The 59,798-nt window shown below is 39.9% G+C and overlaps 1 protein-coding gene across 2 annotated transcripts; it reads left to right on the plus strand.

Moving 5' to 3' along the window:
* Nucleotides 1–5,358: 5,358 nt before the first annotated feature.
* Nucleotides 5,359–48,802, plus strand: ZFR (zinc finger RNA binding protein). Of its 2 annotated transcripts, none has more exons than XM_065661910.1 (20): nucleotides 5,359–5,452; nucleotides 5,728–5,812; nucleotides 18,775–19,057; nucleotides 20,650–20,794; nucleotides 21,662–21,880; nucleotides 23,127–23,374; nucleotides 24,337–24,528; nucleotides 26,539–26,839; nucleotides 27,802–27,995; nucleotides 30,867–30,986; nucleotides 31,875–32,020; nucleotides 32,400–32,562; nucleotides 34,188–34,393; nucleotides 34,612–34,762; nucleotides 36,215–36,356; nucleotides 41,294–41,391; nucleotides 42,214–42,309; nucleotides 45,367–45,478; nucleotides 45,589–45,686; nucleotides 46,430–48,802. In XM_065661910.1, the coding sequence occupies exons 1-20, from the start codon at nucleotides 5,416–5,418 to the stop codon at nucleotides 46,607–46,609; spliced, it is 3,216 nt and encodes a 1,071-aa protein (XP_065517982.1). In that variant the 5' UTR covers nucleotides 5,359–5,415; the 3' UTR covers nucleotides 46,610–48,802. The 2 variants fall into 2 exon arrangements, with proteins under 2 accessions (XP_065517982.1, XP_065517983.1); XM_065661911.1 differs by having other exon boundaries at nucleotides 26,539–26,827.
* Nucleotides 48,803–59,798: the final 10,996 nt, after the last annotated feature.

Consider the following 59,798-nt stretch of genomic DNA (forward strand, 5'->3'; position numbering starts at 1 on the left):
TTAATGTATTTAAAGAAAAGAAAGCAGCTACTAGCCTTTAGAAAAGTGGGAAAGAAGCCTTAATTTTCCTGAAGTAAATGTCTTCTGTTACCTTCTCAGTGAGTCATCTATCCCCCCAAGGGGTATAGTACATTTTCTGAGCTCTTAAAATAGATTTTTGTAATAGGTTTGTTGCCTCATCAGACAGTTTCCTTCTGTAGCTGCCTTAAAAGGGCTTAAATTCTTCTAGTTACTGCCTGATTGCCTCATTTCATATCACACATGTCTTTAGCTGAGAAGAATGTTGAACCATTAGCTTTTTCTTCAAAGGGATATTTTAGCATGCAGATTTGCACACGAATGCTGAGAAATACAGGCTTACTAACTGCAGTGGCTTACTCCTCTAGCTACAAACAGTAGAGCTGGTAGGAAACACACTTAGTGGCAAGCAGAAAGAGAAACAGCTCTTTAAATGTTTTAGTATTTACTACTTACTAGTATAAAAGCTGGATGAAGAAATCAGCTGAGAAAAGGAAGGTTAACCTATAATATGGACATTAATTTTATTAAAGTGTCAGGAAAGAAAGAGGGATACTGCCAGGCAGTATTTTGTTTGTGTAGTGTAACTGGTTTGTTTCTCATGTGCATATGACGTGTAACTTGAGTTTGCATTAACACTTGCATAATTTTCTCTTACACTTGGATTTGGGTGGTGGGGTTTTTGCATGTTGTAATTTGGTATTCTAAACACTGATGACTTCCATTTGTGGTTTAATAAATTACATTTATTAACACATCTGTTGTAATGGTTACTGCTCAATGTCTAAACCCTGTTGTTAAAAGTAACACTTTCTTGCTTTAATCACTTAAAATCTTGGTGAAAACATCGGGCCTTTGTCGTCACTGCTTAAAAAAAAACATAACTTCACTTTAAAATAAGAAGGTTGGTAAGCTAATGAGTGTCCTGTCTCTGTAGCTATCAGATCTGATTTCCAGGTGAGAATGCAGCACTGGACTCCTTATACTGTCTTTAAACCTTTTCCTATCTAGGACTTTTACAAAGAGAACACTAAGTATTAAATTACCTTTTCAGGAAATGAAAGTGCAGCTTTTATTAACATGGTCTGTCCTATACTGAATAAGGAAACTTCAATCTTCTGTTATACTTGTCCTGCCCTCTGGTGGTCGCACCAAGGCGGGCTGAGAGTCCGGTTTTACATAAACTGGAAGGTTGCCTGTAAAAAATCTTGCCTCCCATCTGTATCAAAAAAAAAAAAAAAAAAAAAAAAAAAGTTTATGTTTGCTTACTTTCAGTGGTTTGAAGAGAAGATAAAAAATATTTAAATATTTTAGAATTTTCTCCATCGTTTTTCAACTACAGTTTTGCAGTCCTGTAGTAGAAGCAGAGACACGCGTCTTTAAATATTAGGATTGATGACACTGCATGTTACATGGTACTTTCTTCTTCACACCATATTTTGGAGATCTCCTGTCACATAGTTGAAATGAAGGTAAAAGATCAGTTTTTCTTAATGCTAGCTTGAAATTTTTGCCTGTGATATTTTTAGATGCACTGAACTTTGCACAAGCAGAGTAGCTGTACTATTTAATTCTGAATTAAAGCTTTGTGATCCAGTGTGTGTTTTCATTCTGGAAATTCTTGGCTGACCTTCTGCAATCTTAATAGGAACAGAGATGGAGAAGTTTCTTTTTCCTATTAAAAAAATAAGACAAATAAGCAAAAAGAAACACCACTGCAAATGTTTCACTAAAACCTTCCTGCTTTTCTCCCTCTTCCACATGATTTGCACTTTATCAGTCCATTTATTTTCCTCCCAGTTAAGGGTACAGAAATCAGTGAGGTTCAGAATGCCCTGAAGGATCTCATCTGAGTGTATTACTGTTTCATTTTGAAGCAAATCTGATACACGTCTCACAGAGATGCAATCTTGTTTTATAACCCACTGAGGTTTCTTAAGTGTAGACTATGAATCTGATCCTGCAAGCTAGTAGTAACATAAATAGATGTTATGTAATGGTTCACAAAGTCACGAGGAAGCATCAGGTTCTTATTAGGAAACTGCTGAGGGAAAGGCTTGCATAATATCACTGGGGGTTTTTTTTCCAAGGAAATGGGAAAGCTTCTTGAGTTTAATTTGGTTTTTGGTCACACTTAGTATATGTGACTTCTCACAAAGTATGTTGTAGTCTTTCTAAAGTGATACACGCACTGAAGATTCAGTATGCAAAACTCACCCTGAAAAGTAATCGGAAACTTCTTCTGGAATTGCGGCTGAATTGGACTGCCAAACAGGAGCTTCTGCTCAGACATATGCAGGGCTGAAATCACAATATGTAGGGTGCAGTGTTTGAATTAGAACTACTAAGAATTCTTTGAATGAAGGAAGTTAGGAACCTAAGGCAGAATTCTGTCTTGTGCATAAGAAAGCTTTTTCTTTTTCCCCTCAGCTTGTGGAGCCAAAGGTTGAAAGGAGGGTAAATATTCCAAGTTTACCTCATCAATGAAAAAGAAGTAGGCAATTGGAGACCTACCCACTTGCAAATATAGCTTTAGTGATATGGTGTTAAAAGGTGCGTTAATGTCTGTAGGCATATAGATATTTATATTTTTAACAAAATGTGTATTGAATCCTGCATATTTATCAGTATACTGAGAGGTTTGTACTGAAAAAGCTTGAAAAACAATGGAACAAAGAAGACGTCAATGTCCTTTTTGTCCAAGTGCCATGATCCAGTGGTCCACTTATGAACAATCTTTCATAAAAATAAAGATGGGAGAGTATAAATACCTCTCAATATTAGAGAAATGGCATGACTCGATTGAGGTTCTCATGGCAGAAGAGGCCATGCCCTGTGGGAACTACAAGCTGTCCTGTTCCCAATATGTGGATAATTAAAGAAGAATTGCTGATAGTGCACCTAGGTCTTGAGTAAGCCAGGGAGCATTTGGGTGTAAGGTCGGGCTGGGAAGCAGCCTGGGGAGTGATTGTTTATAGAATGGAATTTATAGTGAGTGAAAGCAGTCCCTGGGAATGATGTAGTTGCTATTTGGCTTCATGGCTCGGACCCATATCTGTATGCTATATATTACCATGCTTGAGTGAACAAAGGGGAACTAGTTGTGAAAGCAGTATGTGTGTGTGTGTGTAGCCTCTTTCTTTATACACGCCTCAATGCCTTCTAAGTTCGTCTGCAGAAGATTTGCATAAAGCCCTCTCCTGAAGTACTCTCATATATAACTTAAGGATTAGGGGTTTTTTTATAAGCATTAGCAATTATGTGTCTTCACCCAATAGCTGCTTTCTTCACTGTAAAGCACTTTGAGTGGACATGTACCACAGAGATTAGAAAGTTATTCCTTTTCCCATGCAGGTTCCTTTTCATGCTGTGCTTGATTAGGATAAAAATGAACAAAAGGTACAGTACTGTTTAGTTCCTATGCTAGACTAGTAATAATGACCAACAAATTATGTTCAGTGAATTGGCAAAGATGTTTGGCATCTTCAGTAGGTACATTTCATATGCAACTGCAACAATGTAAGCTTTAGATGAGAAATTACTTTCCTCATTTGTTTTATGAACACTAATCTCTTTGTTGAAGTCTTATGGCCTAAGATGCCCGCACATACCATGGGATAAAGGAAACCCCTGTTTTTGTGAGGACTGTGGAAGGTCCCAAGCAGGGGTGATTTTGTAAGTGTGGCTTGCATTCTAAAATGGTCACTTATTAATCCAGAAGTCTTTTGTAAGTCCTTGTTAGTTTATGAAAAATGCACATCAAAGCACAAAGTACACAAAATGACGCAAGTATTTAGGGATTTAAGTTTTGCTTTGTTCAGAGGCTTGAGAAGAATCTGCTGCTCGGAGGAAAGGGTTGCCTGAAGGTGGCACAAATGCACATTCAACCACTGTCCAGGGGCGGTTACTGCACTGGCTGCTGCCCAGCGGTTTTCAGGAACAATGTGATGGAATGTGGCTGCCTAGGAACTTCAGATTGATGGGCCCCGTGTGGGTGAGGCTTTACCTCGTGTGCAATAAGCATGTAAGTACTATGGCAGAACTAATTTGTGGACACGTCAGCTGTGGTGCTTGGGGACAGGTCAAACGATGTGCAGGAGGCTTTAGTTGGATGACAGTGATGCTATTCATGTGTGGTAATGCAGTTGTATGGTGCAGCTGGGGGCCCAGGTGAATCTAAACTGTAGACAAATGATGGAATCATAAAGTAGTTTGAGTTATAAGGGGCCTTTAAAGGTCATCTCGTTCAAGCCCCATGCAAAGAGCAGAGACATCTTCAAGTAGATCAGGTTGCCCAGAATCACATCCATCCTGGCATTGAATGTCTCCAGGGATGGGGTATCCAACACCTCTCTGGGCAACCTGTGCCAGTGTTTTACACCCTCTTTGTAAAGAATTCCTTCCTCGCATCCAGCCTGAATCTCCCCTCTTCTAGTTTAAAACCATCACCCTCTCTCCTATCACAAAAGCCCTGCACAAAAGCCACATCTTTCTTATAGGCCCCCTTTTAAGAGCTGGATGGCCACAATAAGGTCTCCGCAGTTTTCTCTAGGTGGAACCCCTATTCCCTCAGCCTTTCATCACAGGAGAGGCGCTCCATCTCTCTGATCATTGTTGTTACCCTTCTCCAGGGTCTTGCTGTGAACTCTGCACACATGTACTAAGTGCATATGCTGCCTCCTAGCTATGCGGCCTTGCAGGCGTGCTCACTACCTACTTACTGTGTGCCATGCTCGGGCAGACCATGTGCTTGTGTGGGGTAGCCGGTGGACACTAGCACATGCAGTCCACGCGTGGGGACACAGCAGGGGCGGCAGTGACCTGCTTCACCAGTACCTCTGTTATTAAAGCTACCTACTGCCTGCGCTGTGCGTTCGTGGGCAAGAATGAGAAACCCACCCTCCCTTGGCCATTATCAGCCCGCAGGCCGCGGCTGACGGAGTAAGGCCGAGATCGTGCGGACTGGCGGCGTCGGCAACAATGGCCTGAAAGCAACCGAGCGTAGGCCCCGGGACTACATCTCCTATGAGCCTTTGCACATCCCGCGCATGCCCGCGGGGAGGTCCCGCAGCGTCTCAGGGCCCGGCCGCCGCACGCCCCGTAGTGTTGTGCAGGCAAGGGGTGCTAGCGCGGCCGCGGGCTGGACTACAGCTCCCAGTAGCGCCCGCTCATCCCGCGCGTGCGCACGGCGTCGGCCCGGCCGCACTCTGCCGTTGTCGCTGTAGGTGGGTGGGTGGGGGGGAAGGCAGCGAGCGAGCGAGGCCCTGAAGAGGAGGCGGCGGTGGAGGGAGGAGGAGGAGGAGGAGGAGGAGGGGGGGGGAGAGGAGGAGGAGGTGGTGGTGGTGGTGGTGAGAGTTGGAGAGTTCAGCCGCCGCCGCCGCTGCCAAGGCCGGACTCATGATTCCCATATGCCCGGTAGTTTCGTTCACCTATGGTAAGTAACGGCGCTCGGGGTCTTGTGTCCGTGCGCGCGGAGGGGGAGGGGACTGCGGCCCGCGCGCGCGGGGCGGGTGTCCTGAGGCGCTGTGTCTGACCTGGTGCTCACGCGCTTTTCCTGTCCCTTGTCTGTCTGTCTGTCTGTCTGTCTCCTGCCTCCTCTACCGTTCCCCCACCCTTTCCCTCCTTCTCTTCCCCTCTCCTTCTGCCGGGCCTCCTGTCATGGCCCCGACCGCCGCTGCCGCTGCCGTCTGTCGGTTGTCGCCGCCACAGTGCCCAGCCGGCTGGGAGAAGATGCCAAAATGGCCACCGGCAACTACTTTGGATTCACCCATAGCGGGGCTGCTGCCCAGTATAGGTAACCACCGCGACCCCTCCCTGCCCCACCCCGTCCCTCCCCCTGCTCGGGCCCGCAGCCCCCGCCGTCTTTCTCGCCGCTGGGCCCGCGTCTCCCGCGGGATCTCCCCGCCCCCTCGGGGCGGAGGGCTCGAGGCTGCTGCGATCTCTCGCTCCGTGCATGGGCCTCCTCTGCGCCCTGCTCCTCCGGGGGGGGGGGGTGGGGGGGTGGGTGGTTATGCCTGGGACCCTTCTGCTTGTGTGCCCCGCCCGCGGGTGTGTTTTCTTATTCTCCCGGTAGCGCTGGGTCCCCATGGTGTGAGGGTGGGGAGGTGGAGCTGATCACGGAGGAGGAGGAGAATAGGCGGCAGCATCAGGTCCCGAGGCCCTTAAATTAAAATGGCCACTTGCAGGCAACGTCACCAGCACGTTACCGGCAGCCGCCTCCGGGCCCTCCTCCTTCTGCTTCACTGAAGATGGGGCTTGCTGCCCGTGTGTTTGCTCCCATTTCGGTCTGTGGGATGACAGAATCCTATTTAACATAGGTTAGAACCCAACTATGGGGGACTAGATGGTTAAGGGAAGAGCTGAAGCGCTGCAAAATACGGGGGACTTCATTACATTGAATCAATGTTATAATTAATATCTTTAAGAAAGTAGAAAATGTACTCTCAGGGCCAGGCACCTTTTAAAAAGAGTTCCTCGTGTGATATCTAAGGCCAGGAGCAGGTGTTCTTAGGGAAGCTTAGGGACCTGAAACTGTACAACTTTTATAGTCACACTGCCATGAGCCTTTGTATCTTTGTAGGTTTTGTGAGTCAGAATTGTGTATCAGGGCATTAAAATAATTGGTAGCGTCTATCATCTCATGTTTTCAGACATGAGATTACTTTAGCTGGCAAATACCAGATAGTCAGGAGCTTTCTCACATTTTTGGCATGTGTTTGAACAGGCACTTAAATTCTACACTTGAATCTGTGTTACTTTTTTAATAAATCTGTAATATACAAAGACAGATCTTCCTTATTGTGTAAGTCCTGGTTAATGGAGAAAAAAAAAAAGACAAATAGAGTTAATATGAGGGATTAAATATATATAAGGGGTTATTGACAAACAAAGGCAGATGTGTGCTACTCTTAACTAGGAAACAAAAATACTTGACATAGGTTCAGGAATATACAGTTTTATGGAGGTCTTGGAATGTCTCCCAATCTATTCTTTATTTTTTTTTCATGGAAATGGACATAAAGTACATTAATTTACTCCAGTGTTTAATAGTTAAAGGGGAGATTTAAAGTTAGTTTGTCTTCTAGTTCTTTTAAAGTTTTGTGCTAACAGTATGTTTATTTTTTACGTGACAGTTACAGTAAAATTTCAAACCGAGTTGCCATGGGCTATGAAGGAGTTTCTAAATAGGATTTTTTTTTCTTTTTGTTAAAGTAAATTAACTTTACATGAATAAGTGGGGATGAATTTTTAAAAGTATTGACTTTATTGTAGAGCTGAGGTGGTCTCTAGACTTGTGAACCTGAAAAGCTTGTTTGACATTTCCTTTTAAATTGCAATATAAAACCATACAGTAATTGGAATAGCATTCAAGTTCAAAGCTTGTTTTCAGAGTTAATCCTAAATGTGTTCTTGAGATAATGGAAAACTGGTCAAAAGAAGCTTTTTCCTTTGTTATCACAAGTGCAAGATGCTATTTCATTTACTATTGGAAGAAGACTGTATTCTGTAAGTGTTTTGTACATTTATCACATCTGAAAACAGTGTTGAAGCAGTCTTTTTCACAAGAATTAATACAATATTTTGAGCAGAAACAGAGGAGTCTCTTAAAATAGTGAAAAGTGAGCTTGCCGTCAGGAAGGCAGACTTGTCAGGTCCTTAGCAAGTTGTTTACAGAATGCAACAAAATGTGTATTCCACTTGAATATATTTGAGAAGGAGATGGTGGTTGCAAGGGTGGGTAGCAGAAGATTTAATATTGCAACAAGTCCTCTAAGATTGTTACTGGTATTTGAAGTAACAGTTTATTGAATTATAAAAATCCTACATTCTAAGGAACCAAGATAATAGATGGACAAATGGATGTTTATCTGCATAGTTTAAACATAGGTGAACCTCATAAATCTAAAAAAAAAAAACTAAAAAATCATTCTGGTCACAGTACTAATCCATGGACTAAAAACAAAATGTTGCTCAATAGCAAGTTTTTTAGGAGGGCACATCAGATACTTGCAATTGAAGACCTTAGTTCTTTGGTATTTTCCATATAGATATCCTAATGCTATAGCTTTTACAGTAAGTAGCAGAAATATTCATAATAAACCCATTATTGGTCAGATTTTTTGACATTCTCTCTTGACAAAAATGGCTGGAAAAAATTCTGATGCGTTGGGAGAACTTCAGGCTGCAACTTTAAAGGATTCTCAGTCAGTGGTCCTTAGTAGTTGTAAACTGAAACCTATTGATTTCACCACTTTAAGTGCAAAAATATCTGTGCCATTCTTTTTAGGAAATATATCTTTCTAGGAGTATCTCAAGGTATGAAACGGTCGAATCTTTAGCTGGAGACATGCAGGAAAAGTTAAACATCCATGCCACATCAGAAAGAAGAGAATCTAAATAGTTTCTGATCATTTTCAAAGAATAAAATAAACTATTCTAATTGGAAGGGATCTACAACAGTCACCTAGTCCAACTGCCTGACCACTTCAGGGCTGACCAAAAGTTAAAGCCTGTTGCTAACAGCATTGTCCAAATGCCACTTAAACACTGACAGGCTTGGGGCATCAACCACCTCTCCAGGAAACCTGTTCTGGTGTTTGACCACCCTCTTGGTGAGAAAATGCTTCCTGATGTCCAGTCGGAACCTCTCCTGGTGCAGCTTTGGACCATACCCATGTGTCCTGTCATTGGGTACAAGGGAGCAGAGCTCAGGGCCTTTCTCTTCCCCTCCTAAGGAAGCTGTAGGAGATCAAGGAGGTTATCCCTCCGCCTCCTTCTCTCCAAACTAGACAAGCCCAGAGCCCTCAGCCACTCCTCACAGGACATTTTCTTCCAGCCCTGTCACCAGCTCTGTTGCCTCCTCTGGACACATTCAAGGACCTCCACATCCCTTTTAATGGTGGGTCCTAGCACTGCCCACAGTGCTCCAGGTGAGGCTGCATCAGTTCTGAATACAGTGGGAGAATCACCCCTGCTGACTGGCTGGTGATGCTGTGTCGGATGTACCCCAGGATGGGGTTTGCTCTCTTGGTGCACGCTGCTGACTCACAGGGAGCATGCTGCTGACCAGCACCCCCGGATCCCTTTCTGCAGGGCTGCTTTCCAGACACTCTTCTCCTAATCTGTCCTTATGCCCAGCATTATTCCATCCTAGGTGCAAAATCCAGCATTTGGACTTGTTAAATTTCATCCCATTAATGATTTCCCCTTGTTCCAATCTGTCTAGATCCCTCTGCAAGGCATCTTGTCCCTCAAGAGAGTCAACAGCACCTCCCCATTTGGTATCTTCAGCAAACTTGCTAATGGTGCATTCAACTCATGCATACAGATTGGTGATAAATGTATTGAACACAACAACGTGTACATGACTTTCCCCTTATTTCTCATACTGGGCTACTGTGTTTCTGTGGTATCAAGAATGTCATCAAGCATTTTCATTCCCAAATGCATTGTTTCCAATGCATCTTCTTTGAAGTCCATTATAATTTTGGTGGTCTTGTGCAGAAAAAGGACACAAATGTTCTAGCATCTTCATCAGGTTTGTTAATGGTGCATTTGACTCATGCATGCAGATCATTGGTACATGATTGAACTGAACTGTCCCTAGAACTGAAGCCTGAGAAGCAATGGTCACTAGCCTCATATATCCGTGTTCACTAGAGCCCTTTTGAGACCTGCCGTCCAGACATTTCTTCACTGAGTGTACCATGAACGGGCCCAGGCCACAGCTGGACAACTTTTCCAGAAGGGTGCTGCGAGGGACAGTATGAAAAGCCTTAACAAAATCCAAAATAACTACATAGTAGAATCATAGAATAGTTTGGGCTGGGGGGGGACCTTCAAAGCTCATCTAGTCCACCCTCCCCTGCAATTAGCAGGAGTATCTTCAACTAGATAAGGTTCCCAGAACCACATCCAGCCTGACGCTGAATGTCTCCAGGGAGGGCACATCTACCACATCTCTGGGCAACCTGTGCCGGGATTTTACCACCCTCATTATAACATTTTTTCATCACATCTGGCCTGAATCTCATCTCGTTTAGTTTAAAACCATCACCTCTCATGACAACAGGCCTCCCTGTCTTTATACAGGCCCCTTGTAAGAACTGAAAGGCCACAATAAGGTCTCTCCAGAGTATTCTCCAGGCTGAATAAGCCCAGCTCTCTCAGTCTGTCCTGATAAGAGAGGTGCTCCAGCCCTCCTATCATTTCTGTCGCCCTTCTCTGTACCCTCTCCCAGCAGGTTCATGTCTTTCCTTTCATGTCCATGTATTGAGGATGCCAGAGCTTGACACAGGTGGGGTCTCACCAGAGCAGAGGGGCAGAATGGCCTCCCATGACCTGCTGGCCATGCTGCTTTGGTGCAGCTGAAGATGCAGTTGGCCTTCTGGGCTGCAAGCGCATGTTGCCTGCTCACGTAAAATCTTAAATTCATCCAATCATCTAGGTTCGAAAAGACCTTTAAGATCATCAAGTGCAACAGTTATCCAAGGACTGCCAAGTCTACTACTAAACCATAGCACTGCTTCATGTACACGCTTTTTGAACACTTCCAGAGATGGCGATTCCACCACTGCCCTGTGCAGCCTGTTCCAGTGCTTGAGCACCCCCTTTGTGAAGGAATTTTCCCTAATACCCAGTCTAACCCTCCCCCAGTGCAGCTTAAGTCTGTTACCTCTTGCCCTGTCACTTGCTACTTGGGAGAAGAGACCAACCCCCACCTTACTACAGCCTCCTACAACTTTCAGACAGTTGTAGAGAGCAGTAAGGTCCCCCCTGAACCTTCTCCAGACTATACAACCCCAGTTCCCTCAGCTGCTCCTCATCACACTTGCGTTCCAGGCCCTTCACCAGCTCCATTGCACTTTTTTGGCCCTGCTCCAGCACTTCAATGTCTCTCTTGTAGTGAGGGGCCCAGAACTGAACACAGGATTTGAGCTGCAGCCTCACCAGTGCAGGGAGATGGTCACTGTCCTGGTGCTGCTGCCACACTATTGCTGATATAGGTCAGGATGCTGTTGACCTTCTTGGCTGCTTGGGCACCAGCTGGCTCATGTTCACCTCCGTCAGTCAGTACGCCCAAGTCCTTTTCTGCCAAGGAGCTTTCCAGCCACTCTTCCGCCAGACTGGAGCATTGCATGGTTGTGACCCAAGTGCGGGACCCAGCACTTTGCTTTGTTGAACCAGTACCCCCAAGTCCTCCTCGGGGATACATTCACTTCATCCACTAGGCAGGTGACTTTATCGTAAGTAGGTATCTAATTAGTTAAACAGGACTTGCTTTCCTTTTGTTAACTATCACTGTGCCAAGTGATTGTCTTGTTCTTTAAATGTCTTTCAACAGCACCCAGTATGAATTTCTCCATAATTTTTCAAGGAACTGAGCTGATAATAGTAGGTCTGTAGCTTCCTGGGTCTTCCTTCACACCCTTCTTGTAAATTGGAGTAACAATGACTAGCTTCCAGTCAGCAGGGACCTACCCAGACTCCCAAGATCTTTGGTAGAGGGTTGAGAGGGATCCTGTCATATCATCTACTAGTTCCATCAGTGCTCTGGGTTGAATCCTGTCACGCCCTGTGGACTTGGGAACATTCATTTGGGACAGCTGGTCCCTTAGAATTTCAGTGTCTACACATGGGAAATCACTGTTCCCACAGTCATGATTTTCCTACTCAGAGGACTCAAAGAAGAAAATCTGCTATATTAAGTGATACTTGAAAAGTGCTTGTTCTAAAGGTTTTCTGAATTTAATTCTAAACTTGTTGGAGCCCATTATAAACCCTGCTGGAATTCAGTTTCTCAAAATGACAATATTATAATTTGCTTTAATAATAGTAAAGGGGCAATGTATTGCGGCTATTGGGTTCAAAGAAATAGCTTCTTTAAATTAACTGAAAAGGTGAAGCTATTATTGGCATAGAAATCACTGTGTCTTACTGTGATTATGTGTGGCCATGGTGGATCATTTAAATATTTTCCTTCATATGAAGGATAAATTAAAATTTGTCCAAGGAATGTAGTCTTAACATCAAATACTAATATTGGAGGCCATTAGAAAGGCCAGATTGGTAGCTGCTCAGGTGTTAAATCTTGGATTTGTGAAAATTATGAGTAGTGTGTGCAGGAGTTGATAGACATACTCACTGTTGTAATAGTGTTAAGCAGTATAGTTCCTTGAATTGACTAGATAAAAAGGGGATTAGATATCTGTCTTTATTAGTTCAAAATACTATTTTTTGTAAAACACATTTAGAGTCTTAACTTGTGTCATAGTTAATCAAATGCAGCAGAAGAGCTAAGTGTTCTTTAAGCCTGTAAGTAATGGATTAGAAGCATTCTTGTTCCTTTCAGTGTTGTCACCACATAAAATTTCCTGCTGCCCCAGTCATTCAGAATTCTTTGTGTGCACTGCCCGATAATAACATGATGACTTAATGAGAGAAGCATTAAATAATGCAAATAGCAGTACAGGAAATTTCTCTGAATATTGCAGTACCTTTGCAATATGTGCTTCCTGCTAGGGGTGGTTTTAGGGCCTTAGGTTATAAACTTGCATACAATGTAAATCATCTCTTACTCATTCAAGAAGCTGTGTTAATCCATCTATTTAGAGCCTGAAATAAATGTGGAATTTGGTAATAATAGTCCTGTTTTCTCTGTGTATGTGCATGCTCTGTATGTCGCCTGAACCACTGTGTGTCTGTTCAGTTTGAAGCAGACGATGTTGGCTGGTCTTTCATATGTAAAAAATATTAGTGTTCTTGAATCAGTTGTGGAGAGAGGCATAGTTTTGTTTTTATTCTAAAGCCGACTGATTGAAATGTGGGTATGCTGGTGAACAGATAGGGGCATTGAGAAATGTTTGGATAGAGAAGTGTGCAAATGTGGTAATCTCATTTAATTAATGTTGTGTTAAGATTTTGGTTTCTGTGAAGAATATGAAGACTCTTTTTAAGTGTCTGAGTTTCATCTATGTGATAGCCATACTGTGTTCCTGCTCTAATAAGGCAGGACACAGACAGATGGGAGATTCTTGGGTAGTTAGGAATGATTTGTTAACTTTGAATCGCCTTCAGGTAGCGTGAATATTACTAAATGTGGCAAGCCTTCTCAGATAAAGACAGTTCTAGCAGTTCATGTCCAGAGCAGACATGAGTTTAGGTTAAGATGCAATCTTCTAGGCAGCCTCAGGAAAGTGAACTTTCCACAGTTACAGCTGGTTTGCAATTCAAGTGCAGTGCATGATGTTACGGGATATTCAAGGCTGGTGCAGAACAGCAAAGGAAGGTGAAATGCTGTGGATGGACAAGCTGGCTATTGAGAATTGTTTGGGGATGGAGTCTTTCTTTTCATGTTTGATAGTACTTCTGATTAGCTTCAGTTTCATTGCCCCACTTACATCTTCTTACAACTAGATACTGGTTTCAAAAGTGTTCAGTCTTTCAGAGGCACTAGGGGTGTAATTCACACAAGCCTACTTGCCCAAGCTTGAAGTATCACTAAACATATTCAGACTTGTACTGGTGGACAGCAGAAAAATAAAGACAATATGGAGCAGGACTCAACACTTCTTCTGAAGTGTGCTACTAGACTTAAACTTATGTTAACAAAAACATTTCTTCATCTTACAGGACTGTGTTATATGCACCCCATTCGAAAATGCATGGGGAATGAAAGTACTTACAGTTTTCTCATAGAATGAAGGTACCTATATCATTGTATAAAAACACCAGTGCTATTTTTTTCACCATGAATATTATGCCCATGCTATCTTGAGTTATGTCACTTCTTAATAGATATGTGTTTCTATTAAGAGAGTTCACTGAGTACAGTAGAGCTGCATGATACAAAGTCTCTTTTGTTCAGCCAATGTTAGTCTTAAGTGCTGTACTCAGTGTGTTGTTCTAGCTTACTTAATGTACACAGGAAGCCTCCAGTAAGCTACTACTGTTTATAAAAAGATTTTGATAGACTTACTTTCCAGTCAGTAAGGTCCCACTCTCAAAGGAGCTATGCCAACATCAGAAAGGCAGTAAGGGGCTCTCGATCTGTTAACAAACTCTGGGCTGTGTGCCAGTATTGCAGTTGACTAATGATGGGGAGTCAGAGAACATGGTTACAGAGAACAGGTAACCAGGGAGGAAAGGTGCTTCACTAATTAGAGGAGCCTTTGTCATTTTTAGGAGGTAAGTCAGCCAACTGGCTGAAATTTGCAGCAGGTTCATGGCTTAAGAACTCGGCACTTGGGGGAACTTCTGTAATGTCATAGCGGCATCCTTTGTATAGTTGTAGCCCCAAAATGTATTGAAGGTTGTAGGCCTTAACTTTGGGGTATTAAATTATGTGTAAAATTTTGTCTGCTAATAAATGCAGTAATGATGGGTTAAAGTATGGTTGCGTTATTGGCACTAGAAAGGTGAAATAGCAGCTCAAGGCTACTCAATTTTAAGAATTGAGTATAATTTTTTATACTAGTGAAGTTTCTTTACTTTTGTAGAGAACTTGCAAATTTCAGCATTTTTTTCTGTTCAACATCTTCATTAATGGTCTGGGTGATGGGGCAGTGTGTATTCTCTGCAAGTTTGCCCATGACACAAATCTGGGACGACTGGCCCATATACCAGATGACTGCACTGTCATCCAGAAAACAGAGATCTTGATGGTCTGGAGCAATGAGCTGACAGGAACCTCATGAAGTTCAACAAGGGGAAGTGCAAAGTTCTGTACCCAGGGAAGAACAATCCCCTGCACCACTTTATGGTGGGGGCCACCCCGCTGGAAAGCAGCTTGGCTGGAAACACCCTGGGGATCTTGAATGTTGGCCAGTAACATGTCCTTGCAGCAAAGAAGGTGAATGTCATCCTGGGCTGCAGTAGGCATGGTATTGCCAGCGGCTGGAAGGAGGTGATCCTTCCCCACTAACTCAGCCCTGGTGAGGCCACTCGTGGAGCCCTGTGTCCAGTTCTGGGCTCCCAGTACAGGAGAGACATGGACATACTGGAGAAAGTCCAACAAAGGGCCCACAAAGATGGTGAAGGGACTGCAGCATCTGTTCTGAGGAAAGGCTGGGAGAGCTGGGACTGTCCAGGCTACAGAAGAGCAGGTTGAGGCAGGATCTTTAGATCATTTTTAGAAATGTGTGAAGAAGGGATGCAAAGAGGACAGAGCCAGGCTCTTTTCAGTGGTGCCTAGTGACAGGACCAGAGGCAATAGGTTGACATACAGGACATTTCCTCCAAAACACTTTTTTACTATGATGATGATTGAGCCCTAGCACAGGTTGCCTGGGGAAGTTGTGGAATCTCCGTCTATGGAGATACTGAGAAGCTGCCTGGACACGGTCCTGGGTGACTGGCTGCTGCCAGGTAGATGACCCTGCGTGAGTGGTACTGGACCCCAGGACAACCTCGAGAGGTTCCTTCCAACCACAGCTATTCTTTGATTCTGTGATTTTTACAGGGGAAATCTTGGTGGTTGGTACTTTTTTGGACAAAACATCTCAAGCTCAGTTCTTTGTGTCTTGCATGTTACCATTGTGAGCATGGCTATTGTCTTATATTTGGATAAAATCAATGTCTTGATAATGAAGAAAGCAGTATAGACAATGAACTGTCTATTGTGTGTAACTGAGTAAAGGGAACTAGGTACAGAGCATATATATGTCTCATACATGAGACAGAACGTATGTTATAATGTACAGTAAGGAAAGGATTGCAAAATTTGATTGGATTTAAATCAGATTTGTCATATTAAATATGAAGATTAACAAAGCATTAACAGTATTTGAAAACCATGAGGACGTTCATCATTGTGGTGAATTATTAGTGGTATATGGTTTAGCTGTCTGGTAGTAAATGGTATTTTTTGTTTGTAATGGAGTGACACAAGGATGTTCTTAAAAACAAGGAAGGAAAACTCAAAACTGTTATAAAGAACTGTCTTTTTTAGGCCTTGCTTAGTTAAACCATATGCTACATTACTAGGAGTTGCTGAAATTTAATAGAATTCAAGAAGGGATTGCACATTTGCATGCTGTCAAGGCTCTCTGGATTCTTAGTGAATTGCATTACAATGTTCTGTTTACAAAATTGTAGTAGCAGGTGTCCTGGGTTCAGCAGTAGCAGTCATTTTTCTCCTTCGTAGTAGCTAGTGTAGTGCTGTGTTTTGATTTTTTGGCCTGGGAAGAATGTTGATAACGCCAATGTTTTCAGTTGCTGCTCAAATGTTTGGTCTGGCCAAGGACTTTCTGAGCCTCATGCTCTGCCAGGGAGGAGGGGAGGCCGGGAGGAAGCAGAGACAGGACACCTGACCCAAATTGACCAAAGAGGTATTCCATACCACAGCATGTCATGCCCAGGATGTAACGGGGAGTTACCCGGAAGAGCTGGGGACTGCAGGGTTGGAGGAGGTATCAGTCGGTGCTCGGCTGGGGGGAGTGGGGTGAGTTATCGGTCGGCTGCTGTTGAGGTATTATATTCTTTCCTCTTGTTATTTCCTCTATCATTATTATTACTGGTGGTAGCAGCAGTGATTTCTGTTATACCTTAGTTACTAAACTGTTCTTATCTCAACCTGTGGGAGTTGCATTCTTTTTGATTCTCCTCTCCGTCCCTCCAGGAGCAGGGGGTGGGCAAGAAGTAGGGGGAGTGAAAGAACGAGCTTTGTGGTTGGGTTTAAACCACGACAGCAGGAAATAATTTTCATTAAAGTTCTAAAAAGATATACTCAGTTTTCATCAAAATTTGATGCCTGTAGTGAGTGACAGGCTTTAGAAAAACAGAAGTCACTTCTAAAGTACCACTTCATGTAGCGTGATATTTCTTTTCACCATTTTATGCTGTTTATTGTAAAGTATGTTTAGGAGCAAAAAACCTATCTTGTTCTTCTTTGATTTTGATTGTTACTATTTTGTTTTTACTTTGCCCATGTTAGATTAACACAACTGTAACTTCGTCTGACCAGTTACTCAGTAGTGCCTCTTCCTAGGCTAGAGTCTGAAGAAGCAGCAGATTAGTGCTTCTTTCAGTTTTTGTAGAGTTAGGTCATGCTTGTTTCAATCTTCATATGCCTGAAAGAAAAACTGCAAAACTGTATTTTTTGCTATTCTGCCATGTCCTGGTTTCTTCTGGAATGGAGTTATTGTTCTTCCAAGGAGCTGGTGCAGTGCTGTGTTTTGGTTTTAATCTGGGAGTAATGCTGATAACACACCAATGTTTTAGTTATTGCTCAATAGCACTTACCCTGCTCAAGGACTTTATGCTTGAGTCTCATCTCTACCAGTGAGGAGGGTCACAAGAAGCTGGGTGGGCGCTGGGTGGGGCATTTCATACCACAGCACATCATGCCCAGGGAGGTAACTGGGGGTTACCCGGAAGGGTATGGGCTCTCTTCGTAGTAGTAGCAGTAGTTTTATATTATGCTTTAGTTATTGAACTGTTTTTCGCTCAACCAGTGGGGCTTTCATTCTTTTGATTCTCCTCCCCATCCTGCCCAGAGTGGGGGAAAGGAAATGAGGGAAAAAGTGAGCGAACGGCTGCGTGGTTCTGACTTACCATGGCACCATACCGCAGCTCCATTGTGCCACTGAGTATGTTTTCTTCAAGTTAGATTTCATTCTTCTATTTTCTTCTGAAAAACAGGGGATACTCCCTCTTTGATAGTGATGGAGCTGGTTTTTAATTATCTTGTTTTAATAGTGCTGTGGAGATGTGAAAGCCCATAGAGGTTCTTAAGTATTACTGAAGAGCAGTGCAGGAAGTGTACTACAAAATTCAGAATAATCACTCAGTTGCCACTTTTACATTGTTGTTCCAGATAGTGGTATTTTGCCTATTTCGCTTGTTTAAAAATGAAAATAACTATTCTAAGCTTCTAATCATAAGACACCTCAATATTGGACAATAATACTAGTTTCTGTTCAAATAACTAAACCTTTGAGGCCAGAATTTTTTATTTCCACTGTTAATAGTTACTCATTCCTAGTAAATAGCCAAATGTTAATGTCCTACCTGCAAATTTTAGAGAGGCAGATTAGTCTCAGCATGTGCCTGGAAGGTTGCCAGAGCTCTGATAGCAGTCCTCTTGCTCCATCTCATTGTCTGTTCTCTTGGTGCAATGTATTGTGAGACAGTGGATTTCTGTCTGAGGAACCGGGGCCAGCTGTTACAATGCTAAAGTTTTGTGGGAGAAGTTCCCTGTCCTAAGTGTGTATTTAAAGTGTCTTTGCCTTAATTGTAAGAGTTCTGTGCTAATTTTCTTGGAGGCTTTAAAATCTTATTACTTTAATATGCTTTATTGAAAAACATGCAAGTGCAGGGCAGTAATGATCTCTTACAGAAAAGTAGTGTTTTTCGTAATTTGACAGGCAGGTCAGTTTTATTGAAGAATTACATCTAAAAACTTGTCACTTACGAAAAGATATCAGTTTAAGGCTTTTGTATTACTTTGAATTAAAGACTTGTATTCCACCACTTGGGAAAAAAAAAACCCAAAAAACAAACGCCCTCCCGTTGCTAAGAAAGTCATCACCTACATGACATAATGTGCATCCACAGAAACTTCAAATGGTAAGAGCCTTTTTAGTGGGGGTGGAAGAGAGGTAGTAACAGCCATTCAAGTGTATGCATACTAGCTACTTCAGGTCTGTTTTTAGAACAGACAACTATTAATAAAATCTTGGATTTTGAAATGTGTAGGCATCAGTTTTGTGTGCTGGATTAATCTAATTATTTACTTGCTGTCTTTTTCCCATATAGCCAGCAGCCAGCTTCGGGTGTAGCCTACTCCCATCCAACTACAGTTGCTAGCTACACTGTTCACCAGGCACCAGTCGCGGCACACACCGTTACTGCAGCCTATGCTCCAGCAGCAGCCACAGTTGCAGTGGCCAGGCCTGCTCCTGTAGCTGTTGCAGCTGCTGCAACAGCTGCTGCATATGGGGGCTATCCTACGGCACACACAGCTACAGATTACGGTTACACACAGAGGCAACAAGAAGCACCACCACCACCACCTCCTGTCACTACGCAGAATTACCAGGTGGGTTCCAAAAGAGTTACTTCTGTTGTATAATTTTTAAATGATATATTAAAAGGAGGAGGCCTGTTTGGATAAGTAATGATGATATAAGTAATGATGGGATGATGTTTCTGGGGTTTTTACTCTGCAAATCACGGTTTAAGTATGACTCAAATTACTTTGTAGCAAAAGCTGATAGAAGGTGAAATGAGTGCGATCTCATATGACCCGTATAAAGGAGTATCAGCAATAGTAGTCCAGGAGCTAAGATTTAGACATTCGCACAATCAGCAATGAATTGATGTTTACCTCCAAGTGATTTTCTGAAACTACTGCTGAAAAGAGTAGCTTTCCACCACTTACAGAAAACGATATAGCTGGAACAATAGTCTTGTTTCAGCTATTTTAAATGTTCAAGTGGCGTGCAGTAAACCATGTCATGGAACTAATGTACATGCAAAAACTGGTCCAATAAAAATTTTTAGCACAGGTAGAAGTAATTCTCTTGTCAGACTTGTGCATGCCTCATGAGTTCTAGTACCAAACATACAAGAATAAAAGATTGCCCTGGAAGAGGAACTACACTTTTGGTAGGGTTTGGGTACCTTTTGTGAGATCACTGGCTAACCTCTTGTGGCTACAGGCTTCTGCAAAAGGGAACCGTTTGTGTTCATCTTGGACGTTAAAACAGTATGTCTCTTGTAATAATTTTAGCTTTCTAGTCCTAAACTTAAGGCATTACCTGGATTCTAATTCTGATTTTCGTTTGCTTAAGAGGATTATACTATTGCTGCATGTTCTCAATTCTTTCATACAGCTTTTATGGTTTGCTACATGTGGCAATGAATTGTAACATAAGAGGCTTTCCAGTAGTATGTATACTCATAATTACAAATAATTTGGTAGGGAAAGAGGTTTAATAGAATCATAGAATGGTTTGGGTTGGAAGGGACCTTAAAGATCCTGTAGTTGTAACCCCTCGTGCCAGAGACAGGGACACTTTCCACTAGATCAGGTTGCTCTAAGCTCCGTCCAACCTGGCCTTGAACACTGCTGGGGATGGGGCAGCCTCAGCTTCTTTGGGCACCCTGTGCCAGTGTCTCACCATCCTCACAGGGAAGCATTTCATCCTAATATCTAATCTAAATCTCCCCTCTTTGAGTTTAAAGCCATTCACCCTTGTTTTATCCTTACAGGCCCTTGTAAAAAGTTTCTCTCCGTATTTCCTGTAGGCCCCTTTAGGTACTGGAAGACTGCTCTAAAGTCTCCCTGGAGCCTTCTCTTAGGTTGAACAACCCTAGGTGTCTCTGCCTGTCTTCATGTGGGAGAGACCACAACTCTTTCAGTGCAACCATTGACCTCATAGCATGAGGTTAATTCCTGTATTAAGTCTGAAAAAGACCATCAGGGTTGTTTTCAGGCTTGAAGTATCAGTAAACATAAATCTTATTTCTTTAATGTGTTTATTTGTATGTACTATATCTGCACATTTTTTTAACTCTAAAGGACAAGAAGAAAATATGTTGTTTCTTTGACTCTGCTAGTGGCTTTTAGTACTTCAGGCATATACTTCAAGGAGAAATCTGCTAATTTTCCTTTTTTTAAATTTTTAGGATTCCTATTCTTATGTTCGGTCTACTGCACCAGCTGTAGCTTACGACAGCAAGCAATACTATCAGCAGCCAACAGCAACTGCGGCAGCTGTGGCTGCTGCTGCCCAGCCACAGCCTTCAGTAGCTGAGTCGTACTACCAGACAGGTGGGTGGCATTATTCAGACTGCTGTCATTCCACACAGTCTGTGTGCTACTTTAATAGCTGAAAATAGTTTTCTTAGTATTTCACATTATCCAGATATGTTGGGGTATTTTTGGTTTGTCATGTAATTGCTGTCAGTGAGTAGAAAAATTTGCTGCACTTAGACTTCGAACATTATTGTGATGTTGCCGTGACTATCTCTCAGGTTTAGACCGTTAATAAGTACACTTAAAATGCACTTGTGGGCAAACTTTTTGTTGATGTTTCTAGAAACCTTACAGAAATAGGTACAGATAGTTCATGGTGGGTTCAAATGATAATTTGATTAGAAAGACTCATTTTTAATTCTTTAGTTACTTAATGTATGTAGTTCTTTATGATTGCTATATGTAGTTCTGTCATGATTGCTACAGAACATAAATCCTATTTATTTTAGAAATAATAGAAATGTTTAGGTGTGCTTTGGTTTTGTGTACCCTAGTAAAACCGTTGAATTAAAACATGGCAGCACAATTAATATATCTGATGTTTACTAGTGTGAGCTGTGACACTGATGAAACAGTTGTGTGATACATGGTATACATGTGTGGGACATACATAACTTTGACTAAAAAAACCAAACCAAAACAAAAACCTACACATGCACAAAAACCCACACCAAAAAACCAAACCTCAAACAAACAAAAAAAAAAAAAACAGCAAACAAATCACAACACAAAACTCCAAAACCAGTCAAAAACACCAAAACTAAAACTACCAGTTACGCTTTTATTCCCGAGCATATAGTTAAGTATCACTTAATATGGTTTGCATTTCATTCAGCTAAAACATGGCAATGTTTGTACATTCTTATTTTCTATCCTAATTAGCTCCGAAAGCAGGATATAGCCAAGGGGCAACTCAGTATACCCAAGCCCAGCAAACACGGCAAGTGACAGCTATAAAACCTGCTACCCCAAGTCCAGCAACAACTACGTTTTCTATATATCCAGTATCATCTACTGTGCAGCCAGTAGCAGCTGCAGCTACAGTGGTTCCATCCTATACTCAAAGTGCGACATACAGTACAACAGCAGTTACTTACTCTGGTAAGAATTTTGCATATTATGTTGTTGGGATCTTTGTAGTTGCTACTTTTGAGTACTCAGGATATTATCAGTTGATGTTCAATTACATCATAATCTACTGAGAAGTATGAACCAGTTATATCACTAGAATGGCAAAATATTTTTCTGTAAAAGAAGTTTGATGTTTTTATGTGCCTATTGTGTTACATGTATATACAAAGTGAGAATATACAAAGTGTTTGCATTGCTGTGTGCATGGGGTACAGTGACTTACTGTAAGGTTTTCGAAGGAAAGATGGGGGATAGAAAAAATAAGGAAACACAGCCGCACAAGTACTACCCAAGGAAATTGGAAGGGAGCATACTGGAATCAAACAGCAGTTACAGAGACAGGGAGGAGCAGTCCAATGTAAATTTGGGTTGTCTTGACACAAAATGGGAAGAGAGTAAGTGCTGAAAAAAACCCTTTCCTTCAAACATGAAAAATCCAAAAAGTAGTTAAAGATTAAAAGATGTTAAATTTAAAGCAGATGTTAAATCAGCTGGCATCTTACAGCTGTCTCAAACTTTCTGTTTTTTCTTTAAGAAAAGTCTTTTCCTAAGACTTCCTTGAGGCAGAGCCTGATCAGAGGATTAAAATAATTGAACCAGTAGGTGTAGAAAGTTTATGGGGAAGCTGGCTTAAGGGTATGGAAGCCCAGTTTCCTTGATATAATCAACTTTGGTACTACAAATCAAGGACTGTATAACCAGGTTTTAGCAGGCAAACAGCTTTTCTGCACTATATCAGCTTAAATCAGTGAAATAGAATGGAATAGCACTTATCCATTCTGTATTTTATCTTTTCTTTTTTTTTTTACCCTTCCTGTACATAGTGTTTCTCCTCCTTGACATTTGGAAACTTGAACAGCAAATCTGTTTCTGGAAGACTGCTTATTTCAGTTGGCCTTTTTTTACAGTGTACTTGGTCTTACCAGACATACCAGAAATTTCCCGTATTCTTTAGGGATGCTTTGACGTATCCAACATAACTGTCTGAAAAGATGTGCCTAGAATCAAGTACATTCCTGATGCAACTGCTAGCTATATATTTGCGTAATTTGAAACATCAAGAAAAATTCAGACTGCCTAAGAAGATCTCAAGAGGTCATTTATGTCCTGTCCCCTACCTTTCAACTCTATTATGCAACATGTTTTAATATTAGTGTATTATGTAATTGATAAATGGTGTACAGTGATGTAACATTATTTTATTTTGATCTTTGAGGTACCTCTTATTCTGGCTACGAAGCTGCAGTGTATTCAGCTGCATCATCCTATTACCAGCAACAGCAGCAGCAACAGAAACAAGCAGCAGCAGCTGCTGCTGCTGCAGCTGCAACAGCTGCTTGGACAGGGACCACCTTTACTAAAAAGGCACCATTCCAAAATAAGCAAATGAAACCAAAACAACCTCCCAAACCACCCCAGATCCACTACTGTGATGTTTGTAAGATCAGCTGTGCTGGACCACAGGTACCTTTATTATGTAATATTTTGCTATAAAGTTTAGTTATAATTTCTTCCGCTAAGAAACTGAACCTTTTGAGAATATGTGTTAACTTTTAAAGACCTGATTCTATACTTCTGTGAAAGGAATAATTAAATGAAAATGTGAGCTATTGTAGAAAGAGTTCCTATGAGAAGACATAAAGATACATCCCCTGAGCTTCTACAGAGAAGCTTCAGCTGTGCTTTGGACTTCAGAAGTATTCTAAACTTCAAATTTGATTTGCTTTTTTAGCATAGGAAACTTGTTAGAGAATATTTTTTTTTAAACGATGGAATTACATTAATTTTGTGAATGGTAAGCCTGCAAGTTTATTCAAGTGCATAGGAAGTAGATACCAGTTCATGCAGAGTGTTTATGTTTGTGCCTGGCTGAACAGTTCTTAGTCTTTCAGTAAACTTGTCAATAGTTCCTACCCTGCCTGCTCGCTAGATTGCCAGAGAGCAATCCAGAACTGTTGTGTATGAACGAATACCAACTTCTGCATTTCGTTTTCAACACAGCTTTATTTATGCACTGCCTTCTTTTAAACTGATTTTTTTACTTCTCTTGATCACTGTGCTCTTGTTTAAGAAAAATTCAAATCGAGGAAGTTGAATGCAGTGCAGGAAACTGCAGTTCTCTGATCATATCAGGTTTTCAACAGCAATATCTGTTGACCAGTATTTGATTGAGGAAGTGAGACATCAGAGGAGAAAAGCCCATATTGTATTACCTAATGGAATCCTGCAGTGGAGAAGACAATGTATTGGTCTTAGAAGTGTCCTGCTAATGCCTTAGAGCATGTCATATGGAAGAAATGCTCAGTGTAGGAAATATTTGTTATACAAAGCATGTGTTTTATGCCATGTTCTGTATTACATGTATTCACATGAATGATGAATAAGCAGTATGAAGACAGCTTATTGTGTGTGTATTGTTTAAACAGACTTATAAAGAACACTTGGAAGGCCAGAAACACAAAAAGAAAGAAGCAGCATTAAAAGCTTCCCAGAACACCAGTAACAGCAGCACTTCTGCTCGTGGAACTCAGAATCAGTTGCGCTGTGAGCTTTGTGATGTGTCTTGTACAGGGGCAGATGCTTATGCTGCCCATATCCGTGGAGCCAAGCATCAGAAAGTAAGAGATTTCTCTTGTTCTTATTATACAAGTAATATGTGTATTTATTCACATAATTTTTTCTCGGAGAAAATATGCAAAACCCCTATAATGTAATTGTTTAAGACATTTAGTTCTGCTTTTTATTTCAAACTAATCTTTAAGCTTACTGTTGGAAGGTCCTTGTTGGAAGAAAGGGGGACAAATGCTACCATACATCATCAGTGGCAAGAGGGTGTATTGGGGCATCAATGAGAAGAGGGTGTATTAGGGTATGTAAATTGTAGGAAGAAGGTGTAGAGTAAGATGGGGAAAAGGGTGAATGAGGACATGCAGTTGCATGTTTGTGCCTCCTCATTCTTTTCAAGACTTTTCTTGGTATTTGTCTTAATCGTCTGGTGCCGTGAAGCTTTCAGTGCACTTTCAAACACTGTAAACTGAGTCAGTGCTAAGGGACAGGAATATTATGTATCACTTCTTGGTATTTTCTTGCAGAGAAAATTGGCATTTGGGAGTGAAAAACAATGTCCTGTAGTAGATCTTACAAGGAAATTGGAAGACTTCTGATGAGCATGTTTTCCTATTGTTTGGGTGCAGTTAGGTGGGACTTGTGGAATAAAGACTGTGGGCTGCTCTGCAAACCACTGTGACCTGTGTTTTAAATTTAGCTATACAATAGGAAATGCAGTGTCAGCATACGGATTTCCCTCATAACTCTGTAGAGATTAAAGTTAGTAATAAATACAGTATTAATATTCAGGTTTTGTAGCTGAGTATTTTGCACCTTAGAACACTGTACAAAGTAGCATCACTAATTGTACATATTAAAATAAATAAATCTCACTGTAGATTTAAAACACATTTCCCACAAGAGCAATGGTTATATTTAGATAGACTTGCTTAGTGTTTCTTTCCCTAATAAGTTGAGCCATTATATTTTTGGGTTGTGTCCAACAACTCCATAGGTATATGGAGTATATTATATATTTGGATATGGCTTTCGTTGCCTCATAGATAGTTGCTAAACAACTGCTAATTTAGGTGGTTGTCAATGTAAAAATGAAATCTCAAAGGACTTTATTTCTGTGGTAAAACCCAAAAAAAAGTTTATGTGTACATTTGTGTGCTTATCCTGATTGTGTGCATGTTTGCTTTAAAGGCATGTTTGAAAGATTTCTTTTTTCTTTTTTTTTAACTGCCATTTTCAAAACCAGGTCTTTAGTTTTGATTTTGCATGGTTTGTTCTTATGGATTACATACTCTGCTTTTTCAGGTGGTAAGATGTCACCAAAAAGCAGTATTACTTTGTTTCAAGGATGTTGTGGAAAGGCCTCTGCTTGTTGCTTCTAAGAATAAGCGTACCTCTTCACTTTCTATGAGATACTAAAGAGCTCTGAAGTACACCTCTTGCATACTCCTTAGCTATCTCTGCAGATGTGCCTTTTTTTGTTGTGTTTTTTTTAAAAGGAAAACCGTTGCCTAGGGAATCTGTTTGGTTTTGCTAGGCAACCTGGAAGTTCTTTAAATATGAATAGTCTTGAAATACAGCAATCAAGGGAGGCAGTGTTGTTGAATCTGTATTAAGTATCTCTTTATTTACAAATATTACTTGAAAATGAAATACTTCTGTGCACTACACTGTTGGAGGGAGAGTAAAAGCAACCAGGCAACAAAACAATCACATTGAAACAGTTGGAGCAAAATGTTTCCTGGAGTTGCACTGGCTTCTGAGTTTATTGGCATTCTGTTCTCATCTGCACAGCTTTAGGAGTAAATGTCTGAATTTCTAATGGAAAAGAGCAATGTGAGGTAACTGTTAACTACTTTCTTGTTACCTATGACCAGAGCTTTGACATGTGTGGGGATTTTTTTGTGTTTGTTTGTATGATTGCCAAGATCACTTGTTGTAAAGAAGCAATAACTAACTTTTAGTTAATTGATTTTTTTAGTTACATTGATGTTTGTGTTACATAACTTTTTATAGTTATTCCAGGGGGTTCATATTAAGATTCTTTTTCTTCATTTTTACAGGTAGTGAAGTTGCACACAAAACTTGGCAAGCCCATTCCTTCAACTGAACCAAATGTGGTTACACAAGCTACTTCTTCTACATCTACATCTGCTTCTAAACCAACTGCTTCTGCTTCAAATATAGCAACTAGCAGCAGTACTGTGAACTCCTCTGTTGCATCCTCTGCAGTGAAGATTCTTACTCCCACAACAAACACACCACTTAATACTGCGTCCAGCAACAAAACATCTTCAACTCCTGCTAATATACCTGTAAAGAAAATATCTACACCGAAAATAAACTTTGTTGGCAAGTACAGAAGTCAGTCTTTATTTTGAAACCTAACCTATTCTATATTTGTTTATAAGACTTAATGTAGTAAATACATATGTATTCAGTTAACTTTATACTCAAGTAACGCTGTGTTTAAGAGAATTACTGGTGAATATAAGAATTTATATAAAGATTGTGCTTTAAAATTTATGGTGTTTTCTGCCCAATTGTCTCCACCAGACCTCTCTCAGAAGCTTTTCCCACCTTCATAAGAAGCCTCCCACCTTTGGTTTCTTACATTGTAGCTGCTGCTTGTTCATAGTCTGGTTGCTCTTGGTTTCACTTTACAGCCTGGGCTGCTAAGGCAACCTGGAGGAGGTTGGCAGTTGATAATTGGGCAACTGAAACATACTTGTAACAGTGGAAACTTAACAGTGGAAATTTTTTTGAAGTTTCATTTTGAAATGAGCATGACAGATATTATGAGTTGAGAACCAGTAATTCCACAATAAGCTATCCTGCTCTTCAAGGAAGGACCTATGCAATTGCAACACTGAGAGTATATTACATTTGTTAGTACAGACATTTTAAGATTTTAAAGTGCTTTTTAGGTTTTTGTAAATGGATTAAAAAAAATTATGACAAAAAGGGTATTATTAAAATATATTTGCTGAGTTTTTCCCATTTAGTCCATTCAGCATGAAAATTATTATATATAATACATACATATGTAATATATATAATTTTATAATGAAAATGTAAATTATATAAAGCAGAAGTTTTTCTTGCTAAAATGAAAAGTGAAACATCTAAGTAACTTGAATGTTGTTAAACTTTTTAAAATGTTTAATTGTATTTAAAATATGTTTAAGTTTTAATTAATTTTAAATGACTGATAATGCTTTGGCCGTTACATTGATATTTGCAGATAAAGTCTTCAGTTTGCACATTATGTGTAATCATATTCTCATTTTATGAAAGTTAACGATTTAACATTTTTTGATTTGTAGGTGGCAATAAGCTTCAGACAACAGGGAGCAAACTGGAAGAGATGAAATCAGCCGAAACTGTTAAAACAACTCCTCCTGCTACAGTGCAAACACAGGAAGCAAAACCAGAGACATCAGCTGAACCAGTGACTCCCACAACTCTTGCTGCCTTGCAAAGTGATGTCCAGCCAGTGGGCCATGACTATGTGGAGGAGGTATTGATAAGAAAACATGTAATATTTTTTAACTATATTAGTGAAAATCTGTTCAACATTAACCAGAATCATAGAGTGGTTGAGGTTGGAAGGAACCTGTGGATGTCATCTCATCCAGTCTTTCTGCTCAAGTGGGATGACGAAGTCCAGGCAGCTTTTGAGGATCTCCATGGATGGAGATTCCACAGCTTCCCCAGGCAACCTGTGCTAGGGCTCAGTTACCCTCCTAGTAAAAAAGTGTTTTGGAGGAATTTTTCTGTGTTTCAGTTTGTGCCCATAGCCTCTGGTCCTGTCACTAGGCACCACTGAAAAGAGCCTGGCTCTGTCCTCTTTGCACCCTTCTTTACACATTTCTAAACATTAAGATCCTGCCTCAACCTGCTCTTCTGTAGGCTGGACAGTCCCAGCTCTCCCAGCCTTTCCTCAGAACAGATGCTGCAGTCCCTTCACCATCTTTGTTGGCCCTTTGTTGGACTTTTCTCCAGTATCTCCATGCCTCTCCTGTACTGGGAGCCCAGAACTGGACACAGGGCTCCACGAGTGGCCTCACCAGGGCTGAGTTAGTGGGCCTAAAAAAGACAGTTCTTTATAACAGTTTTGAGTTTTCCTTCCTTGTTTTTAAGAACATCCTTGTGTCACTCCATTACAAACAAAAAATACCATTTACTACCAGACAGCTAAACCATATACCACTAATAATTCACCACAATGATGAACGTCCTCATGGTTTTCAAATACTGTTAATGCTTTGTTAATCTTCATATTTAATATGACAAATCTGATTTAAATCCAATCAAATTTTGCAATCCTTTCCTTACTGTACATTATAACATACGTTCTGTCTCATGTATGAGACATATATATGCTCTGTACCTAGTTCCCTTTACTCAGTTACACACAATAGACAGTTCATTGTCTATACTGCTTTCTTCATTATCAAGACATTGATTTTATCCAAATATAAGACAATAGCCATGCTCACAATGGTAACATGCAAGACACAAAGAACTGAGCTTGAGATGTTTTGTCCAAAAAAGTACCAACCACCAAGATTTCCCCTGTAAAAATCACAGAATCAAAGAATAGCTGTGGTTGGAAGGAACCTCTCGAGGTTGTCCTGGGGTCCAGTACCACTCACGCAGGGTCATCTACCTGGCAGCAGCCAGTCACCCAGGACCGTGTCCAGGCAGCTTCTCAGTATCTCCATAGACGGAGATTCCACAACTTCCCCAGGCAACCTGTGCTAGGGCTCAATCATCATCATAGTAAAAAAGTGTTTTGGAGGAAATGTCCTGTATTTCAACCTATTGCCTCTGGTCCTGTCACTAGGCACCACTGAAAAGAGCCTGGCTCTGTCCTCTTTGCATCCCTTCTTCACACATTTCTAAAAATGATCTAAAGATCCTGCCTCAACCTGCTCTTCTGTAGCCTGGACAGTCCCAGCTCTCCCAGCCTTTCCTCAGAACAGATGCTGCAGTCCCTTCACCATCTTTGTGGGCCCTTTGTTGGACTTTCTCCAGTATGTCCATGTCTCTCCTGTACTGGGAGCCCAGAACTGGACACAGGGCTCCACGAGTGGCCTCACCAGGGCTGAGTTAGTGGGGAAGGATCACCTCCTTCCAGCCGCTGGCAATACCATGCCTACTGCAGCCCAGGATGACATTCACCTTCTTTGCTGCAAGGACATGTTACTGGCCAACATTCAAGATCCCCAGGGTGTTTCCAGCCAAGCTGCTTTCCAGCGGGGTGGCCCCCACCATAAAGTGGTGCAGGGGATTGTTCTTCCCTGGGTACAGAACTTTGCACTTCCCCTTGTTGAACTTCATGAGGTTCCTGTCAGCTCATTGTTCCAGATCATCAAGATCTCTGTTTTCTGGATGACAGTGCAGCCATCTGGTATATGGGCCAGTCGTCCCAGATTTGTGTCATGGGCAAACTTGCAGAGAGTACACACTGCCCCATCACCCAGATCATTAATGAAGATGTTAAACAGGACTGGATGTAATGGTGATCCCTGGGGTGTACTGCTAGTTTCTAGCCTTCAACTAGGCTTTTTTCTGCTGATCATCATTCAGCCAGTTTTCAGTCCACCTCTCTATATGCTTATCCAGCCCATAGATCAACTGTTTGTTTATGAGGATATTATGATGAGGCTGTGTCGAAGGCCTTACTTAAGTTCAGTGGGGCAACATCAACTGCTCTCCCCTTATCTGCCAGGCTGTCATTTCATCATAGAAATTTATCAGGTTGGTCAAGCATGACTTCCCCTTGGTGGAGCCATGCAGACTATTCCTGATGATTTTTTTTGCTGTTATTATGCCTGGAAATGATTTCCAGCATTAGCTGCTCCATCACCTTCCCAGGGACCTAGGTGAGGCTGACTGACCTGTGATTCACTGGGTCCTCCTAGAGGATGAGAATGACAAGGCATTGAACCTGCAAAGGCTTGTGCATATGTTTGCATATTTGTATTGTGCATGCTTCTTTTATGCTCAGTGGGGCATTCTTCATGTGAGTGACATGGGATAGGCAAGTGAAGTCCTATTTAAATTTTTCATGATTTGCAGGTTTGTAATTTTTCAGCTGAGCATGTTCAGGCTTCAGTTTAAAGATATGTACTCTTTGGGCTGGAAGAACTTTGTTCTTCATTACCAAGCAAAATGGTGCGTCTGTTAATTGAAAGTTCTGTTTTGCCTTCTTTCAGTTACCGTGTGAACTTTTTAGCGGTAGCCTGAATCTAGTGTCGGTAAATTAGATTAATTTTTACATCAGCTTCATTTTGGGGGATTATTTTGGTGTGGCTTTGTTTGTTTTTTTTAAGCATATATCCCAAATAACACATCCTAAACGTGTTATAACTTTATTTTCCAGGTAAGAAATGATGAAGGAAAGGTAATCCGCTTTCACTGTAAACTTTGCGAGTGCAGTTTTAATGATCCTAATGCCAAGGAGATGCACTTAAAAGGGCGACGGCACAGACTTCAATATAAGGTTAGTAGAAATATTGATGTTTCTGTTGCAGTTCATGACAGCTGACTGACTGCAGCTTCTTACATTTAAAGAATTGACCAAATTAGGTACTCTTGAGTAAGCAGCATATAAAAAAAGATACAGGAATATAATTCTTAGCAAGTATAGCCTTTAAAGAAGTAATGCAGTCTGTGAAGCTGTATTTTTGTGGATTTTTTTTTTAGTATTTTGAACATTGCTTTCAGGTAACCTTTGCAACACTAAAATACAGTACAACCTGTGCAAGCAACAGTAGGTCCTTTGTTATTTACCATGAATATCAAATAGTGTGAAATAGTAGTGTTCAGTGTTTTTGGCAGGATAAAGTATGTGAACCTTTTGTGGAGTCACAAGTGTTGCAGATTTTTTAGTCATGAATGATACCTCTCTACTGACTGCGTGTTGATTGTTGTAAGATTATATTGGAAGAATCTACTGTGATCAGAGGAGATACAGTGGACCTGCATAATCGCGAAAACGATGAAAGAAGAAAAAGAACTGCGAGAAAATTTTACTCAGTAACTCGTGGTTATGCCCCTGTACGAGGAACCCTTGAGGAGCGGGGCGTCAGGAAGCATACCTTAGTTAAGATGAAATGCTTTTTCATCTGGCTACAGAATGAACAGCAAATTACTTAGTATTTCACATTTAAGTCTTAACTTGCTTTGTTCTCACGTAAGTGAAGAGGGAATTTATGCTGTTTGTACCTGTTATTTCCTTCCTTTAAATTACTGGAAGCTGTTCCATAACTGCATTTTACTCCACTTGGTTTTACCGTAGACCAGGAGTGTGTGCTAAATATGTCAGAAGAACTCTGTAACCTTGAAAAGAGAAAAAACAACATTTAATTCATTATTTTTTCTGAACTAGAAAAAAGTAAACCCAGACTTGCAAGTAGAAGTAAAGCCCAGTATTCGAGCAAGAAAAATTCAAGAAGAGAAAATGAGGAAACAGATGCAGAAAGAAGAATACTGGCGAAGGCGAGAAGAGGAAGAACGCTGGAGGATGGAAATGAGGTAATGCATTCTCTTTTATCAATGAACAAGACAAAGCTGCAGTCGGATTATCGAAAACTAACCCTGCTTCTCTAGTTACGTTTCTTGAATACTTGTTTTGGAAACTCTGTACTGTCTTAATTTAAGTTTCTGTTATACCTCTGGTGTTTTTGTTTTAGTGTTCAGCCTTTCAGAGCAATGCAGACTTATTAGAATTATTTTGCTGTAAATTCAGACTCACTTCCAAAATAACCATTCATTTTAGTTAAGTCTCTAGAGTTCTGTGGTATTTGCTTATGACTATTAGAAATGAGTTAGTGAGGACCTACAAGAATTTATTTAGAATGGCTGCAAGTAATAACTGCTGTGTAAAGAGAATACTTTGATTGATGTACTTCAGGAGATATGAAGAGGACATGTACTGGAGGAGAATGGAGGAAGAGCAGCACCATTGGGATGACCGTCGCAGAATACCAGATGGAGGATATCCTCATGGTCCTCCCGGACCTCTGGGCCTGCTGGGAGTTAGGCCAGGAATGCCTCCGCAGCCCCAAGGACCAGCTGTGAGTTTCTTAACTTGAAGAAAAACAAAATCATACTTACCAGGAAGCATAGTTAGGAGCTGTAAATTATTCAGTGCTACTTCCATTGTCTCCATTGTTTCTTAATAGAGGATTTGGAAAAGTGAAGAAAAAAATACATGCTAATGAAACTGTGTAGGTGGACTTGTCTTCCAAAATAGGTCCACTGAAATGACAAAAGGATGCCTTCAAGACAAATACTGTTTCTTCTGAAATAACAAGTCACTCTGGATTTGTGTGCTACTTTTATTTAGTTGCATTAAACAATATTATTAATCTAATTGTGGACAAATGTATGGGTAAAAAGTGATTGGATTCTCAGTCTCACAGGATAAGGGCTAGTGGTGTGTCATACTCTACCTGGAGGTCAGTAACAAGTGCAGTAGTATGTGGGTTTTATCCTGGGCTTTGTCTCATTAGCACTTTATCAGTGATTGAAAGGTGATGGAGTGAGTACATGCTTATAATATTTGGAGCTGGCATGAAACTGAATCTTTTTGGGGTGGAGAGAATAGTTCATACGTTTGACGCAAGAGCTGCCGACCAGAGGGACCAAGGCAGACTGAAGGAATAGACTAACAGGAACTTTACAGAGTTCTGCAAGGACAGATGTCTAATGCTGCGCTTGGGAAGGAATAACCTTGTGTGCTGGTAACAGGCTTGGGAGTAACAACAGGCTGGGGAGCGACAAACTGGGTACAAGCCATGCTGAAAGGGGTCTGAGGATCTTGGCAGGTAGCAAGCTGAACGTGGGTCAACAGTGTGCCCTGGCGGCAATGAAGGCCAACAGCATCCTGGAATTTATTAACAGGAGCATAATCAGTAGATGAAAGGAAGTCGGCTTTTGTTAGACCCAGTCTGCAATGCTACATTCAGTTTGGGGCTTTCTGGTACAAAAAAGTATGGGGCTACCAGGATGGTCAGGGGTCTGGAGTGTGTGCCCTGTGAGAAGAGACTGAGGGATCTGGGCTTCTGCTTCTTCAGCCTGGAGAAGAGAGAGCTTCACAGGGACGTAATAGCCTTCTGATATCTGTGCCTTACAAAGACAATGGAGGCAGGCTCTTTACAGTCATGAGAGGACCAGCTATACAACTAGCTTAAGCTGACACAAAAGAGGCTCAGGTTGAATACAGGAAACATATTTTTGTCCACATGAACATCGTGCAGCCTCTATCTCTGGCAGTTTTCAAGAACTAACAACTGGATGAAGCCCTGAGCAACATGGTGTGGTTTTATAGGTAGCCCTGGTTGCAGAGGAGGTGCGGACCTCCTGAGGTCCCTTCCTATTTGAATTATGCTATCACGGATACTTTATTCTGCAGCAATATGCAAGTATTTCCCAGTTTATAAACAGGTAATAGATATTTGTGTTGGGGAGATACTTTTAATCCTGGGGTTGTTAAATTTATTACATTTCATGTTTTTTCAGCAGTGATTGATTGTGACCAGTGAAAAATGTTAAGGACACCATTTTTTGTTTTGTTACATTTCAGTGATTTAATGTTTGAATATTCTGTTGTTTAGCCATGATTGCTTTTTGGTCATTTATTGGTTGTGAACTTAGAAGTATACCCAGATTTCAGAAACATGCTTTTTCATCTCTTTAGCCTCTTCGCCGCCCTGACTCCTCTGATGACCGTTATGTGATGACCAAACATGCCGCTATATATCCAACAGAGGAGGAACTTCAGGCAGTCCAGAAAATTGTTTCTATTACTGAGCGTGCTTTGAAACTTGTTTCTGACAACATGACTGATCATGAAAAAAGCAAGAACAAAGAGGGAGATGACAAAAAGGATGGCAGTAAAGACAGGTATTTTGGGGTTTTACTTCTTAAGAATTTCATCATTTGTTTCTAAAGTTTTTCCTTACACTGTTATCAGTGCTTCTCCTTGGGTTTTGATACGGTATATGTCACTATGACTTCAGAAGTGTGTGGAATACTCTGATTTTATTTCACTTTTCTACTTTCAGGATTAGTTTTAAGGTTTTCATATTATTTTAAATGCAACTTTTAACTGTAATTCACAGAGCTTTGAAAGGAGTTTTACGAGTAGGCGTTTTGGCTAAAGGTTTGCTACTCCGTGGAGACCGAAACGTCAATCTTGTTTTGTTGTGTGCTGAGAAGCCTTCAAAGACATTACTCAGTCGTATTGCTGAAAGCCTTCCCAAACAACTTGCAGTAAGTAGAATTCAGATTTTTGGATTTGGAATTTTTATAAAGATACTGTAAAAACCTGTCCTCAACTCAAATGTCTTCAGGGCTCACTGTGCCACATTTCATAGCTCAGGTTTAGTTTCTTTCCATTTTCTGGGTGTTTCCATCTGAATTCAGGGACTAAGCTGCATGTTTGGCTCTCTGTATATTGCATCCGTACAAGTATCCAGGTGTGTATGCTAGTGGTGTAGCATCAATCATCATTTAATAGATTTCATTTAATTGGGAAATAAACATTCACAGAAGACTGTTACCTATTTACAAGCATCAATAAAGGTAATTTGTGCAGCGTTACTTGTTACCTGAAAGTTAAAGTTGTCCATTAATGCCAGTCTGTTCGTACTCATATCTTGTTTCCAGTTGGTGTCAGCGGGTTGTGGTTCCACACTTACCTAGATCTTGTGTGGATTGCTTGTAGTTTGGTTTTTTTGGTTTTTTTTTTTTTGTTTTAATTTGGCTATTTGGAAAAATAAAAATAAAAAAGAATGTACTTAAAGTACTTAGACCATTTATTGGAAGTAATATAAACCATTTGCTGTATTTCTACCACAACAGAAGTACAGAATAAAGTCTCTGTTTTCTGCTGAACAAAACCTGTTCACCATCATTACAGAATGTTTGTCACAGCATTAATATTTCAGTATCACCTGGTAAATTGTCAGTATCTATGGCAGGGTAGAAGCTTTAGCAGGATCAGGTTAATTAGAAAATAAGCTTGGCTTAATTCTTGTTAAGAACAGAAGAAAATTTAAGAAATGCACATCTTGGTCTGACTTTGCGGAGAAGTCACTTGTCCCTCTAGTTTGTGGAAGAACGTGACAGATGTGTGTACAGCTTCCTTTTGGGGGTATTTAGAATGATTAAACCAAGTTGCAAGAAGCAATTCAGAATCACTGCTTTGTTAGTTAGTCTTACATATTTCTCCCTCGCATTTGTCTTGTCCTTTTGTGACAGCCAAGTATAGAATGTACCTAGCAGTACCCATGCTGTAACTGCGAGCTTGAAGAACAACCACTGCATCTTCGTGCTTTTTAAAGGCTCCTATGTTCCAATGAGAAACATATCCAGCTGATACTTTAAGTGGCACTGAGGTTTTTCTTTATCTCAAACACTGTCAAGGTTCTTGTTGTGTAATTTACTTGTCAATGAATTTCCTTTCTGGGTAGTTTCTCTGTTTTTTTCTCTTGCATGCTGGTGACTGCTCTGTATTTTTACTAATGATTTGGAAACAGTATGCAAGTCCATATGTATGTCTAATTGTGTACAGTGTGGTTTCTTTGAGTAGAGAGGTATCTGCTTCATGTAATTATATCATGTTTCTGTTTTTCTGTTAAAAAGACTGTGTTGAAACCCATTTTCTTCCCCATGTTTTTATTAGCCACATGCTAACAGAAATTTCTGTTTCTCGATATTTAGGTAATAAGTCCTGAGAAATACGATATCAAGTGTGCAGTCCCAGAGGCAGCAATAATTTTAAATTCATGTGTGGAACCCAAAATGCAAGTTACTATCACACTGACATCTCCAGTCATTCGGGAAGAGAACATGAGGGATGGAGGTTGGGAAGTTGTTAAAGATGTTACTTCTTTCTCACCCCTTTTTTTTTGTTCGTTTGTTTGGTTTCTTTTTTTTGTTGTTGTTTTGTTTTGGTTTTGGTTTGGTTTTTTTTTGTTTATATATTCTGCTTAAGATGGCATTAAGGTCCTGGAAGGCAACATGCTGGCACATGTATTTGATTGAAACCTTGTTTTTCAGTGAGTCTTGGTAGAGTACAGTTGGTTAAAATAAATGCTTATATGATGAGTTTATTTAATTTTTAAAATTTATAACTTCATGTCCAACCTCAGCTTTCTGGAAAAGGTACAAACTTAACTGTTTTTTCCCCTCTTTTGAAATTATGTGGAAAACTAAGTATTTTATAGCAAGTGGCTATAAACTGGCTTTCTAGAGCAGTCTTGCCCGAAGAGAAAGATTGTACGGTTTTAGAAATCAAATCACAGATTTTGGGGTTTAAACTGGATCAGTATTACCATCACACGTTCCAAACAGGAGCGCCGCTTAAAATGCATTTTTGTAATACTTTTGATGGTAACAGTGCTTCTAACTTTAAAAGACAATGCAATTTTTTCCAGCTCTCTGAGGTTGCTTTTTGGTCTGGAGTGTTTTTTGAGTATATTTAGGCTCCTGGTATTACAATCAGTCTTTTATCCAACTGGCAAACCCAGACTAGTACAATAAGAAATGGCTTTGTTGTTGAGCTGAAGCAGAAAGGTGGAGCTTGTAAGTCAATTTACATTTCTGAAATCCACAGTTTCTCTGGTGCCAGCAGTGTTGCTTTAGGGTCTGTTCTGTAACACTTTCAAAGCTCCAAAAGCTTTTAAGCCAACAAGCATGATTAATGTCTGCAATACATTGGTTCTTTTTGTTTACGGGTCAGATAAAATTAACTTTTGTTTCCTTTTAATTCTGTATTTTCATAGTGGAAAGAGATCATGGCAAACACGGTTCTGGTGTTTTACAGTGAACCTACAAATAGGAAATCTCAGACTATCTTAACACTTCTTATATTCAAGTTAAAAAAAAATTGTATGTGTGTATGTATACATGTGCTTGTGTATATACGTATTTATAAGTCACAGAGGTTGGGTTTTTTTATTTCATCTCATTACATGTCCTCTAAAATACTTGAGGTTTTTATATTGCATTAGTAAATGTCCTGTAGCTGTGACTAGTGCATTGTAAGCAAGCTGTGTTAACAAAGTCATCCTCCATAATGAGGCAGAAAAATTTCAAGCTGCATTCTCTCATCTGGATGACTTCTGAAGAGTCATAAAGAGTGTTTTGTACGTGATTTTTAAGCTGTACATATTATTACTAGCTATAAAGGCTTTGTACATGTACTGTCACACTCAATTGAATTTACTTGGTTTTTTGACAATCTTAAGTGTAACAAGACTCTTGGTTTGCCTGTGCCTAACCCAACATCACATTTAAGTTTATAAAGACTACTTTAACTTATCCATGAAATTAAGTTAACCTTAAACACCATGTTTATTTCCTAATGTACTGTGCAAAAGTGCAGTCAATACTGATTTCTGCCACAGTACTCAATTTCAGTTAGGTAGTTTCTGGCCTAAAATTCTGTGATGTCTACTAAAAATAAATTTCAAATTACTAGCATTAATCCCTCAATTTATGCCACCTAAAGGAAACAAATCTCTATTTTTGTCTGACCCACACTTGAGTTAAAATGATCATTGTGAGTTTATTCACTGCTGAATGCAGTACTGCCTCTAGGCAAGCAAAATCAAGTTAGATTTCTCTTCAAGACACTGAGCAGTATAAAATGGATGTACAGAAAAGTTAACTTTGAAACTACAGCTAATAGAAGACTGAACTGCAAATTACTGCAGCAAAGAAGGCATTATTATGAAGACTGCTGCTTATCTGCTGCAGAGTAACAGTATGTGTTTGTGTTTTTTCTTACTGCAGCTTCTCATGCTCTGTGTCTTACAATGATTTAAAGTTTTCATTTTTTTTTAGCCCGCTTGGGGAGCTAGTTCAGGTATAAGGAAGGCTTTACCGGAAGAACAAGTTTGAGTAAAGATGAGACTGAGACTTGCACGTGGAGTAGAATCATGTTTGATGTGTAATAATCCCATTACATGAGAAAAGGCTAAAAACAACACAGTGAAATAAAATTGTTAACCGCATAGCTACTGTTTCTTACAGTATTGTGCGTTTGACAGTTTGCCAAATCTGATATCTTAAAAGTGCTCTAACCCCTGCTGTGGATGGAGTCTTTCCTTCAGCAAAGTGTACATACTTATAAACACTTATATGTGTGCGCGTGTGTCTTCTTTTATCCTTAGCTAACAGCCCCGGTCCAAAGCCTTCTAGCAGAGGGACTTGATTCCTGTCAGGGGTTGCTGCCAAGACATCGGAAGGATTTTTGACCAAGGTTTTCTAAAGCTCAGTGTCACACCTGCCATGCTTTACAAAGGAGGGGGTTTGGATGCATAGTCCTAGCATCTACTGTTACTTTGTGTTTTGTTTTTATTTTATTTTTTTTTCCTCCTTTTTGTCTTTGTCTCTCTCCTAGAATTAAGCAGTGTTCACACTAGTCTTGAAATAGTTGACTGGGTAAAATGTATTTCACATAATAAAACTTACTGAAATTGAAATACCTGTTAACTTTTAATGAAGAGGTAGTGTGGACACAGCATGTCTAACTGAAGATTAACCCCTTATATTTAGGCTAGTAATAAGTTATACAGAGTAAGAATTCACACTCGTGTTTTATAAATTAATTCAGTTTTTTATCTTAGCTTAACAGGGTGGTAGGTTAGGCATCTGAATTTAGTTAAATAGTCTTTAAGGGGTTAATCCTGAAATGTGAAACAGATGCAAAAATCCACAGATTAAATATTAAAGAGCTTCCTTGATTAATCTTTTCAGTCAATGTATTCTCAGTGCAATAGGTGCCTTGGCAACTTCTGACTTTCAAAGTCTGTTTTAAGTTTCAAAGGTATTCTCATGGTATCTGTTTAGTAGCACATTTTAGGTCAATATTTCCAGCACGGAGTAAGATTCTTCTACGTGCATTTAAACTGTAGTTCTTTTTAGTAAAATTATTTTCCAAATTGAAGTTTTTCAGAGCTAGAAGTAATTGGACTTTCAAATTATGTAATTAATTATTGCGCTGAAAGTTTGCACAGTGTCACCTATTTGCGTATTAGTTTTAGAAGAATGTAAAATTATGAATGATGATGTAAATAATTGGCTGATGGTGAGGCTACTAGGCCCATTTTTATTTTTCATTTCTCAGCCTTACTTTGCCACTTTTTTCCTGCTGTGGGTTTTCTCTAAATGTACTCCTTGTCTCTTATACCCAGATTGTACTTGTTTCATCAGTTATCTTACCTGGCACCTCCCTTGTATAGGTTTGAGTTTTTGTTTTGTTTTAAAGGGAATACCACTATAAATGTCTTCATTTGCTCTGTAAATGACTTGTTAAGTGCAGATTTTCATCTCTCCACTTTAACATATAGTGCATAAGTTTGAACATCTGTGTGAGAAGATACCTATGTTCTTCTCAGCTTTGTTCATATTTTAAAATCCTCCGCCTTTTAGCCCTGTGCAGAGCAATGGGACTAACCTGTAAGAAAATGCTCAAATCTGAATGTAGTACTTCATATTAATTATTGTGTTGCAAAGTTGTACCATGTTCATTCATGGCTTTTTAGCTCTCTGTAAACTGTCCTGCTACTTATTCTACATTTGTATAAAAATAGTTGGTTTCAGAGCTTTCTGCAGCAACCCTGATATTACTGTAGGCATGTTCCATGAGTTTCAGTATTTTTTAATTTTTTTTATTCTCTGACTTGCCTATATTTGTATCTTGCTGGAGTAAATTACGTTGTTCATTACAACCAACTGCTCAAATTTAAGAAATTATCTTGTGTATCACCAGTTACGCTCCCAATATACTTTGTTACTGGTCACAATAGCCATTTCCACAATCACTAAATCAAAGATTGAAAGCGGATCACTGCATTATATCTGTACAATTTTTAAGAAGCCCGAGGATACCATTTCACTTTGTTCAGTGGTTCCAGTTCAATTGATTAAACCACTTCCAAAAGGGCCTGTAGTCTCATCCTTTTTGGTAACAAAGAAGTCAGTTTGGCAATTAAATTCTTTTCTGAATACTTAAATATACAACATCTGCTCTATTTTCTTTAAGACACTCTGCTTTTTTTTTTTTTTCCAACTATTCCTTTTCTTTTTCTGCTGAATCTTAAAGCAGTCCCTTTTCAGAACTTTCCTTTCATCCTAAATGATGCTGGAGCGCATATATTATGGATTGAGGAATTTCATCTATTTAAGTAAGGAAAGCGTGCTAGAAAGTATTAGAAATCAGTAATATCAAAGAACTTTTCATGTTCTTTTAGTCAGGTTTTTAAAACAAAATAAAGTTTAAGATACAGTAAAAATAACATCATTACTAATCATCTAGTGCTTTCAAGATTTGTTATTCTTAGTTTTAAGAATAGGTCCCAAATAACAGAGGACCATTAAAACCAAGAAACTAAGTTTGAATGTTTCTACTTGGTTAAAGTGGATTTTTGTGTTCCTTCTGTCTTGTGTTCTCTGTGCTGGTGCACTGTGTCCAACCATCCTTCCTTCAGTATTTAATTTTAGGGGATATGTGTTTTCCCAATGTTAGCTTAAATAAAGAAGTACTGCGCATTGCATAACCTGCAGTGCATTTGAAAATAACCTCAGAGCTAAAGTATAATATGCTCTCGATCTTTATACTGGGTAGATGCCCTAATCCTAATTGAATGGCTTTTGTTGAGCATTTACATTTGTTGTCCAAGGGTTTAAACTTTAAATGGCATGTGTGACATTGAAGCTACGTTGAGGAAGTGTCTTGCTCACCTGGTCAAACACCCATTCCTCACTGCATTTTGCCAATTCAATCCATTTTAGATGTAACCTCGGGTATGGTGAAAGACCCACCGGACGTCTTGGACAGGCAAAAATGCCTTGACGCTCTGGCTGCTCTACGCCACGCTAAGTGGTTCCAGGTTCGGAACATCATTTTACTTTCTTCTTGTAGCCTTATGAGAGATTAGTTCAGTTGCAATATAAATGTTTAACTGTGTGAAAACACTCAGCGTTGTTCATGCTAATAATACTTAATATTTTTCTGGTCCCTAAATTTAAATGTAGAAGGTTGAGTATGAAGGAACTGCTTTATGCAGTTATTGCTCATTTGACATGATTTTTTTTTTCTGGTCATTGAGAAGGCGACGTTGAAAGCTTGACTCGCTTGGGGTGATCATATGTTGTATATTTGTTATATATTCCATAAGGCTGCAGAGTAACTTTGCTTTAAATAATGGAATATGTGTTTAAAGCTTTGTGTTCAGACTTAAGACTTTTTTTCCTATTTCTTTAATTGCATTAAGTGTAGGGAATGAAAGGTGAGAAGCAACTGTTTGGTTTAGTGACTTTGCCTTCTGGCAAAGGCACAATAAAGAAACCAAACAGATTCCCTTGACCTTTCAGTCTCTATACCTATTTCTTAGATCTTTACTTTATCCTTTTTATTTCTAATATAGAAAGATACTGTATTTATTGTTACAAGTGAACATAGGTCAAAAGTGTACAGGGGATCAAGAAATGTTATTCTTGTATAACCTGTGCACTTTGACTGCTACCACCTTAAATTACTAACCCTGTGTAAAATACTGCTGTAAATGGCAGCTCATGGAATAAAGTTGTAGAGTGATTTGTTTCAATCTTGTATCTGAGCTGCCATTGAACAGTGGTGTTTTAGTCTTTCAACAAGTCCTACTCGCTGTAGGTGCTGGGATTAATTAATTTGATTTTGTATTGCTCTCAAGGCTAGAGCTAATGGTCTGCAGTCCTGTGTGATTATCATACGTATTCTTCGTGACCTCTGTCAGCGTGTTCCAACTTGGTCTGATTTTCCAAGCTGGGTGAGTAATGTTCTTTTGGATGAGTCTTTTTAGTACACATCGTACTGCAAGTAAAGGACAGGGCAGTAGTACTACAGGTTTTCAGTGTAGACTTTTTCATAAAGTAACATAGGGTTTTGTTTGAATTTTGTTTGGTTGGAGGTTTTTCCCCAACAAATAATCCAGATTCCCTCTAAGAAATTAATTTTCTGCAGTTTTGTTATTTTGAGCTGGATTTGTTGTTGTTATTCCCAAAAGGAATTTTCTCAATTCTTTTGTATTCTTTGTGGGTAGCATTCATATTCTAGATTTTAGCATTTTGTCCTCTACTTTGTATGAAGAAATCTGGTTTTTTGTAACCACCCACACTAAATTGCTAGGAGTCTACTGAAACACATTTAAAATCATTTAATGTGGGATAACAGAAAGGCTACTTGAAAGAATAAATCACAATAATTCCTATGATCGTTAATATGCATCTTCTGCAAGATGAAATACCACAGTACTTCAGTACAGTCTGTGGATGTGTGACCATTAGCATTTTAGTCAGTATCACTTGAATCTCTAGGTTGTACTGGATTACCTCTTTTAATTCTTGCAGCCGAGCATTCTTGGAGCATTCCTTTTGCATTGACTATCTTAAATGATGCTCTTCAGGAGAGCAGCTTGTGCTCCAAACATTAACAGATATTCAGTGTGTGGACCGGACAGAGTTAGTGTGAAACAAAATATCTGGAGCTTGTGTGTATCATGTAGAAGTAAATTTAGCTGTAACTGTTTTGTTTCACAGGCCAAGTCCTGTTGCACTGTGCTGCTTCCTTTTCAGTTTCAAAAGAGTGCCATCGTCAAGACCATTTGAGCAGTTGGCATTATTTCAGTGAAAAATGTTTTACAACTGTATTAAGCTTGCAGGCAGTTTTATTAAATTACTTCTGATAGTACTTACTGCTTCTGGAAAAAATGTGAAGCAGTTATTGCTGGGTTGTTTTAAATATTTAAAGTAAAAGCCAGTTTCTGTGCTGCATTTCATTAAAGGTGCACTGTACAAATATAGCAAAAGAAGCTTAGAAGTATGTAAATGCCCTCTTAATATCACTGTGTTACTGAGTTTGCAAAGAATAAATCCTGGCATGCTTTTAGAAAAGCATCCTTAGAACTACCGCAGCACTTAGCAAGCACGTAGCAGGCACATAGATAAAGAACAATATTACTTCTCACATTATCTCGTCTAAGGCATGCCCAGAAGGGAAGAGAGTTATGAATTAGTATGTTGGGCCTAGCTATGGCTCATTTCTCTCTGAAAATGATTCCTGATTTGCTCCTGGTACCTGATGCACTGTCAGTGACAAGGATGAACACTGAGTTTGTGTAGTCAGCTGTTCTTTTGGCCTATTGGCAAACTCTTACTGATAAAAACAATGGCAGAATGAAAATGGTGATTTTAAATATATATAATTTCTGCCAGTTACAGGTGGAACTTCATAGATTGATGAAATACATTTTTCTGAATACAGAAATTCTCCTAATCTGTATGCTTGAAGCCTGTTACAACCCAGAGATGCCAGAGCTATTTGAAAAGAACCCAAGTGGTTGTACAAATAGAAGTTGTTAGCAAGTCTGAATATGGATGTTAGTAACCTCCTCTTTATGTACCTAAAAATAGAAACTAAATTAGAAGAATTTTGTCAAGTTCCCACAAGTTAGAAGGAACAAGTTAGAAGGTTGATTTTTTCGAACTTGAAAGCCAGCCGTTCATGCACATAAACACCAGGGCACCATAATTCACATTTTCGTAGGATGAAGTTGTAGACTTTTGTGAAGATCCAAAACAGCTAGACTTGAATAAATGCAAAAACATGATCTGCTTTTTTTCTTCCCTGCTGCATTTTGGTTCGAACTTGAAATTAACTAAATTACTGTTGCTAAATCCTGAGTGATACAGTTGGAGTATAGAAATACTAGGCTCAAGAATTGAAACTTGTGAGTTAAATGGAGCTAAAGCAGAAAGGAAAAGGCACCTTTAGTGAAAGATTAAGTGATGAAGTAATCATCACTGCCTGTAGTTACTCGCGTGTATCAGAATAGGCATTTACTTCTGGAAAGTATAAATAAAAGGCAACATTTAGACAACTGTAACTTGGTGAAGAGGGGGAGGACAAAAAATAAAAAACAACCAAACAACTGCAAACAAAAAATCCATATCAAAAAACAACAGAGACACTCAGTTTGAGAAATAAACTTGCAAAAAGGGTGGTATTGAAACAGCCACGTAATATTGACAAAGAAACAAGGAAAGCTGTTATTTTTGCAAGTATCTTCTATAGATTTTTCTGGAAAAAAAATAGTGTCTAATAAAAACAAACAATGGAAATATTAACAGGAAAAATTTTAAAATACAATTAATAATTTAAATCATTTAACCAATACCAAATTGTGTATAAATTTCAGAAAACCTGTTTATCATCAAAGGTTTTTTACACACACCTGTTTAGCATTTGTGTTAGTGTTAGCCTAGATCCAGGAGACAACTTGCTGTGAACTTCAGTTTTGGTAAACTGAAGAACTAGTAGCCACTTAAACATGAAGTTATCATTGAATTTTTGATGCTTAAAATTTCTGTACTCTTGTAGAAGAGTGTCGTAGAAGAGTGTCTTCTTAATTTCATTAGATTCACTGTGTGCTGTTTACTCATGTGGTTGACAGATTCCTGTAACTCAGCATGCTTTATGGTCTCAAAAAATGGTCAGACAAGTTGTCTACCTGCATATGTATGCTGCTGCTGTATACATCCCTATAAAACTTTTGAACAACTTGTGAAGAGAAGCATCAGTATCAGTACTCAGTGTTAATCTTGCACCATCTTTATTTTTATAAAATATTTATGTAATTATATGTATTTGTGTATAAAAGTGTGAACTACTTACAAAATGTCTGGGGTTTTTTTCCATTTACCTGAAAGTGCTCTATGAAGTGTAATGTTCTTCAAAATTATGGATTCAAAATTATTGAACAACATAGCAGCTTTTTCCTATTTAATCTCTCTTCTAAATTGGCCGGATTTTCTTATTGTTGGTCTAGGCTATGGAGCTGCTTGTGGAAAAAGCAATTAGCAGCGCTACAGGGCCACAGAGTCCTGGGGATGCACTGAGAAGAGTGTTTGAGTGTATATCTTCAGGAATCATCCTTAAAGGCAAGTTGCATTTGATCAGTGCCTGTTTACTTACACTTGACTGATGTAAAATCTGTAATCTTGGTTGAAATAATGTAGAGATATGCTGCTAATTAGCCTAACCATTATAGGTGGTCCCGGCCTTCTGGACCCTTGTGAAAAAGATCCTTTTGACACACTTGCTATAATGACAGATCAGCAACGAGAGGATATTACTTCAAGTGCACAGGTAAGGAAATGTGTGTGTGAAGTAATTAAATATGATGGCAGGTTTTGGGGGTGGTTTTTACTTGTAGTTTGGTTTTGTTTTTTAAATGGAGCTATTTGGTAGACATAAATTCTACTTTCTTGGAATACGGTTCAGTCTTACCAGTGTTAAGCTAGGCAATGAACACGTCACAATAGAAGATCTATGATCCTGTTCATTTCTGCACTATAATGAACATATTTTCATGAAAAATCTGAAGCACTTCTATCTGTATATACCTGTAAAGATGCTCACTCTACAACAGTATGTTATTAGATTTAAAGTTACATTGGCATTTAATATTTTATAGATAAATGTGTAAGTTTAATTTTTCATTAAACTTACACATTTTCATTTATTGTATCCACTTACAGTACTGACCACTCACACTTGTAGCTTACAGGGTTACTGCCCCTATCTCTTCATTTGATCCTTTTGCTAAAGATTGCTAACATGTAATAGTGTGTTTGACAAGCCTTGGCTGCTTCAGTTCGAGTCCAGTAGCTAAAACAGTATTTTTATGCTAAGATGATGTACTTTTTACAGAAGCAGCAAATCCGACATAACACATTTTATAGTGTTGATTTTCTTGTGGGAAGGAAGAGGGGATAATGAGAACTAAGGATAATATCTAGACTGCTAATTTTCTTCTTTAATTGTTTGACAAAGTACCCAAGATTGACCTTGTTTCTAAGACAAATACTTTCTTTCTACCTTTTTTCTAGTTTGCTCTGAGACTCCTTGCATTCCGTCAAATACACAAAGTTTTAGGAATGGATCCGTTACCACAGATGAATCAACGCTTCAACATCCATAATAATCGTAAAAGAAGAAGGGACAGTGACGGGGTTGATGGATTTGAAGCAGAGGGGAAAAAAGACAAGAAAGATTATGATAACTTTTAAGAAAGCTTGTTATCAGTGCTAGGATTGAAGGTGATAAAAAGTCCATTTGTTGCCTTGCTTTTACTTCATTCATAATGATGTCTGTTTAAAACATCCAAAACCAACTTGTGAGTTAAATTGGAAGAGAACAACCTAGCTCTTCTGTGACATTCTAAATATTTTCATGGATGTACTGTACCAGACAAATTATGGATGGAAAGACTGCAAATGGAAACTATATTATTATAGAAAAAATAGTTTTCCCTCACTGTGTTTTCTTTAAATGTGTTGCTAAGTTTAGTATTTTTTCTTTTTTTTTTTTGGTCTTTTTTATTAACAAGTGCATTGTCTTCTCAACTGTATTTAATGCAGCATTTGTGCTTCTCTTGCTATGTGTATTTTAACTTTTTATCTAGAAGGTTTTTTGTTTGCCTTTGACACTAGTTGTATAAGTTACTTTGTGTTAGATAGTATAAACTGTTCCCTTCCCCGTTAATATTTTACAAAACTTTTTTTGTAAAGTGAGACTGCAGGATTATGGCTTTTTCTAAATGTGAAGGGGGTTACAACACAATTATCCTGCCATTTGAGTGCTCAGAATTCAATGTTTTTGCCCATCTGTGGCATTTGTCTCCTTAGTGTGATATAACGGTGTAATTAAGACATATTTGTGTTAATCTAATCAAGTTTGCTGTTAGTTGTGCATTAGCAGTATAAAAGCTAATATATACAGTATGGTCTTTCAACAGCTTTAAAGCAGCTGCATAATTGATCGAAGTTTTGCATGATGTTTTCTCATAGAAGGGCTTTTAAAACTATAATTTTAGGTTAAATGCGTAGGTCTTTGTATGATTGACTTTGTGATATAGCAAGGCCAAAATAAATAACTTTCTGAATTTCTTTTCTCATCATACAAGCAGAAGTGGGCATTTCCCATTTAGACAAAGTTAGTTGTTCTCTTCAGTCAACTTTGTCAATCTGATATTAATGCCTCTCAGCCCTTAAAATAAATGTTTGTCATATCAGTGCCTGTGAGGTTATTCCTTATAGCTATTCCTGTATGACCTTTCTGTGATTTTTTTCTTTTTTTTAAGAATTCAAATTTTAAAAGTGAAGTATTACTGAAAAAGTGAAGGTTATCAAAAAAAAAAACCCAGAAAATTATTTGATGTGGCCATAGTGTATGCTTATGTCTCTTTCAAAAAGCTAAATATAGCAGTGGTGTAAGTAAAGTTACATCATACTGTTGATGTATGCTCTGGTACACAGGTGTGATTTGTTGTCACAGCACTACAGTGGAATACACAAATAGAAACTAAAATTTATTAAATGACTAAAATGCATTATACACTGGAAACTGAAGTTTCACTCATTCTCTTCAATGTGTATTATGCTTTGTTGTAAACCCGTAAAACACAGATTAATATAGACTAACATTCCGGTAACTACTTTATCAATGGCTATAGGAAAATATCACACATTACAAAAATCATTTGTTATTTCTGGTACAATTTACTAAAAACACTCTTTTGTTCCGTTTTGAGGTCGAATTTATCTTTGACCTTTTTAATAAATGGAGTAGGGGGGATATTTCTGTTAGCAACACTTACTGCTAACAGCATGGGCCTGTGGAATAAAAATACAATATTTCAGCAAAATGGAGTCTAAGGACTTCAAGAAAAAAATTAATACAGTGTTCTTCAAGCATCAGAGTGCAATTTTTAGGGGATTGATTATTAGTCTTTAGCAAATAAAAGGAAAGATTTCTCATTGCAGGAAAGATTCCTCATTGCAGGAAAGATTCGTAATGTCTGCATCAGAAATCTAGAAAGTAGCAATACTTAAAGTTACTTTAAAATTATTAGTTTCTGTCGCCTAGCCTTCATGCATAGCCCAAAGCATGTGCTTTTTCTTAGTCCTTTAGAGGGTATCTTGCTGCCGTGGTATCTAGTTAGCCGTTACTATTTATTTCGAAAGCTACAGGTGCTATTCATGTGGCTAGTTCAGCTCCATACCAAAGTTTGTTTCCTCATAAATCAAACCTTTTTATTCAGGCATGTGACCGTAAAATTTAAGATTAAAAAGGTCAAAGAGGTATTTTGGATTTCCTGTATTTTTGTTCTACTGGCTTTTAACTCTTAACCAGTTTCTGGATCTTTTGAAATACTGTGTACTTAAAGTGATTCCACATTAAATATGAAGCTGTGACCATGATTTCTTACGCTGTGTGGTGAAGAGTGTATTTGAAGTTTGTTTCTGGTTTTCCTGCCCATTTTAATGGGATATTTTAGGTAACTTCTGACTCTTCTTAATTCAAGAATTGAAAAACAAGGTTTTGAAAAGTAAAAAGCTAGTTTTGACTTTAAACATTACACTGCACATAGGAAAACAAAACCCAAGACCAAATAACCAATTTATGAACAAGTAATCAGTTTAGTATCCTGTGTCTTACAAATGTTACCAGTTTACAGGTAAGCAGTACTCGCCTTTTTTCATTCAGCAACACTCTGTGTTACATCTCAAAATCCCAGATAACATAGTTATCATAACACAAAAGAGAAATATGCACAGCAAGGATTTTCCCCGCAGTGTTCACCTTAGAGGCACAGTTTGTGAAAACTGTTCTGTTTTGAAGCTTTTTCAATCTTCAGCTTGTCTGCCTAGTTTATTAGTGTCCTGTCTGTGGGCAGTGTTGGTTTCACATGGATTTCAGTATAGGGGTGTTGCTAGAACTTGATGGTTTTGGACACAGTCCATCAACTTCTTGCCCTTTTATGAAATTCTAAATGAACTATTAATCTCACAGCGCTACAGAATGAGAAGGGTTCATTTGCCGCTTATATTTTTAGACCAATTTCACTACTCAGAAGTGATTTAATAGTACTTAAAATTGATATACGTGGCAAATTGCTGAGAGTTGGATTCTAATTTAAATATTCCTGCAACAATTTGCATGCGTATTTAACATTTTGGTGCCGGTTGAATATCCACCGATCATTGGTCTGTTAAGTATTCACACTTGTCCTGGGTTCAGCTTAAACCATGACAACACTAAGGCAAGTTCGTTCCTTTATTAAGAAATTAAGACTTGTTTGGACTACCCAAATTTATTTTAATAGCATAGCATTAATAATAGAAGGGGAAAATAAAGAAGCAGGCGCAATTTGCAGTCTGGGTTTTTTCCACTTACATTTCCACTTACAATTCAGCAAAAACAGATGTTTTCCTTCTGTTTGTTGTGGTTTGGTTGGGTTTTTTTTCCTTTGACAGCTGTAGGCCAAAGAGCTTTCTACCCAAAGGCTAGCAGATTAAATGTCTCCTGAGAAATCCTCCTATAAATTTTCTCAAGAGCTCCTTTTCCCTTCACTGTGGTATTTCTCAGCCTTCTTAAAATGAAACAGATACCTGGTCTTTTGAATTTTTTGAATTAAAATCCAGGAGCGTCATCTACAGAGTTGTCAAAATGGTTTTGATTTCTGTCCAATTGAAAATCAGGATTTATTCTGTAAATATATGTTCATTTGAATTCTCACACTTTGTTCCACTTTCTCATACGAATTATGAAAAGGGCCATATATATATTCCTAGTACTGACAGAAGCTTGATGTTCTTCATTGAATCACTTCCTGATGTTTTACTATTTGCATTTTAAGAAATGCTGCCCTAATAATAATTGGAAAGTGTAAAGCTCCTGGTAGGGTGAGGGTCATTGTCTGTCACGGGTGCATGATGGGAACAGGGCACATTTTAATATTTAACATAGCCTTAGCACATCTGTGTTAGCAAGGGTCATCGTTAACAGTCATCTTCTTTAATTATTACATGTGTTTTCATGAACTATTTTGCAAAGCCGTGGCCATTAGTATTTATCCTGAAGCCAGCGATTCATTTATTGCAAGGTAGTTGAAAGTCTGTCATCTTCTAGAGGCTCGGCCTAGCTTAAATTCTTACACATAATATACTACATCAGTCCTTTTTCAGGCTGATAACTTAAATCCAGAGGAACACAGAATGGATTTTTGAACTTTCCTGTATTTAAAAATCTAAGATTGCAGAATGCAGTAGCTGACAAAGAGAAAACACATTCTCTACAGTAAAAGGTTACTCTAGAATTTAAAGAGACAAAAAGCCTCTTGTTTCTACATGAGAATCACAAACCTTGCATGTTATAGAAGCTTTTTTCTTTTCTGCATGCTGTGTCATGTTTGTATTAATTGTATACATAAAAGATTAGGAAGTTCTGTACAGAATATATCAGACAGCCTTATCACAGACTTAACTTCTGGCACACATTTAAATTTGCCAGTAATTTGCTGGTTATACAAGTTAATGTTTTTTTACTGAGACATTAAGATGAGCTGCATTGCCAACAATGCAAGTCAGAACAGTGTGGGAGAGATGAAGGTGCCTGAGGTGAAGGGGTTTATTGTCATTTTTCATGCGTCTATGGTACCTACTGCTCCAAAAGAGGAAGGTAACTTCAGTGTATTTTGTAAGTGAAAAGGGAATAGAATAGACTATTCCCATTGGAAGGGATCTACAACAGTCACCTAGTCCAACTGCCTGACCACTTCAGGGCTGACCAAAAGTTAAAGCCTGTTGCTAACAGCATTGTCCAAATGCCACTTAAACACTGACAGGCTTGGGGCATCAACCACCTCTCCAGGAAACCTGTTCTGGTGTTTGACCTTCCTCTTGGTGAGAAAATGCTTCCTGATGTCCAGTCGGAACCTCTCCTGGTGCAGCTTTGGACCATACCCATGTGTCCTGTCATTGGGTACAAGGGAGCAGAGCTCAGGGCCTTTCTCTTCCCCTCCTAAGGAAGCTGTAGGAGATCAAGGAGGTTATCCCTCCGCCTCCTTCTCTCCAAACTAGACAAGCCCAGAGCCCTCAGCCACTCCTCACAGGACATTTTCTTCCAGCCCTGTCACCAGCTCTGTTGCCTCCTCTGGACACATTCAAGGACCTCCACATCCCTTTTAATGGTGGGTCCTAGCACTGCCCACAGTGCTCCAGGTGAGGCTGCATCAGTTCTGAATACAGTGGGAGAATCACCCCTGCTGACCGGCTGGTGATGCTGTGTCGGATGTACCCCAGGATGGGGTTTGCTCTCTTGGTGCACGCTGCTGACTCACAGGGAGCATGCTGCTGACCAGCACCCCCGGATCCCTTTCTGCAGGGCTGCTTTCCAGACACTCTTCTCCTAATCTGTCCTTATGCCCAGCATTATTCCATCCTAGGTGCAAAATCCAGCATTTGGACTTGTTAAATTTCATCCCATTAATGATTTCCCCTTGTTCCAATCTGTCTAGATCCCTCTGCAAGGCATCTTGTCCCTCAAGAGAGTCAACAGCACCTCCCCATTTGGTATCTTCAGCAAACTTGCTAATGGTGCATTCAACTCATGCATACAGATTGGTGATAAATGTATTGAACACAACAACGTGTACATGACTTTCCCCTTATTTCTCATACTGGGCTACTGTGTTTCTGTGGTATCAAGAATGTCATCAACCATTTTCATTCCCAAATGCATTGTTTCCAATGCATCTTCTTTGAAGTCCATTATAATTTTGGTGTTCTTCTGCAGAACAAGGACACACATGTTTTAGCAGGAAAGCATCTGCTTTTCCCAGCCTTTCCCCCTCTGATAGTCAGTCACTTCGACAGATGCATTTTTCCAGTGAAAAGAAGTAGGTTCTGAGTGAAGATTAAGGAGAAGGAATAAAAAAAAATAATTTACAAAAACCAAGAATTGTGATACCAGAAGAACAGAACTGATTAAATAGGTCCAACTGAAGAAATAAATGAGGAAGGCCATTAGAGATCTAAAAACTAACGTTCAATTAATAATGGAAGAAAAGGTACATGAGGTAGTAATACAGTCAACTACAAACTACAAGAATAGTGTAAGGAAAGTAAAAGAAGGCTCTATTTGATGCGGAGAGAAGACCCAATCCAGTACATGCTTTCCCACACATGCAGCAAAACTGCTCCACAATAACATAGAAGAAATAAAGCAGTGCCAGCTGATGGAGGGGGTTGAGACTAAAATGGTTAGAGGCAGATAGGCTGAGTGTTAATAAATGTTACGTGAAATGTCATTGGAGATGTGCTCGGAGGAAAGGTGAAGGGAAAGATTAAGGAAAGAGACTGACCTTCTGTCCTACTTCACAGGCAAAACTGTGCATCTAGTGTCTGTGCCTTGAGCCCGTGCATGTGCTCCATCCCTGGCAGTGTTCAAGGCCAGGTCAGGCAGAATCTTGGGCAGCATGGTCTAGTGTGAAGTGTCCCTGCCCATGGCCGGGGGTTAGAACTTAAGGGGGGGTGATCTTAAGGTCCTTTCCAACCCAAACCATTCTATGATTCTATGTGAATGAAGAGGAAGGTGTTGGACAGGGTGTGAGGACACTTCTCCAGACACCTGGAAATCAAAATGAATGCTGCACGGCCCATAAAAATGAGCTGTTTCAGGCAGAAAATCAACAGACCCATCTGGGCTGATACTTGCATCTCTGTGTGCTCACAGCAGAAGTGTGCTGTGTCATCAGCAACAACTCCCATTTGGAAAGGCAGAGTTCACTTTCACCTTGCTGTGACAAGCACGAAGTGAAAATCGTGATGTTTCAGCCACTTTAGCTTTCTATTGCCAAAGAATGCACTTTAAGATGATTTTGAGACAAATAAATACAAAAGATGCAGCAAAGTTGCCATGGCAGCAAAATCCTGTGTAAATTCTCTGCTACTGCATAAGAAGAGAGCGGTGGTTAGAAACACAATTAGGGGTATCTCATGAATAAATTAGAAGTAAATACTTCTGGGGGTAAAGAAATGGAACATTTCAGAGTAGGCACAGGAGAAGGGAGAAGAGAGATTCAATTTGTCCCGAGTCACTGGGGGGCTGCAAAGAAGAAATGAGCTATCGAAGCTCTCTGACGTAGGGACTTCCTCTGAGGAAGGCAACCTGAAAAGGAGGTTGTAAAGGAAGACCTGGTAAGGTGTGTTAAAGAGTGTATACGGGAAATTCTTGAGAACAGGAGGAGAGGAACATTCCAGATGTGATTTTTGTGTGAGGAGATCTTGTGCCTTCTTGCTTTCTTGCTTCCATTTCTTAGGAATCTTCTTGCAGCTGCTGCCAAGGGTGATTTCAGGACAATAGAATCAGGATCAGCATTCCTCATATGGCAGTGGTAAATCATAAACCAGGATGCTGGATGCTTGCAATAATGTCCCCAGCATGTTCTCCAGCGTATCCAAAAGCATAAGATGTGCCAATTTATAAACAATGTGACCGGTTCAGAGCTCCTATTGCAAGAGTAGCTACGGCTGAAGAGTTTCCCAAGGAGCAGTGAAGTAGAATGAGAGAAAACAGACCTAAAAGCCAAGGGCTTGGAACAGAGTCTGCACAAAAAACATCCACTACCCCCTGCTGGTTTATATATTGTCCCTGAGGAATAATCCTGCTACAAATGTCACCCACGCACCAGAAAAGAACAGAAGATTTAAAATAACTTATTTCCTTGGAAAAGCCTCCTGGAGTTCTGGAAGTGTAGGCGAGTTCTGGAGTCCCTGAGACAAACGCTTCCAAATACCCACCCAACACCCAGGCATGCCAAATTCCCATGCACACATCAGCGTGAACATGTTTCAATTCTAGAAAGTTTGGTCAAGAAACTTTCCAAAGGCCCGGAGCTGAAAACCACAGCAATTCTGGAGAGAACTGTTCTAGCAAATCAAAGGCAGTTGCTAACAGGGAAGAGTATGTGGGTTTCTGAGATTTCCTTTACAAGATCTGCTGCTTTTATGAAGTTTGCTGCTTCAAAGATTCCTTTGTCTTAGCCAGAAGAAGGTTTACCTTGCTTAGACAAAGGCCTTTTTGAAGTCATGTTTGTGTTTTAATTTCTGCTAAAGACCATGTAGCTTTCCTTAAGGGGTAGGTTTGTGCCTGTTTCTTGAATTATCTGGGCTGGATTTTTTAATTACAGCAGCTGTATGGGAGTTGGGGACAACAGCATAAGCATTAAGCTGAATGGCTTCTCTCAATACCCGGCATCCATGATCCATGACTCACACATGCATTTTTCATTAGGAAATCAAAGCCAAGAGTATGTCAAGGGCCTGGTAGGCAAAGTAAAACAAGCACATTTTTTACTGCAGTCGTGCTAGATACAATTTTCACTGCTGAAGGAAAGAATAAAAGCAACAGCACAACACTAACAAAACCTTCAAGTCTCTATGTGTACTTCACAGAAAGAAGAGGCTACTGTTTAGTCCTAATACTGAGTATTGCTCCCTATGGATATGCTGGGAGCTGCCTGTCCTGCTGTAGCCTGTGACTTGGATGCTGGATGGTTCTCCTGACTTCTCTCACAGCAGCAGCCCTCATGCCCAGTAGGGAAGAACAGCTATTTAACTACATGGACCAGATTCCCATTTGGTGATGGGTAGCCCATGGCCTTTCCATCTGCACCGTGTTTGTAGATGTTACATGGGCAGAAGGAATCAGGGCTACTCAGTAACTCCAGCAAGGACCCCTTGGCAGCTTTCTCCACCATCAGCTTAGGGTCTGGCACCCAAACTGGGAGATGAATGTTGCTCTTTTCTTCCCAGGGGTTCATTCCAAGACAGAGGAGTCAATTTGAGCTCTTTAATATCAGGAGGACCATACAGCTATTCATCATGTGGTTTCCTAAGAGCTCATGACCCTTAGCACCTCCATTTGGGCTGCAGGTCGAGAAGAACTGGGGCCGAGAGGCAAACCCTGGTTTAATTTTGCCTCACATCCAGCCATGCTGCAAGCTTTATCCTGATAGGGATGGGCTTTGGCTCACCCTTTGGGTACTGTTAAGGAGAAAAGTTCTCCAGCCTGAAGTAATTTGGATTCACAGCCTTTTGGGGAATAAAAGGAAGAGGTTCACCACACAACGAAGTCTTTGTGTGCTCAGGAACAAGTAATTGTGTTTGCTTTCAAGAGAGCTAAAAAAAGGTGGGGAATTTCCCTGTCTCTTGTGTTCTTGTTTCTGACACCTATGCTTCTTTGGATGAGTAGCGTTCGTTACTCACTTCCTCTTCTCCCACTTGTAGCTAAGAAAAGGAGGTGCTATTATTGGTATTAGATGTGAGGTGCCTTGTTCCCTCAATTTTCACAGCCCTCATAGCAATACTTTGTTTTCCATCCTCAGGTTTGAACTATGTAATTACCAACTGCATCTCTATGACTAAAGTAAACACCCTGTTTTGGTGTCACCCTGTCCTACTCAACATTATGTACTTGCTAATTTAGTCCTGCACTCTTCTGCACTCTTCTGCATTCATGCCCCAAATGACAGATCAACCCTCCTGGTAAGTTGTGGGATGCCCCATGACCTTTCTACAATCTTTTACTATGTACATTATCACTTGACCAAGATTTAAACTTTCTATTTGCTCATTAGCTCCAGGAGGCCCTTGTGGAACAAAACCACTTAGTAGTTAGAAGGTAGAAACACAATTGCAGTGGTCTGTATTGCTACACCTGACGGAACTGCTGTTTGCCACCTGAGTCACTAACTGGCCACATTGGACCTCCGAAATGGCTTTACTCAGGAGATAAAATGCATTTCTTCATCCACCTTCAGGGAGGAATTGGGCACACTGTGGTCCGGGACTGATAAACAGGATACTGCAGGAGTCAAAGGTGGAGGTTTCAGCTGAGGACAACTAGTATAGAACTGCTTCCCCTTTACTGGGGGAGATTCACACAAAACCTCCCCAAAGAAACCAGGTTCTCACAATAATGAATAGAAAACTCTGCTTAAAAAAATGGAACACAATACAGCCAGTAAAGAAAGAATACTGCCACAAAGATACAAGATGAAGAATTCATACAGAATGGCATTACACAACCTCTGTCCATATACTTATTAAATGAGAATTAAAACAAACGGTTATGTTCCACAGCTCTAAATATTACCTGTTGTTCACTGTGAAGGTGCCAGACTATAAAGGATGAAATCCAAACCAAGTTTGGAAATTAACTCCCAAAGGACACCTGAAAGTACTGGCAGATGAAAATGTCAGTGTGAATCCAGCGCTAAAAGCATCATCTTAGAGCCTTTCTTTTATGTTCTCTCTTTTTTTCTTAATAGAATACTCTTAATCTGCATAAATCAAATACATGACTTTTAGTAAGAAACTACCTTAACCTGTGTGAAGCAGAGATAGCTGCGGGCTGTTTGTGGGCAGGCTGATTTGCAAAACCTTCCCCAAAGGACACTGCAGTACCTTCCTGATTTCCAATGTTCTTCAGTACATTTCAGTAACCTGACTTCCAGCTTCATCTTAACTCTTCTCCATTTCTTGTGTACTGATTTCAGCTGTTTTAAGGTGGTCCCATACTGTTTAATATACTAAAACCTAAAGTGAACAATAGAAATAGGGAGTATCAGACCCCACAGGCATGGCCAATTTCTGTATACTTGGGCTAAATACAAGACTTTTGGGACATCTCCTACGTTTGGAGCACACATGGCCAACTGTGATGCTCTGGGAAGTGCCAGATTAATTATGCATATGCTACATGAATACTCAGATTTCTACTCCTAAAGGCAATTGTTATGGTAATGCCCAGACAAGTGTAAAAAGAGTAATCTTCAAAATATATCCAGGTAGCTTTTTCTGGATAAAAAGAGAGGAAATATTGACAAACGGTAATTCTGTGGGATTCTTTTTCCAGCTGCTATTTCAAAATCTTTACCTGTCTCCTCACTGGAAGTGCATTTACTAAAAGCAGCCCCCAGACCTAGATCCAGCCATGACGAGAGGTCAAAGGGGGAGCACAGCAACATTCCTGCCAGTGATTTACCACCCTGGAATGGAAGCTCTGCACACATTGGTGCCTTCACAGGTCTTCAGCATGTCAAAGACTCCCTTTATTTCCTTCAAAAAGAGGAAATAGGGAGTAGAAATTCAAATGTAGGCAAGCAACTTTGCTCAGTGCTCAGGAATGGCTTTTAATACGTTAACTCTTTACTCCTGCCCAACCTACACCAAAGCATCCACAGTGACCTGCAATCTGTGCCCACCCAAGCACTGCCGGGACTCTCCAAGGCACTGAGGTTTAAACAGCCCCAGGGTCAGAAAAGCTGAAATGTGGTATACAGCTGCATTCAGTGATCTTTGCTAGCTGTGCTGCAGATATTGCCTGGGATAATGCCTTACCCAGGCTACTCACTTCCCAGAGCCAAAGCAAGCCTGGCACATAGGACTGCCACAGTGTAAAATAAGAGGTACAACTTGTTGTAGTTAAGATCCCTGAAAGACAGCCGATAGGAAAGCTGTGAGCAGCTCCTTTATGGCTCCCCTGCACAGGTTCCCACAGAGCCTGGGCACAGCTGAGAATTCAGCCCAAAGAATTACTCAAATTAATAGCATGTAGGTTTTTAAACAAAGCAATCTCTGTTCATGGGAACCGTAGAGCTGCTCTATGAGTTCCCCTCCTGCAGATGGCTTTAAAGGTAAATGCTGTACCTAAAGTTTTAGAAGAAAAGGCAAAATATCACTGAAATGCCATGTTCTGTACCCACCACAGACAAACTAGAACTTGACCTTTAAAAGGCTTTACTCTTCTACATTTGCGTGACTGTCATTGACATACATCTAAAATTGAAAAAAATGAAATTACATAATTTTAAAAGTTCACTTTTTTTTTTCCCTTTTTTTAATGGACAGAAAGTCTTTGGCAGCATGGAACAAGACTTCCCATGTAGAAATAACATGGAAAGATAAATCCTGTTACTGCACCATCCCAGGAACTTCAGTTTCTTGCAGAAATGATTTTTTAGATAGTCTTTACTAGTGAAGAGAAGTATCCTGAATAACACAGCATTGAACCACCTTACTTCCTCATGGGGATGGGGCAAGTCACAGAACACTACAAAGTAAATGGAACATGGAACTGTTGGAACAAGTCCAGAGGAGGCCACGAGGATGATCAGGGGACTGGAGCACCTCCCGTATGAAGACAGGCTGAGGAAGTTGGGGCTGTTCAGCCTGGAGAAGAGAAGGCTGCATGGGGACCTAATAGCAGCCTTCCAGTACCTGAAGGGGACCTACAAGGATGCTGGGGAGGGACTCTTCACTAGGGCCTGTAGTGACAGGACAAGGGGTAACGGGCTAAAACTTAAACAGGGGAAGTTTATATTGGATATAAGGAGGAAATTCTTTCCTGTTAGGGTGGTGAGGCACTGGAATCGGTTGCCCAGGGAGGTTGTGAATGCTCCATCCCTGGCAGTGTTCAAGGTCAGGTTGGATGAAGCCTTGTGTGGGATGGTTTAGTGTGAGGTGTCCCTGCCCATGGCAGGGGGGTTGGAACTAGATGATCTTGAGGTCCTTTCCAACCCTAACTATTCTATGATTCTATGATTCTAAATATGCTGGAGGGAGCGAGCACATGAAAATAACAGAGAAGTTAATACATAGATCAATATATATTGACAGTAGACGGCTACAGGGGGAGTGTAAAGACAAAGCAGAGGAGGACGTTCAGAAAGGCCAACTCCAGCCCTGCCAAGCCAATTTCCTGAGTGCCCTGAGCACTGGGCAGTCTCTTGTTTCTGATAAAGGAATTTATTTGGGTACCCCTCTGACCTTCATCATATCCCTGTTTCTGCAAGGGGATCCACATGGGTTGGGTGGCTGGGCTGAAGTTGGCTTTTGTGAGTACTCCTCACAGTTAAAAGAGAAAGGGAAAAGGGTGCACAGGGGTATTTCTGGGGAAAGGGAAGATCACCAAAGCCCCTGGTGCTCTATAATGCATTGGGGCACAGCATCTGCGTTGCAGATGCCCTTTTCAGATGCAAATGTACTTTTCTGAGGTAACTCAGACGTGTGATAGCTTTATTTGGTCCCTCCCAGGAAAGATGAACACACTGACAAAGTGAGGATCTGAACCTGGCCCCCAAATCCCAGGAAAAAGTCTTCAAATCCCTTCAGAGATGGGTCCAGCCTGGCACATTTGGCAGCCCAGGGAGCAAACTCCAGGAAGGAGCACTCCCTGTTCATTATTAGGGACTATGTAGACATTCTGCTGATGCAGAATAGCATTTTCATCCCATTTTTTCTTTTGGATGTAGAGCTTTTTTTGATGAGATGTTGAAGAATGAATTCCCATGTGCTATGTGGGAACGAAAGCTCCTTTTGCACTTCCCATTGGAGTCAAGACTCTGGCTTG

The sequence above is a fragment of the Lathamus discolor genome, chromosome Z (assembly GCF_037157495.1).
Source record: "Lathamus discolor isolate bLatDis1 chromosome Z, bLatDis1.hap1, whole genome shotgun sequence".
Classification (NCBI taxonomy): Eukaryota; Metazoa; Chordata; class Aves; order Psittaciformes; family Psittacidae; genus Lathamus; species Lathamus discolor.

What these genes read in the sequence shown, in the direction of transcription:
- ZFR (XM_065661910.1), top strand. Translation starts at nt 5,416, where the DNA reads ATGATTCCCATATGCCCGGTAGTTTCGTTCACCTATG. An exon ending in CGCAGCCCCAAGGACCAGCT is followed by an intron (nt 32,563 to 34,187) that starts GTGAGTTTCTTA and finishes TCATCTCTTTAG; the next exon opens with CCTCTTCGCCGCCCTGACTC. An exon ending in GGTCTGATTTTCCAAGCTGG is followed by an intron (nt 42,310 to 45,366) that starts GTGAGTAATGTT and finishes TTGTTGGTCTAG; the next exon opens with GCTATGGAGCTGCTTGTGGA.